This window comes from Empidonax traillii, unplaced genomic scaffold (assembly GCF_003031625.1).
Source record: "Empidonax traillii isolate 1590-97213 ecotype Southwest subspecies unplaced genomic scaffold, ASM303162v1 scaffold1071:size191594, whole genome shotgun sequence".
Lineage (NCBI taxonomy): Eukaryota > Metazoa > Chordata > Aves > Passeriformes > Tyrannidae > Empidonax > Empidonax traillii.
Window position 1 is genome coordinate 36,806 of NW_020956264.1, and position 72,089 is coordinate 108,894.

Sequence of the window (72,089 nt, forward strand, 5' to 3'; positions counted from 1 at the left end):
TAATTGAAATAGAATGTATGTGCTTTTTCAGCACTCTTTTCAAAAAGGGAGACTGAAGACAAAACTGTCATTTGTTATATTTCTTGTTTTATGGATAGGCAAAGTTAGGGTTATAACACATGCTCCTGCAGCGTGCCATTTTTGTGCCACACTTAGTTAGTTTACAAAATAACAGGGAGACTGCCAAGGAGGAACAGAGATGTGTAAACACAATTTTGGCTTTTGCGGTGCTCCCAAGGAAGACACAGAAAGAAACCAAACAAGTCACGGATGATAATGGATTTCTTGCAGCAACTTACACGTCCACTTGTCAAGAGTACTCCAAATCGAGCTCTTGACTGAGCACAGCTGCTCCTTTTTGGACCACCTCCTGAATCCAGGAACACCTCTACAGGAACACCTCAGCCAGCCCTAAGGCAGATCAACACATACAAATCCATATGGCACTGTACAGTCAGAAAGATTTTAGTCAGAAAACTGTGTCCATGCCAGCTGACTGTTCTTGCCAGTGAAGATGATGCTCTGGGATGCAGAGTCAGTGCTACAAGTTTGTAGTGTTTGCCTGGTCTTCGCTATCACAGGACTTGTCCTGCCCTGCAACTTGGTGTGGCACCTGCCAGAGGGGGGTGCTGGGTGCTAACTCCACCTGAAGAAACACAGTCATGGTTCTTGTTGTGGGAGATAAGATCAAAATCCAGAACAGATTAAAGGCACAATGTCCCATGATATATGTTACCCCAAGCACTGCGCTGATGTTCATGGAGTGGGCAGAGAGAAGTATTTACAAGATAGGCTTCACACTAATCCTGAGGCTTTTAAGACTGGATGAAATCAAATATACTTTAAACTTTACATCTTACTTTATTTCTCATCTTATGTACTCATACAGTTGACTCAATTATCTTAATGATCTTTTCCAACCTAAATGATTCTATGATTCTATGTTCCCTGATAATTAAATCTATATGTTAAATATCAAAATACTGTCGTGGAAAAGATGTACTGGAAAATACTATAGAAGTCTGTCAACTCACCAAACTTGTCAAGGCAGTTTAAACATCAGCAATGAGCACTTTTGGGAGAAGAAAATCAGAGGTCCTGAAGAGCTCACTAACCTACCAGGACAAAAACTAATAATGTCTGGAAGCTAAACTGTGACCCAGCTAAAACTTGGGTACTGCCCCTTTAAGTGATGAACTGGAATTTAGAAACCACATTTAGAGCAGGCAGTTCTCCCTCTCCTGCCATCTCCAGATCACATCCAGATGCCTTACTGTGATCTGCTTTGTCTGAATACAATTCAGGGACAGGAAATATAAATCAAGTTTCTTGTATATGGGATATCTCATGGGGTGATAGGAAAACCACCAGCACTCCTGAGCCACACAGCTGCAGCTTCAGTGGCTGCAAGTGACTGGAGTGAGGTGCAACCTTGTGAGAAGACTGTGAGAACCTGGCTCCAGCTAGGTGTGATGATGGGCATGGTTATGTCACGGTGCACAACACAGAGGTAGATACTCAAGCCAACAGTCAGCCTCGCTGAGAGAAAGGTGGCAGCTACCTCTGACTCCTTGGGTCAGAGTGCCGCAGTTTAACACTCTTTCAGGGGACAAGGTAGTACTTTTGGGCTGTGCTGCACTCATGTACTTGGTGACTGGCTTCTTTAGAAAGGTCTTCAAACTCCTAATATACTTTTAAAAAAATGAGTAAAACCTCAGCTTAAATTTATAGTGTATATGATGTAAATAGAGACTGGAAAACCAATTCATGCAGCAATAAGTGAAAGTCCTCTGATTATTTTTCATATCGAGTTGGCAGACTAAATTTTACCCGCAACCCCATATGCATTTTTAGAGGTGTGACAAGTAATGATGGGCAAGAGGAGAAAGAAACTGGATGTTTTTGCTACTAATGCAACTCAGAACCATTTCCTCTCTGTGTTACAACCAATGGAAGGACACAGAGCATTCATTTTAACTAGGAGAGGGATGTACTCTTGGCTCAGTAAATTAATATCTGATTTTTTTCAATGCAAACTGTAGTGTATGTTTAAGAGATTAATCAAAAAGATGAAGTAGTTTTAACATCCATCTAGGAAATGCTACATTAATCACATATTTTCATTTACATTACAAAAAGAAATTGTCAGAGAGGACTGACTTCAGGCATTCAGTTGGAATTCCATATATTTGTTGCTAACAGTCCAATAAAAATATCAAAATTGGTTCTTTTGTTTTGCTGTTCTCCCACACCAGTCTATTTCTTCAAGGCACTACCTAGTTGATATACTCGATACTTTATATCTAAACCAATATTTTTGATTCTATTTAGCATTTGAAATCAAATATTCAGAGACTTGACCTATTCTTCTGGGCAAAATTACTGCTTCAGAAACCTCTATTAAAATATTAATGAAAATATAACATTTTTTTATAACTATGACTTTAGTCTGCACTTTTGATTCTAATTAAAAACAGCAAATCTGCCAGAAAAATCTAACTGTATACTTTCAGAATCATCATAAAATGGGAACATTTCATACCTCAATATTGTTTTGTGGAAATACAGCTTTAAAATAGGAACAAAAATTGTTTCAAATTACATCGCCATTAAGAATTTATGTTAGTGTCCTGTTCATAAGAGTTAATGGTAGCTTCTCATATTAAATCACCAGTGGGTTTTATTTGAAATTTTTTTCCACTTTTGTCCATCCAAGAGTCCAGTGAATTGAGGCAAAGTGGAAAAAGCCAAATGTGTCCACAGTAGAACTACTCAGTGAGGTTTTAGATAATATTTTCAACAAAACTTTAGGCCAACCAGTACCTTCAAACAGCTTTTCCTACAATGTCTACAAGAGGAAGGATGCTAAGAGGGATTAAACATGGTAGCTGCTTCTCCTGCTGCCTTGTTTTGTATTCAAATTGATTGTTGATGTTATGTATTTATTAACACCTTTACTTCCCAATTTTCTGGGACTCTGGGGAGCTGTTTCACAGCTGGAGGGGTAGGGTGTGGAGCGTTAATTTCCAGAAAGTTGATATGAAGTCATAGAAGAATGGAATTATTAAGCTTGGAAAAGAATTCCACTGCCCTGGTCCTACTGGCTGTATTATTTCTGATACAGGCCAGGATGCCATTGGCCTTCTTGGCCACCTGGCCACACTGCTGGCTCATGTTCAGATGGCTGTTGACCAGCACCACCAGGTCCTTTTCCACTGGACAGCTTTCATGCTACCCTTCCCCAAGCCTGTAGTGCTGCATGGGGTTGTTGTGGCTCCAGTGCAGGACCCAGCACTTCATCATATTGAACCTCATACAGTTGGCCTAGGCTCATCAATCCAGCCTGTCCAGATTCCTCTGCAGAGCCTTCCTATCCTGCAGCAGATCAACACTCCCACCCAATGTGGTATCGTCCATGAAATTACTGAGGGTGCACTCAATCCCCTCATCGAGATCATTGATAAAGATATTAAACAGGACTGATCATAATACTAAGCCTTGGGGAACCCCACGAGTGACAAGCCACCAGCTGGATGTGGTACCATTCACCATCACATGACGGTGATTTGTGGTTCATGGCTTAAAAATATTGTGAAATTTGCTGAAAAAAATCTCTCCAGAAAAAGGTGAGCAAGCATTTTAAGATATCCCTATATATTTGTTAAGGTGGAGATTACCGTCAGTCACCTTCATACATACTCAAACCTTTCCTACTAGCTATCTGCAGAATCAACATCCACAATTGTGATATTTTTATGGGCAGGAGACAATTGCTCAAAGGCTGGGAACAGGACTTATCTCTGATTATGTAGGGCTGGTATTAAACTTATGAGATTGAGGCATGGATTGAGCCATGAGATTGAGCCATCAGGTGTGGAAGCAGACACCAGGGCTCACCACCTCCCAGGAACTGCCTCTCAAGGAAAGTTTTGAACATTACATTAAGACTCCAGGTTTTCTGTTGCCTACATTTTCTCTTGGGTTCTATGAATCATAAAATCATAGGAAAAAATCAGGTTGTAAGGGAGCTCTGAAGGTCTCAAAGCCAGGCTAACTTCCAGGCTGAGTCAGGTTACTTAAGGCTGTGTCTGACTTTGGTGTTTGAGCATCTTCATTGTGAACATATTTTTCAATACATGCAATTGAAATTTCTCTTATTATAACTTGTGTACATTGCCTCTCACTCCATTAGAGAAGAGATCTTCTTTGGGGAGCTAGCAGAAGAGTATGGCCCTATGTTTTCTACAGCTACCTTTCTGGCAGACGAAGGCAGCAGTTAGGTGTCCCTGAAGCCACCTCTCCTCCAGCTTGAACCAGCCCAAGTCCCTCAGCCTCTCCTCAAAGGTCAGGTGCTCCAACCCCAACAAGTGTGGTGTCTTTCTGTCAAACTTGCTCCATATTTTTGTTGTTTCTTGCACTTTACAGCCCTCAAATAAACCCAGAAGAATAGATGCAAACCCATAACTGCTAAATAGAGATGAAGAGTCATTCCCTTGAAGCCCTGGCTGCATTCTTGCTAATACCTTATGAAGACGACTTTCTTCCTCACAAGGGCACACTGTTGACTCAAGGTTCCATTTATTGCCCATCAGGACAACAATTCACAGGCCCTTTTCTGCGAAGTGATTTCTAGCCAGTCAATGCAGAGTCTGTGCTGTAGCATAGGCTTATTCCATTCAGGGGTTTTACATTTGCCATTTGCTGAACTTCATGAGGTTCCTGCCAGTCCATTCTTCCAGCCTGCTGACGTCTCTTAACATAACAGCTTTGCCCTTTCGTGTATCAACTGCTATCCCCATTTCATGCCATTCATGATCTTGTTGACTGTGCATTCCACTTCACTGTTCTGGTGAAAACACTGAATAGTACTGGTCCCAGTTTCAATCACAGAGAAACACCAGCCACTGGGTAGACTTCAAGTGAGTTATTGCTACTTTTGAGGCATATTCACCTATTGTAGCCTCCTCATCCAGTCTATACCTCCTGAGTCTGGCTACAAATTCTTCCACATCAGGAAGTCTGGCTTCAAGAGAAAGAATGGAAATTGCATCTTTCCTCCTTTAATTTTTCCTGTTTCATTCTGTCTTTAGTGCAGATCTCTTACTGTGGGTGATATAGCCTCCTGGGTTTATATAAAAGGTGACTGGTGACATAGATTTTTGCTATAATTTTTGAATGAAAGAGACTGTAATTCTGTGCTGTTGCTGTGAATCCAGGGAGGTCTAAGTATGCTTATGGTAGTAAAGACATCTGCTTGCTGTGCTATATTTGAGCTGCAATGAGGCTTTCCCACACATTGAACACAGCTTTGATGCTCAGGCATTTTCTCTCACAGATAATTTATGTCTGTGCATGGATTCCTACTGTGCCTAAAAACACATTGGGTAACACATACTGTTGTCCCCAGCATGTTGTCGGTTTTTCATCAACCCTCTTCCTTCCCTTTTATCAGAGATAAATATGGGAATGTACCCTGAAAATGTGGAGTTTGTGCTACAATGCGAGTGGAGACCTCAGTGATTTCCTAAAGAAAATTACTTAAAAGTTTTCCAGCACAGGAGCACCACAATTGGTAGTTTGGGATTTGACCAGGCAGATTGGCAGCCTGCCTGGAAGCCACTGTGTGTTCATTTCCCCCCAGAATCTGGGTTTTATTTCCACAGGAGGAAGAGGTAGTGAGATGGGAGGGAAAGAGTGTGATACACACCCAAGCCAGAAAGCCAACATGCACACCAAAATCAGCTGCTACAGGTACAGTTAATATTGGGCAAGGGGATGTTCTGCATATCACATCATGTTTTGTTTTCCTGAGTTTTAGCATTGGACTTTACACATGATGTCCACATGCTGGAGTTTGCCACTCTAGGAATTAATTCAGCATTTTTGCAGTTATAAACTAGTTAATAAACTTGTTCTCAGCAGCTGGAGAGAGATCAAGTTTTGTATCTTTGTTTTCTATCATATTCTTTCACATTTTTTCAAAACAGAATAATGCAACGATCTAATTAGGCCATGCAAAGTTGAATTTTCACAGGTATTTAGGACTCACTGCCCACGATGTTCTAGGGTACTGGCTTGAGCTATAAGGATGAAGAAAGGGATTTGAACCAGGATTTTCCATTTTGATGCTCCTCCTCTGTGAGCTTAAGGAGATGTAGGGGCATCAAGTTTTCCCTTGAGGTATGGTTAAGCTAAAGGATTAAGCCCTATTGTAGGGAAGATATACCCCCAAACTGCTTTCAGTATTCTATCCCTCCCAGGTTTTTGGGATCTGCATGTACCACTGTGAGGAACTTAAGTTGACTGAAAATTCAGTACCAGAAATTGACGAGCTGAAGACATTTTGCCTCATAGGGTGGAAGAGGAGGATCTGATTCAGTAATTTGGGTCCCAAATCCTCTTTGGGTTGTTAAACCTCCAAAAAGCCTCTCTCCCGATCATTGTTTGACATGGAGGAGCCAACAAAGCTGAAGATTGTTCATGTTTCTTCTGCCACTGAGAATACACATAAATCATACCCTGCAAATCCCCAACATGCTGCTGCGTTTGCCTAATGTAGATTGCAATCATTTCAATAATTAAACCACAGAACTATTAAATGTCTTGAGAGACTCCAGCATGAGTAATTTTAATGTCTTAAGATAAAAAGCCTTCTTAAAAAAATATGTGAAATAGAAAGACTTGTGCTCAGAACTACAAGTTGTACAAGTCAAGAGGGCTGAATGTAGAACAGTTTGAAAAGGAAAAAGCCGGACTTTGTTTTTATCCTAATTTACTTTCAAAGTCTGGGCTTTTTGGGCACACTATACTGTGTGTTCAGCCTGTTTTACCTTTATTTGTTTTGTTGCTGTTTTCATGATGTCAGTCTTTCCGCTGGTTCCTTTTTTTTTTTTTTTTTTTTTTTTTTTTTTTTTTTTTTTTTTTTTTTTTTTTTTTTTTTTTTTTTTTTTTTTTTAATAGCTTTTATATAACTCTTGAAGAAGATTTAGAAAAAAGCTACAGGCCATAAATGTAATCATGAGGCTAGCAGTCAGGTTATTGAGACTAGACATTCCTCCCTGTGTGTTTATTTTTCTAAACGAGGCTTAATGTTGGCTTTTGCAGCGTAGTCTACTAATCAAATAGAAAGTCACAGTATGCTTTTTGGTGTAACCACACATGCTTAACCTCATCTTCCTTTTTTACTTTGACATAAAGACCCCTTTGGAGGAAACTATTCTATAAAGCTATTTGTTGCTTTGCTTTTCTTTTATTTATGTTCACAGATAAAAGAGCATTATGAGGAAAAATCACTGTTGCTCTAACCTTATTTTGCTTTGTGTCATGAACAAGACTGTGTTATGATGTCCAAAGAAGCACAGAAGAATCATAAAATATTCATATTTGCCATGTTTTCACAAGGTGGATTTAACCGAGGAAAAGTGATATTTAAGCCAGAAGGAAAATATGTGTATTGCATATGCTATTGGAAATTCAGCTGGTGAGGGGAGTGTGTGACATACAGCTTTGGTTTTCATTCATTCTTTGTGTTTAGCAAACTCACCTTTGCAAGGAAAAATTGCTATGATTTCAATAAGTAGTGGAGGGGTACAGAAAGTCAGACACTGGTCTGACAGCTGAAGAGAGGGTCCTAATCCTCTTTTGTACTCCACCATCTCTTCCCTTCCTTCTTAGCTGCTGCACTGCACAACTGATGCTCTCCATACAAAAGAGCAAGTGCAGCCTGAGAGATGCTGTTTCTTAGTTTCTTCCAGCCTCCATTCTGTGGGCAAAATTGAATAAGTGCAGAAACTTAGGAAAGGCATTTTTCAGCCCCATGCAGCTTCATTCTTCCAGCTTTCCTTCAACCTATTCCTATTTTACATAACATTCGTTCTTGTGGCATGTCTGGGCTAAAGGAGGTGTATAATTGTTCAAGCCAGTTGAAGAAAACTCCTTCATGCAATAGAACTGCATTTGTGCCATTTGCCTTGAATGATAAGCAGGGACCTTTTCTTTTCTCTTTTCTCCAAATAAGTATTATTGGCTTTTTGGTGTTTTGCCTTGTTTAAAGAGACTGAACTGCTGGTGATCAATGACTCAGTGGTTCAACCACCTGTAATGATTACTCAGGTGCTGTAAGAGACTGGACTGTTGGTGCTCATGGCTCAGTCAGCAGTGTGCTGAGGGTGTGCACACCTGACACATCAGGGTGCAAGCTGAGAAATCAAGAAAACAAAAGAGGTAAACCCTGCAAGGTGGGATAGTGTTTCTTTTTCCTTACACAGATGACCCAGCTGTGATAACTCCCAGAAACATTCATACCCAGCCTGAAGGTTTTCATCTCTTGTTGATGAGCCGTAATGGGCCATAATGGACTAAGCCGCAACATCTTAGAAGGTGTCAAAGATTCCCAAAGTATCCCATGATTCACAGTATTACATCATCCAGTGTAAAACTCCGTTCCAGGAGAGGTACCGGAGGTGTTCCCACCTAAACTCTGAGTTTTGGGGGTTCTGTCACCCACTTGGAGCTTTCATCACTACCTTGATGGATCTAGACTGTGATCTCCACTTCGATCAACACTGAAATTGCAACAACCAAGTCTTGTTGCTGGATCCAGTGGGTGTCTTGTAGGTCCCTCCAGTCACTCAGGGGGGCCTGCAGAACTGCTCCAACTGCCTGTACCAGCACCCCAGCCTTCCTCCAGTGCCACACAAGCATCTGCCAATATCAAATCCCAGCTATCTGCTATGTCCTGCCAGCGCTGACTCTCCAACTGTTCCTGCCAGGTTTTCTGGGTGTGGGGGAGGTGAACTACATGGAAGTGTGGCCATCTTGTCTCTGTGCTGTGGCCATGTGTGGTTTTCTGGGTGTGGAAGGCCAGCCACCATCTCAATTTGGTCCAGTGGGTGGGGCTTGGGAAATTTCTCCTCATTGGTTGGTTTAACTCAGATTTATCAGTATTGTCATTACCATCCTTCTTGGTAAAGAGGTTTTTTTCACTTATATCTGGGTGTATTTAGGCTCACTCTGGAGAAACTGGGGTATTAAATATGAGGGAGGAGACTTCTGTCTGAGGTCTCTCTCCCTCCAAATTGTCTTCAACCGAGACAAATATACTAAAAGATTTTAATTTCTCCAAATTCTCGATTTCTATTAGCAATTCTAATAGAAATTCTCCATTTCTATTATCTCTTTCCCATTATTTATGTTAACACCATAAACATAATTTGTGGGACCTTTCATTAAAAATGCATAAAAATAAGGAAATATTGTGAATTAGATGATTTCTCCCTATTGCTATTTTTGCCTATAATGTTGCAAACTGTAAAAGTTCTGAAAAGCTATTTTGGTTTCGTATCTGCCCACCAAGGAAGGGATGGAGACATAGATGCATCTCATTTTCTGTTAGTGCGCAGGGAGTAAATCAACTATTTTTCCCATTTTGCCTTTTCAAAAAAAGAATTAATCCTTCCTCTCCATTTACAGTCCCTTTCATCTAAAGGCACTCCCATGTACCTCCAATTACAATAACTCCACATCTTCCTGCTGAGCTGGCTCCTTACTGCAGTATTTTCCTTTCACTCTGTCCTCAAATGATTTTGTTTTTTCTTGAACATGGTGAATTTTTAGGAAAGGTCAAAAGATAATGTTGCAAGTTGGAGCCAGCACAGCTTCAGCAGGAAGCCACTCTCCTCCTGGCACAGTCTCACCTGTGTGCTTGTAGCAAGGTATCCCCCGCCCTGGCTGCTATATCTGAGCACTGACACTCTTGCTGCTTCCAGACTTTCTTTTAATTGAACAGCACCAGCAGTCCTCCAAAAGCCTCTTAAATAGAGCTGCTCTCTCCCTGACTGACATGCAGTTTGCTGTGTTTGGCTCAGCAGGGAGTGGGTTTTTCTGTGTCTTTTGAGGTACTTTCACAAAGCTCAGGGTTTGTTCATTAGGACACCATTATGGCTCATAGGCACAGTTAATTAACACTTATGAATAAAAGAAAAGTAGGAAGAAAAATTAAAGGAGTAAGAACAACAAAAATGAACTGAAAGAAAAACAGTGGAGGTCTATAGGAGCAAAGTAATCAAAAATTAATAAAAAAAGATATTGATGTTGCAGGTTTTACCGTGATTTTTCATTCCCACTCTGCCTAACATGAAACGAACATATGTGTGTGCATGTCTGTCAGACAGGTGTCTCTCTTGTTCCAAGAAGCCAGGAAACAGAGGAGTAATTCAATAGGGAGAATAGAGTAACTGAGTGTGGGTGTCATTGATGCTATCATTAAACTTTCAAAACCAGCTGAAGAAGGGCCACTAGTTTCACTTTACTTTGTTCCCTGTGACTGCAACTCAGATTTCTTTTGTACAACTGTATTATAAAAAGTTTAAATGCATGAACTGTGCTGCTGACAGGCTGCCCTCTAAATATGGGCACAAAAAAATCTTCCTGGAAAAAAGCTACAGTCTTTCAAACAATCACGTTTGGAGAATAAATATATTTCAAGTGTGGCTTCTAGAAGGTAAGAAATTAGATGTAGCATATAATGAAATATTATACCATGGTATGAAAAATACACAGATGGGCTGAATAAAGCTAAGTATCTCTTTGGGCATTACTGACATTTTGAGCTTTTTGAGTGCTTGCAATTCTATTTGTATTCTTTTAAGAAGGAGCATTGTTTCCATGACTACATACAAGCATAATCAGTAGGCTCAGTACAGCCAATGCATCCTATTTATCCATAAATCAATAAGAGAATGACTCAGTGATCAGAAGAAATCCACATCAACTATTGTGGCATCTCAGCGATTCTGGGATAAGTCAAGGCAGAAAGAACAAAGAGCTGTCACAAACTTTGCTCTTCCTGTCAGAGCTCTTTCCGCTGTGGCTCTCTTCTGACCTTTTTTATTTCCTTTGAATAGTGCCAGCGAGTAATTTCAGGGAAGAAAATCTTCCCTTGAGCCAACAGTAGGCCACTACTGTCCTTTTCAATTTGTTTATGCTGGCGTTCACACCCTCCTGACATGCCTAACCCTCTTGTGCTACTCTTTAATAGTAAGAGCCTTGTCCCAAGAGACATTTGCCTGGAAGATTAGGTCCCAAGACCTATTTCCAGATTGTACCCTAGCTGTCAGGTGTGATTCTTTTCCCCTAATACTGGATTTAATGGCAGTTCTGTGAAGTTCAAAATTTCCTGTCACAGTAAGTCTTGTTGGTAGTCTGTTGGGTAAGGAGGGGAATCAAGATTCTCATTTTTAACAATAGGTAGAAGAGGAAAAATGCAACCAGGATCCTGTATGACAAGTCAGATGATCCAGGACTGGATGACAGGAAACAAACATCAGTCTGGGACTGAAATAATCGAAGGGCCAAAGGTATTCTTGCTAGAAGAAATAATTCCGTGAAGATATAGGCCTTGTGCTCTCTTTTCCTGACAGCATTTCTTTGCTCCCAAGCTCAGACAGATTCAAAGCTTGTCAAATAAATTAAACAAATCAAATAGAGTTCATAGCTTTCCCTTCACAAAATTCACTTCATAAATAGTCCATGTTTTTTCCTGAATCATTATGCCAGCTGTATAATAAGGAAAGAAAAAGGATATTTCATGCAAATTTCATCAAATACAATCTTTTTAGCTATAACATGAGCCCAAAAGTTGCTCTGAGGTTTTCCCTTCTAATTCTCAGTTTTCATCTGGCTCCTGCCAGAATCCTACCCTACTGAGAGGTTCAGTGCATCTCTCTCTGTCCTGACTCTCCCACAGACCTAGAGCTGCCTTTATCATCAGATGAAAACATTTTTACCTTCTCCTGCCAAAGAAGAAAATCTCATCTTTACACTTGGGCAACAGTCTTCCTAATTATCTAAGAAAGTCTCAGATGTTGCACCTCCTGTGTACAAAAAAACTTCAGCTCCACCACTGCACTGCAATTTCGTGTGACAATCTGTTTCTTAGGCAGCAGTGGCAGCACATGAGTACAGGTATGGTGACATGACAAAAGCTTTGTGGCTGCTTAACACCCTCCTGTAAGTCCTCATTTTGGGAACATTTTGATCATGTTTATCTTTTTGAGTACCAGCAGTGACAGACCTAGGGTAGGAACTTCATCTGCAGAAAGACCTAAATTTGGGCTTTTGAAAAAAACAAACATTGTGTCAAATTTGGCATATTTAAGAAAGTGTGTATGGTGAAAAATAAAAAAGATACCGGGAAGATGGTGAAAAGAGACATCTTCCATCTATCATGCACACATGTGCTCAGCCTGGAAAACAATCTGGAGGGACAAGCACTCCAGTGGGATCATGGGGTTGTGGCACCACTGAAGGACTACAAAGGTGCTGAGACCACCTGCACTTGTGGGCAACAACTCTTCAAGTAAGAGAGGAAGTGAAAAAAAGGAGAAATTCCCTCTATGCAAAGAAGCAGCTCAGAGGTGGAAAGCATTTCCATGGCACAGAAGATGGGCTGGGTGCAGGTTCATAGGTCTCAGTCAAAGGAGAGAGTAGTGAGGGTGGAATCACAGTGGGACCTGATCTTTAAACAGCTTAAGCCTTCGTATCACAGACCCTTGTTCTTTGGTGCACTTTTGCCTCTTTTCATTTGCTGGAAGGACACAGGTGATGAAGATTTCTGGTAGTGTCAGGGAGAACTTCTTGATACAGGCAGTGGGTGGGCCAAGCAGGGTAATGGTCTCCAGCATCTGCTATTCATCAAAACAGGAAAAGCCAGCTAGGGATGTGATAGCCAGTGATTCCCATGGTTGTAGTGATGACACAGCAAGGGGGTCCAAGATTCTGTGACGGATAAGAAAGGAGTGAGAAAGGAGTGCAGCACAGAACACACCTTGGACTCCAGGCAAGCAAACTGCTCTGTTGTTAGGTGGGATCCCACGGGGCAGGTGGAAGTAACAGGACCTGGCTTGGCTAAACAGCAGAATCATGGCAGAGCCCCAGGACAGAAGGACAGCATAGAGGAGGTGGAAGGAGAGACAGGTTAAAATACAAGACAGCAATAATAGGAAAGAGAGTATTTATTAGAAATATTCTCTTTTCTCAAGGGAGGAGGGTATTTATAAGAATCTGCGTGGGGAAAAAACCACAAAGAAGTCACATACCAGTCTATCTTCAGGCATATTTCCTGAGGGAAATCAAGTTCTCCCTATATCTCTCAAGACATAGATGACATATAGAAGCCCCTCTAATAATTTTTGGCCTGAGATACTGATGTGGCAAATCCAGAATGCTTTCAATAGTAATTAAAAACAAAACCCAACAATCAACATTTCCAAATTAGCTCTTTTAGAAAGGTTTTATAGTTAGCAGGGTGACACAGCCAATTTCTGTTTGGAAGAGAGACCTTCTGTGATGGTGTCTTTTCAATTTTCCATGACTTTCAAACTAATCGAGCCTGCTTTGCTCCCTCATGAACCTAACAGAGGTGCAAAATCAGCACAGTCATATATTACCAATAAAGTTGAAAACAAACAAAAAAAAATTCCAAATCTTGAACTTACAGGACAACTAATTTCAAAGCAGAACTTGCCTGAGGCACAGGGCTATGCACAAAAAGTGGGAAAATTCTCAACATAGGGTAAGTCACTATTATCATGGAAGGTAATGATGGAGGGGCTTGGTGTTGTCACATCACTTCATCACCTCGTTTCCCTTCTTTCCCCAAGCACTGATTAGTCTAAGTGTCCCTATGGCCTGTAACAAAACTGTAGAAGTGGATGTAGCACTGCTCCCATAGGCTCCATCATGAGCCTCTTTTTTCCTGAGATTTAGAGGCATATAGAAATCTAATTGGCACATCTTTGGCAATCTCCCAACAGATGCTTATCAGTTTGGAAATATCCAGCTTGCTAAGTTTTAAAATTTGTCAATGTTCATTTCTGTACCTGGGGGAATCTTGTTCTCAGGGAGGTTAAATACATTGAGGCGCCTGAAAATGCTTCTTTGGTCTATTATTCTGATTTAATTCCACCCATTTAAAATGTCCCTCTTGCTCTGAGAAACACATAGTCTGCATTCAGACAGGAACTGGCAGTGACAGGGAAGACAGGCAGGCTGAAGGATGGTAAGTAGCAGCATAGAGGGAATCAGCAGGGGAAGGGAATGAAGATTAGAACAAGCTCTGTTTTATCCATTAGGTAACTGGGAATGATAAACAAAATTCCTTTATCAAACCCTAAATTTTGAGAGTCTTAAAACGAAGATCCCTGTATTGTTACCCCAGGTAGCTGAAGAGGAAGAAACAAGACTCCTAGTAAGCCTCTGAGCATAGCAGCTGGTCCCTATAATGTTATTTTGCATTGGCATTACTGTTGTTAGAGGGAGAAGCCTTACAAAATGACTTGAGACTTGAGTTCTGGCTGTGTGGTAGGAGTGGCTTCCTGTCTCTACCAGCACAAACTACATAGGAATGTGGCCAAAGCCTGTGTGTTCTATATGCAGCATGTAACCTTACCAAGCCAAACTTCTTTATCAGAACAGCTCTGTTGGCTCAGGAGCAAACTCTGATAATGGGAACACTGACTGCAGGCATCTGACCTCAGTACAGCTGGCTTCACACAAAACCAGTATGTGACAGGCAAAAGCATGAAAGGACAAAGACAAGGACAAAATGTAAGCTAGTGGAAGATACTAAAAAAGGGCTAGTGTTCATAGCTTCTCCAAATCTCACATGAAAAATATTAATCAATTTTTATATTTCACTGTAGAGTGAAATATCGAAAACACTGAAAATATACTGATTTTTAGTCATGTGAAAGGGAAATTCACTTCTCTTCTTCATCTGCCAGTCACTGAGTTAATGCATTACACTGGGAACAAGATGGCAATCTATATTGGTAAAACACATTCTCTTCTGCATCCCAGATGATGTGATGTGTCAGATGATGGACCTGCTTCCATGACAGCTCAGCAAGTTCATCATCTTGCCCCTTCAGCTCAGGAGCTATCTTTTCTGCTCCATTTCAGTGAAAATCAAGTTAGTTCAGATCACCCACTGAAAGAGTTTTACTGCAAAGAGGGTATTCTCTCCTCAGTCTCTCCAGCCATTCAGTCCCACATCTCTTAACCGTGAAGAAACTGTGCTATATGTCGTCTATTTAGATTGCAAATCCCTGGGAAATGCTTTCTGCTACCATAAGCCATTGACCACAAGCCGCTGGTCTTACTCTCTGTACCAGATCCATAAACACTCTGCATTTCAAATGACACAACACAGTTACAGCTTGAACAAGGCAGTTATTTAAGTTGAAAAGACTGTTTCATCCAGATGTCACATTTGAAATTTAGGACAGAAATGAAGCAGAGGTTGCTCCTCAAAAAGGTTCCAGGCAAGTAAGACCCTCCTTGCTCTGGTCTGTATCTAATTTCAGGCAGCATCAAGCCACTCACAGCAGTGTTTCAAGTGCAACTTGAAGCGAGACACAGGCCCTCACAAGATCAGTAGATCAAACCCAAGCTTGACAGTTGCAAACCAGTGAAGCTGGTTTCTTCTCTTTTTAAAGTCTAAGAATGAAAAAAATTAAACAAAGATGATGTTCTCCTTAAGCTCAATCATGCTTGCATATTTTTGGTGAGAGATGCCAGCTTTACTAATGAATCAGACAAGCTCATCCACAGAACAACAAAACAGGAAGCAGAAGAAAATCTCAGAGATCTGGCAAATTCTTAAATATTTATTTCATGTCCTTTGTTACGGATTGTACAGAAAATAGTTCCTAAAATGTTCTTACCCATCTGTTGAAAAAAAACCACGCATTTTCACTTAAATACTGCATTTAATAAAAGGTAACGCCGAAATAGCCTGAATCCACAACCACCAGAACCCAAATACAAAATGCAAAGAAATCTTAACATCAAGGACAGAACTGGAATCTTCAAAGCCCATGTGCTACACAGTGTTAAACACAGGCTCCCGCTACAGCAGTATCTCATTATTTCTTAGTTCAAACATCTAAACTTAAGGCTACTTTAGAAAGAGGGGGCAGCTTTTTCACTTTCAAATGAAGACTCTGGAGTGCACTTTTCTGAGATCAGCAAAGTGTTCCTGATTTTCCCAAAAGTGAACAACAATTCATTATAAACCGAGTTCAAGCACCACTTGTCAAGCTCGGTACTCAGCCTGGTGTAGCCAGGAAGATATCAGATTTCAACTTAAGAAGTCAAATACTCTTCTGCCATCACAGCTGGGAAAGTCAACCATTTAATCCTTTTCTGCTTTTGGTGATGTTTGTACAGACTGCTGCTTGTTTTGGGAGGAAGTTGCTGCTGAGTACGTGCCCCTGCAATCTGAAGTAAAAGCATTCCTGTAATACACATAAAAGCAAAAAATCTGTAGTGGTTTTTTTGTTTGTTTCTGTTTATTGGGGGTTGTCACGACCCACCCCTGAAGTCAAGGGATAACTGAGGTTCTTGTTAATATATTGCCCCTGGGGCAGTTTGAGTGAAATGACATTGAATGACTGGTGTTTTTACATTTATATATATGGTTTATTTTAGAACAATTTGCAATGGAATTGAAAATTAGAACAAAGTGCAATGGAAAGTATGGATGTAACTGTTTTGGTTATTATCTGTAGAAATGCAAAAGCCTAAAGATATCACATAAGAAAATAAAGAAGGAAAGAGAAAGAAAGGGTAACAGTAGATAGCAGAGAGGGAAGTTACCATCACCCACGGATCCCGTGATGAGACTTGATCGCTTCTTAGTCACAGTCTTGAGCTGTTGGGGGTTCTCCCAGGAAGCAAAGTTCAGTGGGATAATATACATTCAAGTTTAGGTAGGAACTACCAGGTACCTCCCCCAGAGGGGGAGTTTTACACTGTCTTGCAACACTGTGGATCATGCCCAGTTCTCTGATGGAAGGCCCCAGAAATGAATATGGGGGCACTTCGGGGTCTTTGATAGTTTATGACACCTTCTAAGACAAGACAGTTGCCTCTCCTGTCAGTCAGTGTAGTTAAGCCAGTTATGCCCCATCAGAAGGGATAAATACCTTCAGGCCTGCATGTGAATGTTCCAATACTTCCCCAGGGTGGGGAGTTTTTATACCTGAGCCAGTTGTGTAAGGGAGGTCACTGTCATGATAAAAAGCAGTATCCCACCACTACAAGATTTGTTTCTTATTGGACTTTTTGCCTTACTGGGCTCAAAACCCAGCTTGTTGCTGAACAAAGGTTGGTTTGTCATGGTCATTCTGTGGTGATGAGTACACCCCCTCTGTCATATGTGGATCACACGTTTTGCCCATACAAAAACTCTCCTCCTCCCTCTATGGTTGGGGTGGCTGGTGCAAACCTGGCCTCAGAAAAGCACTTGCTGTTTTTACAAATGTCCTTAACCATTAACACTTTAGTCTCTCAGAGGGGTTTTTGTGCGTCTCCTCACTTAGACTCTGACCTGCTGCTCAGCACATTATGGAAGACCTGTGCAAGTAAGGGGCCACAAAACAGGACTTCAATAGCTCATATAGAACACTGACCTGTCTAATCAGGCATAAGGACAAGGATGACTTTTGTATATTCAGGTGTTGGCTAATCTAACGGTATTTATGCCCAATGGTACATTTCTTGCTTTAAAACCCAGGTAGACACACTTGGTATGAGAGGACCAGGAATCACGTTTATGTTTTATGTTATCATCTTATGCAGCACCCATCAGAAGAGAGACTGGAAAGCCTGAAGTTTGAAGATGAAATCTGGAAAACAAATATTACTTTCTGCTACTATTAAGAAAGCAAAAGATTTCAGAGCATCCAACCCCAACTGAAGTCAGCAATCATTTGTATAGAACATAAGAAAAATGAAGAAAAGGAATTTGCTTGGGTTTTATGCTGTACTTACTTCAGTTTATGAAGTCAGACATTAGAGTGGAATATTTCTACAAAATGGAGCCAGAAGAAGCAAGGTTATTAGAAGGAGCTTTCAGAAAGAAAGAGCTTTCGGCAGAAATTTTTAAACATTAAGAGGCCTTCAGATGCCATTTTTAGAGACTGAATTGCTTGCAACTAATGACAGGAGAAGGAAGGCAGTAGAGAATACAACGTTTTGAACCTGATGGAAAACAGAAAGGGCACAGTGAAAATGAAGATTTAAATTCAGAAAGAGGGAATCAGCACACAGTGACAGATATAACAAGAAAGATCTGATGCAAATGGTTTATGTGAAATACTAAAAAAAAAAAAAAAAAAAAGACACCACTGCAGAAAACCCACACAGCTTTATTGCTGCAATCAGCCTGAACCACATGTTTAAGAGATGCGATGACAGTGAAAAATACAATTTCACCTTTTATTCTAAAACTTGTTCCTTCCCTAAGCCTAACCAGCAAAGAAAAGAAGGTCAGATAAATCACTACTGCAATTCCAGGTCATCTGGCAGACTTGCACCTGCCACGAAGACTAGATTCAAGCTTAGAACATGTTCCTGAGAACATGTTCTGCTAATTTCCTGCTTTCTCAAGGATAATCAATAACATGGGGTTTTGCAGGGCCATGCTGTCTTCTGAATAACACAACCCTTAGAAATACACCATAAGGAAGTTACAAAAGCATCATGAAAAAGCAGCAGTGATACAATGCAATTCAAAACACTATTTGCTCTCTCATGATCTGCAAAAGAAAAGAGTTTGATTGACAGCTGCTACAAAAGAAAGCTGCGGGGTTAATCTTATCTGGGGAGAAGTGAAAGTCAATAAGTGTGCAGCCCTATGCTTTATTAAAATCCTTATTGCTATTCCTAGAAAAGCACCGATTTACTGAAAACAAACAAATGAAAAAACCTACCAGCAGAACAGATTGGTAGAGCCTCGTGCCTTACAATTGCCACCAGCTGGGACACAGGTGAAGGAAAAGAGGATGTATATTTAATGCTCCACACTCTTAAGATTCTAATACTGACAGCAGAGCAATCTCAAGCTGCTTAGCCATCACAGCATCTAAATACAACTTTGAAAGCTTCATGCACTTGGTCTATTCTCTACTTCCTCTGTTGTAGTACTGCTCATTAAGGTTTCATGGTAAGAAAATATAAGGGCTGGAGAAGGTACAATAGAGTTGACAGTTACTAAATAAATGATAAAAAGCTAACAAGCTCAAATTGTGGCAATGGAAAGAGAGGACAGCAAGGGTAAAAATGGACTAACCTGACCAAAGAGGTCTTCAATGATCTCAAGAGAGAAAAGCATGTAAGTACTGGAAATGAGGACAGATTGTTTAAGAATTATGACGTAAGAGTAACAGGAAAACACAGAACCAAAAGAAGAAAACAAAATGAGCATCAGTTGACAGGAGTAAGAAGAAACTGCTCTGTCAGTGCACCAGCATTAAAAGAAAAAAAATAAGGGAAGTGTTAGTTATGCAAGACGAAAGAAAAACAACTGACAGCTGATGACATTAGTAATGAACTGTTCAATATCTGTTTCCACTTCAGTATTCCCTAGTGATGGAAACTACAAGCAACTGTATCCACATAACTGACACAGAAAGAAAGATCTCTGCCTGGTAAGTTAGAACGTAAGTTTCCTGAATTTCGATGTTCACAGGTCCCCAAAGACTTATACTCTATATGTTAAAAATGGGTATGCTAATCTCATATTAATATTAAAATTATACCATATAAAAACATATTAATAAAATTATTTTTAAAATAGCCTCAAAATCAATTGTAGTAGTTGATGTGAGGATTGGCAAGCTGAAGCGTCTATTTTTAAACAGAAGAACAGGGAATAAGAGAATCAGCAAAAACTTCTTGAGCAGAGTCACAACCATTAGTTTTTAATCCTGAAAGTTTTTTAACAAGTACTTAAACTATATTCATCTATGCTTTCCACAGTAACCGTCACAAATCTGCCAAGAATGAGTTACATTAAAGTCCTTTCTTCCACGATAGTGTAACAAAAAGCAGTAAATCAAGTGTCTTTATCTTGACATGTGACTGTCACAGGACACTCTTACAAGCAAGACAAACACAGCTCAGATTAAACTATTACTTTATAAATGCAGAGCTAGCTAGAGCTACTGGAAAGGAAAAAAAGTCACAGCCTAATGTCAAAAGGGAAAGCTGTAAGGATGCTCTGTAGAAGTATGCCCTAGGATATGTTCCATCAATATTCTAACAACCTGGATTATGAAATCAATAGGACAATATGGAGTTTGAGTGTTGCCTGGATCTACTGGAGGACAATATTCAAATTTAAAAAGTGCTCCTGACAAGTTAAAAGGTTGTCTAGAAAAACGTAGCATTTAATAGAGATAAGGAATCATTCAAAACTCAAGTCTGAATCCATCATTGCAGCAAATATGACCTCAGATTTTTGATACCTTGAATGGTGCAAGATAGCAAGGGTTATAAGTACTCTACTCTGTTCAACTGCCTCACACTATTTGCATTACTTTTTTTCCCCGACACAATAGCAATACAACCAGTGTAGAGCATGTTGGATTAAAAAAAAAAAAAAAAGGAAAATAAAGGAGGAAAAAAAAGAAAAAATCCACTTCTCTCCCCAAAAGGGATTCCTCACTTACTTCAAATCTACCAGTCTTCTCCATGTTTCATTAAACTCTCAAATTCTGATATCTGGCAATCTTTAACAATTTAGAAGGGAAAAACAGTGCCATCTCCTGGAGCAGGTGAAGCTGGGAGTTCTCCAAATGCCTGCATTCTGCTCTCTGTCTTACATTGCTTTTTATGTACTGAAAAGTAATTCTGGGGACTTAATAAGTCAACATCAGATGTCGCATTTAGAAACAAAAAGGAAAAGGCTACAGTAGCATATGACTTGCAAGATAAATCTTCTGGGCTAGGTTCAGTAGCAACGTGAATCAGGTCTATTCATCCACTCCACCAAATTCTATATGCTTGAACAACTTCCTTTTCATCAGCCCTCCTCAACATGCACAAATCCTGAACAGAAATCTCTGTAAAAGTAGCAGTGGGACCAGAAACCAACCATGACAGCTTATTCTCATTAAAAGCACAGTGCACTGCATGAAGTGGAGTTGTAGGTGACTCATGGCCTACAGTTTTCAAATCTTTCTGCTTTTGTCTTGCTTTTACTTTTGAAGGTCCCTATTCCAATCACTTGTTTTCATCCATCAGCCTTCAAAAAGTAGCTTTTGAGAATGTACCAAATGCTCTATTAGTATAACCTAGCCAGTTCTACACTGAACAACCTGTAACAGTGCATAGGAAGGCACACTGTATCTACAAAATCTATACTTTAAAATTACTCTAAGTACTCCACTACCCCTCTGTGTCTGTTAGTTACCGTAGTATCCCCGACACCTTCTCCAATGTGCTTTACAATAGGGGGAATAAATAGCCCATTATCAGTAACTTGGGACACACCTAGAAATAACAATTCATATTGTAGGTAATCTGCAAGCAGTGTTATAAAAGGCTCTTCCATTTCCCCAATAACACTGGCTATTCTCGTGCTCAGTACCAGGACTAGCTGGAAACTATCTTAAGGATTGAGTGTCAGTACTGTTCCTGTCAGTTGCTACCAAGCCCAAGGTTTAGCTCAGTTACATTTTAAAGTGGATTATATCCAAACTAGGACATAACACAGCTCTTATGTTTTAAAATTGAAGTCTTTTTGAACTCAGCTGTAGCTGTTTAATCATTTCTCTGAAAAACAGCACAACTACCAAAAAAGCATTAATATCAAAAAGCTTCCATAGTCAGAGAAGCATCAGTACAGCACAAGGGCTGAATCAGGATGAAAGTAAACTAGCAGATATCTGTGGGATAGAAGAGCCTGCAGTTAAACCTAGAGACAGAGGCAAATTTTTAGATACCACCACTTGGATATTAAAGTTAAATCTTACAGCATATTTGAAAAGTCTATTATTTCACCCTTCTGGTCATGTGAACAGTACAAATGGTTTATTACTGCTCTCTCTTATTTAGGAATTTCAGGTAATTTCATACTTTTGCCTTCTTCATACTGGAGAGGTATTTTGCTTAGTCTTCTGAGTCATCTTAAGGGATTTACCTGGTTAGAAACAACTGACGCAAAAGGTAAACTTCAACAGATTATTTTAAAAGTACTCTTGAAAGAAGACAAGTGTTTTTCATTAAACTTTTAGTTTAATTCTACAATATTTGTCTTTCTTCTGTTCTGCAATTACAGTTCAGGTTCTGAGGTTGTCAGCTGCCAATGCTAAAACTCTACTTTTAGGTAAAATCAAGTAAAAATTTTGAGATTTTTTTGCCATCATAACTCAAGTTCACTTTCTGCAGTACAAGTTCTGATGTGATCTTTAGAGAAGAGTGATTTAGGCACCTCAATAAAAAAACTTCATAGAAATGCAGTATCTTCAGTTCAACATTGTTTATTTTCTAAAATAAAAAACCATGCACATTTCTAATATACAACATTTGATTCTTACCAAAGACACGTTTATAATTTTTTTTCTTTTTAATAAAGATCTCTATCTACAATCCAAATCCTGAATGCCAGTCTGCTCAACTGTTTCTCAGGCAAACAGATTCTGCTGAAGAAAATGTATATCTGTACTGTTTCAATTGTATTGTTTCACCTGTATTGTTGCAACTGTACCTGCAGAACTAAATAATTCTCTCTTCAGGCACTTACCATTTGGCTAAACCAAGTTTAAGAGTTTCATTATTTATAAAAAGCAACAAAATTCTAGTCTTTTTACATTTCTTAACTGATTTCCACATGAAAAATGTGAAGAAATGGAAATTTACATGTCAGTCATCTTACTAAGAGAAAATGCCATATTTCTTCTTCAATTCTTCAACAGAAGCATCTTTTAATCCCATGTGGTTCACATGATTGAATAATACCTGTGTAACTGTAAAAGAAAATCCCAACATGAATGGTTATTTTTTTGATTCATGCTTTTAAGGTAAATTAGTCTAATTCTTTCCCCAGCAAAAGAAAGTGGTCTATGGATTATATAGCTGAAGTATGAATACATTTTTAGAACTACTGAGGATGAAAAGAAGCAACAAAAGGGAATTCTCACTTTGACACCCAGGAGCTGCCTAACAACATTTCCTTAAACAGTGTATAATCCTGACAACAGAGAGCTTTTATTTTGTTTACTATCTTGACACTATGCCATTAAATGCAGAAGATAAAAGCTAATGCCAGATGGCAGATAAAGCTTATATAAGGTTAAAGGCGTGAACACAATTTGTAAGAGGAATTTACTTGCACTTAAATGTTATTTTAACAAAATTCACAAATAAATATTTCAAAGGTACAATAATTATTAGTGAAACTCAGCTATAGATAGTAAATTTAACATTATTTGGTCCCAGATAAATGTTTTGCTTTTAAGTATCTCACTATTACATAGTCTGTCTGGTGTGCTAAATAAATAAAAAGTTTGACACAAACCCCACTTTTATAAACCACAAACTCAAGCCAATGTCAACTTGAAATCAAACTAAAATAACTGATGCCTCAAGAACAGGACCTAAAACCAGGCTGAGTGGTTTAGAGATATCTGCATTCTTTTGCGAATAGAAAAGTCAGGATTTGTCAAGAAATAGTTGTAAATTCTGGAAACTGTGTAATAGGGATCTCAGACACAAGATTTCATACAAGTTCATAAATATTTTACATTACCAGCTAGAAACTGACATGCTAGTGAAGCTTATTTTATCAGAATAAAATGCAGTGGAATTACTGATTAAAATAACAGGATTTAGCTATAGTTTTCAAATCTAAACAATAAATAAGGAATCAAAGGACTAAGAAAAGCTACACGACATTCATACTAACTTCTAGAACAATCAAAAAGCTAGACAACTAAACTGATTATTATCTGGAATAAAGAAGAATAGCACTAAATTTTACATATTTTTTGTTAGACTCTAGAGTATCGCAAAATGAGCTTTAAAAAGCACTACCAAATTACTTACTTTTTTTCTCTGAGCCTGACATAAACATTACTGCCATATCAAATCTTTTTAATTCAGAGAGCCTCTGGAGGATTTCAAGGATGAGCGATGGCTCCTCTTTCCTGAAGAAGATTATTAAAAATATAAAAATAACTACTGTTGATTAGAAAGATTCAGTAACTGCAAGCAATATTAAAGAACTCAGGAAGAAGAAATTAGAGGACCAATAAAATAGAATTCCCTTCTCTGTTTCTCCTATTCCCTATCTTTCTTGTCTTTCCTATTCATTCTTCCATTCACAATACAAAAAGTCAATATCCAGAAACCATTATGTAAGTATGATTCTTCTACAGAGCAAGAGCGAAGAAATACAAAAACCTAGAGTGATGCAAACTGACTGCTGGTCCTGTACAGATTGCCTATTACATGATTTAGTGCTTACACCTGGCCATAACCTCATCATTTCTGTAAATACTGGGGTAGTGTGAAAGGAAGAAGCACCTGTGGCCACAAGAAACTCAGCAAAAAGCTGAGCCAATTACAGTTGCCTAAATTTTTATCCATACAGAAAATTCCTAGATTGTGTTCATTTTACATTATTCTGGTCAATAGTAAACAGATGCTGTATTTGTTACAGACATGAACAAACACTATTTTTCTTCCATAACTTCACACTTCTTCAGAAGGGAGACAGAACTTTCACCTCACAGCAAACAATTTCAACTTCCTACCCTTTATATGTCATACCACCAAATGCAGGCGTCTGAAGACCAAATGTCTGAAGACAGCATTTTTCATCCATATGACAGATATTTGACTTTTAAGGAAACCAAGGGAAAGGCAAACATTGATTTATGTTTGCTCTTCTACATAGAACAATGCCCTAAAAACATTTCTAGTGTGTGCTCTCAGAAAAAGTAATTCAGAGAAGCAGCACACTGCCTTTGACAGGCAAAATGAACTTTAGCACTCAAATGGTAGTGTGGATAGAAATTTCAAAAATAATTTGTCAGGTCCTGCCTTATCAGAATTTCAGTCTCCAACACACATTTACCACAGGCTACTGTAAAATGCTAGCACATACTTAGAAGTCTCAGTGCATCACAATAAGCATGGCATAAAACCAAACCTCTCCGAATTTCTCAGCTTTAGAAGTTAAAATAGAAGACAACTTGCAATTATATGTGGTAACAGAATACACACAGCAATATAAGTAAAAGTTATTTCATACAGTCTAATGCTAGTTTCTGCTGCTCTTTAGAAGAATGAAATTCAACAACCCACAGTAAAAAATGTCTATTTCTTCAATTCTTTTCTATCTGATTTTTCAAGATAAGTTTCATTTATTATGAAGGAACAATTGAGTCATTCTAATTACTGTATTATGCTCATGTAATCTTATGTCCTGGAAGTAATTTTGTATGCCCAAGTTTGGGACTAGAGAGAAAAAGACCACAAACAAGCACACAATAAAAAACCGACCTCCCTCCTGTCAAATAAAAAAAACCAAAAACCCAAAACCCTCAGAACAGCAATAAGCAATGTAAAACAAAGGAGGAGTTAAACTTACTCAATGTAGAAATCATGTAGAATTTTCAGTATCTGGTTAAACAAATCTGGATCTAAGGATTTCTGAAACAGCTTTGCATAAAGCGAGGGCTCTATTTGCTTTGGAAAAATTGAAGAAGTGTTATTTTTGGTCAAAACAAATACACCTTAGTCATGAGAATCAGATGTCCATTTTAAGAATGTCTTGGACAATGATGAAGTGCATGAAAGCAGATGAACCCCAAATGACACTATGTGACATTAGATATCAATTTTGGGGTTGTTTTTGGCTGTGTTTCAAGCATTTGTTCATTTTAAAATTGTTGCTATGTCTAATTACCCCAGAAGCATTCACTTGAAAAATTAGAAGTTGAAATGGTTACTAATGTATTTAAGTCCTTAAAGAACAAGGGCCTATGTTTGAAAAAAAAAGATTTTGCAGAGACTGTACTCAAAGTGAGTGAAAAGTCAGGCACAAGTGAAGAAATACTCAGATATGGACCAAACTGTTTGTGAAGGCAATTAAAAAAAAGGTACTATTGTACATTGTTAACACATTCTAAACACAGCTCTCTCTTCCACCTAAGTGTACTGTTTCTTCAGCATCAGTTGAAGAACTATCCATGATACTCTACATTTTTATACCTTCAGGTACAAGTACATGTTTTCTGGGGAATCTTTCAACTTCCTGAAGTCAGACTCAAGTTGGAAAGAGTTTGCAGGAACAGCAGGAACTGGAGAAGTAGACATAAATGACCTTCTGATATCTTTTTCTCTCTGTTTGTTTGCAGGGGAGGATGGATGCAATGTTGATGAAATTCCTTTCGCACTAACAGGAAGCCTGCAAAGGTATTTTGAAACACATAATCAAGAAAACTTTTAAGGAAATCCTACACTGAGACCTAACCGGAGATCCATTTATTAAAAGTTAAAATACGAACAATTTTTTTTAAAATAATGTGTTTTAGCTTAAGCAGATACTTAAAAATCCCTTCAATTTATAAAAGCTTTATATTCGATTCACCTTTTTTAAAAAGAACACAAACACATCTGCAAATACTTAAAATTACTCAGCCTCTTAACTGCTTTTTATGGTAGGTTTCTCCGATACATAACTAAAAAAAATAACAATTTTCTTCAATTTCATAATGAAAAACAATAACTATGTCAAATGAACAAATGGTTTCAACACTGATAGCACTCGATCTATTTTTTGTCTTAAAAGTCGTCATTTAAGTCCATTTACTTTTTAGACATTATAAAATGGCTAAGAATATGCTTTTTTCTTCAACACTTCACAGTAAATCCATCTAACTGAGCTGGAAAAGGTGGGTGCAGGGGAAGTGTTTCTCATACAAATTCTTCAATCAAGGTTCCATAAAAAGTATTTACTGTTAAGAGAATGAGACAGTGTCAGTACAGTGAACAACAAGCAGAGTTCTAATTCTCAGCAAGGAGAAACCTTCTGTTCTTTAGTGTAGTTTTAGCAAGCCAGACTTGAGTTTGCCTAACACACAGAGTGTAACTTAGAAACCCTGAGTAAACCTGAAGTTATTAGCTGCATATTCAGTAGAGGAAAGTGTGTTGACAATCACCTGCTCCTCTTCTCCCACACATCTCGTGTGCAAAGAAAACTCTGCCCAAAATCTATTCTAAACCACTACAAATAAAAAGATCACAGCTAGGGAAGATGAAGTGCACAAGCAAGACAGAGTATGGTATGCAGGAAAACATTATGACTTCACTTTTATTTTCAGTGTAAGAGTGAGTTTTCCATCTGACACTAAATAGATCACACTTGACTCAACCACTGCACAGATCAAAGAGGCAGACGTGCCAGAACTCCAGTTTCTTTCAACATTTTCTTTTTAATTCAGATTCTCTAAAATATATTTGATACCTCATCACATGTAGACATTTGGAAATGAAGATTACCTTTCAACTTTTCAACATTTGCCTTTCTAAAAGAGGATCAGAATTATTATACTTACTTTAATGGTGATGTATCACTGATTTCTTCTATTTTCAGGTGCTTTGCTTTCGGAATATCTGTTGTAGCCAAGAGATCATCCTGATCTAGAGTCTCTGTTCTTCCAACACTCACTGAATTCCTCCAGTTATTGACTAAAGAAGTAGTGCTGGGCAAGTCCCCATCTGGTGTATCATCATCAACTTCTTCAATTTCTATTCTTCGCAATGGCTTCTAAACAGAACACATACCAAATATCATATGCAGACTCAACGCAAGTGTTTATACAGGCCCCTGACACAGCTGTGTATAATTTAAAATAATCTTATGATAAGCAGTTACATCTGTAGTGGTGCACACAGAAGACACTTTCAATAAAGGTAAATGGCAAAAAAGGAAACTTCATTAAATTCTACATGAAGCCTGATATGATAATTTTATTGCTTTTCCCTCATAAACTAGTATATACTTACTCTAGAGGATCTCAGAATCTGCACTGTGTTCTCACAGTAATAATTAAAATAATAATAATTAAATCTATACCTTTTTTCTGCTAAGGCTGAACAGGCAAGATCTATCATATACTTTGACCAGTGATGCAGTCACACTTTGTATAGAATCTAGCAAGACAAGTAAATATCCAGCAATATAAGCCAATGACCCACAATTTAAAATTTTGACATAATAAATCTCTGTAACTCAACCCTGTTGACTAACCAAGTTACATATACTGAAAGGTAATTAATTCCACTACTAGAGAATATAGGAACTAAAAGCTTTCAGCCTCTTTAATCTCTACATGATTATCATTATTTTTTGCCATCACCTAGCGCCACCTTCACAGGTCTTGCATTAAAAAAAAAATCACCACTTTTTGCTTTGGAATTTCATTTTCTGAACATGCATATAGCACGTATTGCTCTAGAAATACTGATGCAAATGCACATGATTAAACGTACTCAACAACTGAGACTTTTAAGAAATGGCAGATTTCTGTGTCCAACGCTAACACGATCCCATTGTTAAGTCTTCACTGCAGTTTGCAGACTGCTTTAAATCACATCAAAAAAAGCCCCTTGTCATCTTGCTGTATTGACAGCCAATACCATCTCATCACTATGGCTGACTAGCGGATATGAAATAAAATTACAGTTCTCTCTGCAGTTGTTGGGCAGTACTAAAAGCACAGATTTTCATCTATACTTCTACTTTAACAGAATAACAAGAGAAATACAACCAATTTAGAATCTCCTGAACACTTTATATAACTGTCTGTAATACTTCAAGTACTTCAGACCTGAAATAAATTCATTTTGATTTTACAGAAATATTGTATCTAATTATAGAGAGCACATAATAATCCCCCCTCCCAAAGGATCAAAATAACCACTTTCTACTAAAATTATCCACCTGAATTATATATTCCATGAAGGTAAACAAGTGTTTTCAAATTATCAAAAGCATAGCATTACATAGTAAAAGTACATACAAATAAAAGTATGAGTAAGCTTTGCACTTACATAACTCATTTCTTAATGTATAAAGATTAAATGTACTAAAAGAAGAAGCCTAATACATAAAGAATGCTGGTATTACTCTCTGTATTACCATATTTTTTCATATATAACTCATTAATCTATAACCACTGATAATTCATAGTCAAAAAATATTGCTTATTGAAAACCAATACCCTGCTGTTCTACAGTTTATGTGGATAAAAATGCAGGCTCAAAGCTCTTGCAGTAGCTCTACGTGACAGCAGCATAGGCAAAATGTCTTATTACCACTATGGCGCTGCTGTAGAAACTGTAAACAGTAGAAGAAAAGAACAAAAGTTTACCCAGGGCTTTGTCAAGTCTGCAATCAAACAGAGACGCAACTGTCTCCCCTTTCCTCTGAACTGCAATGTTAGCTATAGACACGGGACAGGGCTGTGGTGTGGCCTCCCTATTTCACATTATAAATGTATGCATACACCATGTTTTCTGAAGGTGGTGCTGTAGGCTGAATGCTTACACCACCGCTGCTGTGAACTTCAGCATTTCCATGTACGTGTATGTTCTTGAAATATATCAAGAGTAATTTCTGGCTTTCCACAAGCCAAGAGTTAATCTACCAGAAGTAGATTTTTAACTTTAAGCTGTACTTTACCCATCATTATAGAAAGCAACTCACAAAATAACTTACTGTTGTTTTAATCTGTAATGGGTCATCAATCAGTTTCACTATATTTTTTATTTCTGTTTCTTTTATCAATACCGCAGGATATTCTTGATGAGTTCGCTGTTCTTTCTCAGTTAATTCCTGAAAAAAAATTGGCAAGTTATTCAAAAGATCAGAAGTTTGATGAATAATTACTCCCAAAGAAACAAAAAACCACCAAACTTGCGTAAGTATACATACATTCCTTATTTTAGCGAGTTCGTTCATTGCTTGTTTATTTCCAGGTTCCAGCTTCAGAACAGCTTCAAAATCTGAGTGAAAACCAACATATAAGCTGTAGATTTTACAAGTTACAGTGTACTCATGGCATATTTTTAAACCTTCTATTTTCCTTTCATAGCTCTAAAATTAATTAAAGGCAGGTAAGTCATGGAATCACAGAATGGGCAAGGTTCGAAGGGACCATAGTGGGTCCTCTGGTTCAACTTCCTCAATCAAGCAGGGTCATCCTAGAGCACATGGCACAGGATTGTGTCCAGATAGTTCTTGAATATCTCCAGTGAGGGAGACTCCACAACCTCCCTGGGGAATCTGTCCTAGTCACCCACACAGTAAAGAAGTTCTTCCTCATATTAAGGTGGAACTTCCTATGCCTCAGTTTCTGCCCATTGCCTCTTGTCCTAATATTCAGCACCACCAAGAAGAGCCTGGATCCATTCTCTTGACACCCTCCCTTCAGATACACTCACTGATGAGGTTCCCTCTCAGACATCTCTTTTCAAGGCTGAACAAGCCCACCTCCCTCAGCCTCTCCTCTTAAGAGAGATGCTCCAGCCCCTTAATCATATTTGTCACCCTCCACTGTGCCTACTCCAGGAGCTCCATGTCTCTCTTATACTGAGGGGCCCAGAACTGGACAGAGCACTCCAGATGTGGCATCGCTAGGGCTGAGAAGGGCAGGATCAACTCCGTCAACCTACTGGCAATGCTCTTACTAATGCACCCTGGGATACCACTGGTCTTTTTGGCCACAAGGGCACACTGCTGGTTCATGGACAGTTTGTTGTCCACCAAGACCCCCAGGTCTTTCTCTGCAGAGCTGCTTTCCAGCAGGTCAGACCCCAGACTATCCTGGTGCATGGGTTTATTCTTCCCCAGGTGCAGCACCCTGCATTTGACTTTGTTCAATTTCAGACAGTTCTTCTCTGCCCATCTCTCCGACGTGCTGAGGTCCTTCTGAAGGGCTGCACAGCACTCTGGGTTATCGGCCACTCCTCCCAGCTTTATGTTACCAGGGAACTTGCTGAGGAGGCCTCTGCCCCTTCATCCAAGTCACTGATGAGTAAGTTAAACAATACTGGACCCAGTATTGAACTCTAGGGGATACCACTAGTGACAGGCTTCCAATTAGAGCCTATGACACTGATGCAACCCTCTGGGATCGGCTTTTCATCCAGTTCTCAATTTGCCTCAGAGTCCACTCATAGGTCATCCTAATGCTTATACGATGACTCCCTTTTTAAACAAATTTTTCAAACTATTTCTTACTATTTATCATAAACAACGACAGTTGTAACTTCACACAAAACTGTCTTGTCGACACATGGATACCAACACAAGAGTTTTGATACACATTCAGTGAACCCAACAAAATCCCTCAGGTTTTCCTTTTTGCACTGATAATAGTGATTAGCCAGAGAAAAAAAAATCAGCACGTTCTTATACTGATCTCTTACCTGTCACATTTAGGTTAATTTAAAGTCATACCTTGCATAGCTTCTTTTAGCTTTCCAAGAGCAACTCTGGCAGCTCCTCTCCTGGCAAAAGCTTTAGAATACGAGGCATCTAAGAGCAGAGCTTGTGTACAGTCATTTTCTGCCTCTTCATATCTCAGCAAAAGAGTAGTACAAAATTAATAATCAGTTTCAACAGGAAGTTTCAACTGAAAACACAGAGCTACCCAAACCAATTAAAATATAAAGGTAGATCCTAATTTCCTAATTTCCTACATACATATACATATCACTGAGCTACAATGTAAAAAAAAAAAAAAAAAAAAAAAAAAAAAAAAAAAAAAAAAAAAAAAAAAAAAAAAAAAAAAAAAAAAAAAAAAAAAAAAAAAAAAAAAAAAAAAAAAAAAAAAAAAAAAAAAAAAAAAAAAAAGGCACAAAATATGATTTTTCAGCACCTTGAAATTTGAATCAAATCTGATGGTATCTCATACCAGAAAAATTCACTTCCTCTGTGAAAATAAATGTTTAAAGCTTGTCAGAGCAGAGTTCACTTTAAACATTCAATAGCCTTAAAATCAAAGTCAGTACCATGGCTTTGTACTTCTGAAAACTAGAAATACCATTACAAAGTACAAGGAAGGAGAAGCAAGCCAACATGAGAATAAATTTTTCTACATCTGAACTTCTGTGACTTGTCCTTAACTATTTCAGAATGGGAAGTTCAGTAAATCCTTGCATTAATGTAATTTGTTTATTATAAGATCAAATTTTTCCATCCCCTTTGTATTTAGTTATATTAGATCATGATTCCACTATGTGTTCATTAAAGTATTTTCATTCATCCCTCTTCCTCTTCAAACTATCATTTAATTTATGGAAATTAATTTTTATTTGCAGTTCTTATCAATACTAGCAGTTTGTATGAATACCAGTGAGCTTCTGTTACATTTTATGTTTGATTCTCTTCAAATGTAAAGACTCATGATACACAGATTTATCATACAGAATCGATTTTCTTGCTTGGCAATTCAATTAAAGTATCACTTCCTCTGAATCTCAGAGAATATTATTTGCATTCTGATGTACTTTAAATTATAATTGTCGTGTCAGAAATACTACCCAAGCAACCTATTTTATAATATCCTAATTTGAGATCAATGTACTGTCTCTTCGGACACCCAGCCTTGTCACAGAACACATGACCAACACAACACTGAGCTCTCTGCTTCTCATGCTACCATCTTGAAAGTTTTAAACTACCACACCACCAACGAGTCAAAAAAAGTTGAGATTTCAAAAATGGTCATATGAAATTTACCTAATTTGCTAAAAAGCACGCATTTGCTACTGTTTCTGGGTTAGCTGGATAAAGCTTAATTAAAAAAGAAACTACACATACATGTCTCCATTAGTGAACTAAAAAAAATATTTTAAAATATCACAATTTCCAGAAAAAGCTTCTATTTGTTCCCTTTGAAGTCAAAAGCTATAATCCACTTCTTTTTACAGTCCAACATTAGTAGCTGAGCACGTTTTATAGTCAAAAAAGACAAAGGTTCAGGCAGTTCCTTTCAGAAAGGTGAATATCTGAACTTCATATACGTAAGAGAACAAAAATCCAACTTTAGAAGCTATATTTTCATACTGGTGCTATTTTATTTTCTCAGAACTTTTTTCTACAAAACGCATTGCAAGATAGCACATACAGATTTGTTCCCTTTACTGCTTTCAACATGATTTATTCTAGACTAAATTCTAACAAGAATTAGAAGGAGTGACAATAACTGAACTTGAATGAAAATCTACTGGATCATTATTCTGTCTAGTTCACATCAAACAAACAATACAGTATTTGCAATTCCACTTACTTCTCAATCTTTAGGTAGGCCATGGCTCTGTTAGCTGGCAGCAGCGCATTGGTGCCATCTGCTGCAATACCACGGGTGTAACATTCTATTGCAGCCTCATACCTTCCTTCTTTGAAATAACCATTACCCTGTAATATTTAGGTCAGAAAAAAAAAAAGAGCATTAAGAAAGATCCAGTGCAATGAATCCTTTTAGCAGACAGGGTCACAACATCACAAATACAGATCACAAAGAACACCCATATCAAGCCAGACATTTATGGCATATTTCCTCATATCTAGGCAGAACACAAAAGGTATCTTAATTATTTCTAATACTTCAAGGATAAAAAAATCTGCCATATGCAGAGTTTAGGTGCACACTTAAATCTACAACTTCTTTTTTATCTTTATGCTTGATGTGCAGGATAAGCCATCCTGTACCTCCTGAATTTAAACATGAGCTGAACCTTTACAATTCCCCTTTCAACACGACTTTTGCACTGCACAAATTCATCTTTACCCTGCTACATCCATGAATCTTATCCCCAAATATTACCTAGGGATATATAATACAAATGTTGTTGTTTTGTAATTAATGCTCTCTACAAGAAAATTACTTTTTTGTTTGTTTTTGGGGGACTAAAACTATCTTTTGCTTCTCAGTACTAATATGAAGCCACATATCTCCTCTGCTTCTACTCTACTCACTGAAAAAAAATGAAAGGCCATAGTTCAGACTTGACAAGATCCATGTTGCCAGGAACAGGCCTGCAGTGAGTCAACTTTGCCACCAATGAAGTATTGCATTAGACTGAAATTTCTGTTATGTGATCTATTAAAACTCTTGTTCCTTTTACCTACTTAATGTAGGGTTTCATTCTTTTCCTACTAATTACTTCTCACAACCAGTGTAACAGTTTTGAATATTGATAACTAGTCAGAAGTTATATAGCTAGGTAAGTGAACAGATATAAAAGTTTGATTTAGTTGATAATGTTATTTCTTAATTGAAAGAGTGGTGAGATGGAGAAATCAATAAGCCAACTTTAAGACTATGTATCCAGAAATATGTTTTTTTGTCATTGTTGCCTGCACCCCCAAAGTCTGTCTTATAACTCCTTTTCATCATGTAATCAAAGGTTTAAAATCACAAGAAATAATCCACAACTGTACTTAGACAAGCAGGGGTCAGGATCAAAATGCATATAATAATGGAGAAATGGGATCTTTGTAAAGTGCAGTTCAGGTTCTACTTGTCTTACCACATATTTGAAATTCAGCATATGCAATTTGGGCCATAAAAGCTACCTTGCATACTTCTTCCTCCAGAAGAATCCAAACAGAACTCACTGTCCCACTCACCTCCCTACAGAGCCCAGAACGGGACACAATTAAGGTTACGCCAAGGACACTGCATTTATGAAGTTTAAGACAGCATCAGGTTTAATTCATACATTTGCATAGCTATTAGCACAACACAACACTTGTCTTTACTAGGTCTCTCCTGTTCCACCAGAACCTGTGATTTACCAGATCTTTTTCTGCAATAGCTTTCTGCTTGAGTTGCTGCTCTTCAGTGCGCTGCTTCTCTCCGTCTGTTAATCCTGTTCTGGCATCTTCAAACTCTTTCTGTTCTGAACTTTCTTTTGATGACAGAGCCTGCAAAGATGTACTTTTTTCCTCAGTAATAATTTCCCCACTTACATGTTTTCAGAACACAAATTATGATAAACTCTAAACTTTTAAGATGCAAAAATCTGCCAAACTTTTTAACACAAATGCCTGTTGTAAATTGAATACGAATTAAAGAGACCATTTTAAATTGTTTCTTGAAAATGTATCTCTATGAGGGACTGCGAGTCAGAATAATATTTGGTAAATAAAAAGTATGTAATTTCTGAAGCACAATGCAAAATGACTCATGAAACCTGTTTGTATATACTCCAATTCACAAATCATTTATTTCCTCAACTCCTGGACACTTTGTGTCTTCCTTCCTAAAACAAATTTTTCAAGCACTTTCAAAAATACAGTTGAAGAGGTATAAGCATATTCATACAGCACTGACAAGTGAGCTTATCCAGAAGTAAATCAATTACAGATGTTGACTTCAATGAACTTCAAATGCCATAAAAAGCATGACAATTTGTTGAATCAGTTCTTGTTATAAATATAGATTGATATAGACTGAACAGTGTGTATTAATTTATGCTAGAGTCTATTAAACTTATTACCTGATCAATTTTCTTCAGTTCATTTTTAGCTTCAAAATTATTTGCATCCAGCTCCAAAACTTTTTCATAATCTATCAGAAGACCAGAAAAATATGTTTCAGTTAGGAAGGACAGATGAGTAAGAGCATTCTTTTGAGATAATCCTTTTTCTGTAGTTACTCAAGAAACCTAAGATATTGTAAGGAATACATAATTCTAAGACATTTAAAGCTGAATTATTCTAGAACTACTAATATCTGCAGCAATCATTGGGACCTGCTACTTGAACTTTACCTTGCCAGAAGGATATGCAACATGGTATTTCATTTCTTTGTTTACAGGAAACAAAAATTATATTCCTACCTCAAATAAGCAGATCACACAAGACCTAATCAAGCTTATATGTATTCTAAGGAAAGAATTTTAAAAAGACCCACCTTCTTTAGCACCTTGAAGATTTTTCAAAGCAAAGCGAGCAGCCCCTCTTCTCACATAAGCCTTAATGTAATTTTTATCTAAAGCAAGTGCTAAATTGCAATCAGATTCCGCAACAGAAAACCTATCAAAGAGAAAGGACTGAGTAGTTTGGACACATCTAGGTAACAAAAACACAAAACTTTAGCAATTTATCTTATTTTGAACTTTCCCAAGTTCTTGATAAAATGGAAATCTTATATACTTCAGAAGGGGCACAGAACAAATATTTAAACATCTCTTGATTTGGAATACATCAAAACAAGGAAAACAGAGTTCAACAGCCTCTACTACCACAGAAAGAATAACCAACTCCTCTGTAACCCTTCTACCCCCAAAAAATCAAAACCTTAGAAAAAGAGCTCACTGAATCTGAAAGGCAATTTAGATGGTGAGCTTCCTCTTTTTTCTTCAAGTGTTACATTCTAACATAGAAGACAGTGAACTTGAGCATGAAAGCAGAGGAAAAATAGATGAGGGAGACTACCAGATTCCTTATCCTAGTGATTCCTATTTTACTTGGAAATTGGAAGGCAAGTTGAAACAGCAGTTTTACATAGACTACATCACGGCACGATATGTAATCAAGACTTAAAACCAGACAAAAAATTCGAAGGTAGCATTTCATGTAAGAAAACATTACAGATTTAACAATGCAATTCTTACTTCTTCATTCTATAAAAAGCCGATGCTCTGTTTGTGGGCAATACTGGATTGTATGGATCAGAATGCATCCCTCTAGTATAGCATTTTATAGCTTCATCAAAGTTTCCTTGTTTAAAGTAGTTATTACCCTGCAAACAGAAAAAAGCCTTTTCAGCAAGTTACTTTACACTCACAGACATGTTGCTAATTTTTGGTGGGGAAAAAAACCCATTTCTCTAGAAGTACTGTTTTACTGTGAAACATGTTTTTAAAATAATATATTCTAAGTATCCCACACATTAAATAGTTCTCATGATATATGCAATGACAGGGTTTTATAAAATATTGATTTTCAGCATCTGTAGGTCATTTTTGGAAACTGATTACAAGTCCATACACAGCTGCTTAAATTACTGAATTGTTGTTTATTTGGGTTTTTTTAACTTTTTAGTAACTAGATTAGGCACCTTTGCTTTCCAAGGTAATTACTGTCATTTCTCCCTCCTTTGGGACACAACTTTTATCTCTTGTACCCTGAAGTACTTCACTGCAGTCAAGATGATAATGGCAAAAGACACCTCAGTTGCTTAGTGCAGACTGTAGATTACACATTTAGGAATTTCCACAGAAGAACACAAAAAAATCTCCAAAAAACCACACAAAAAACTTACAAAAATACCAAACCAAAACTAAAACTCTTCTGAAGTAAAGCATGCACTGACAGATGGGCTAGGTGATTGCTTACAAACAAGGAACTTTCTCAAAACCACACAAGTTGCTACACAACTTAGCCTATTTCTCATGGTAATGAATCATGAGATAGATCTCTCCCTGTATCCCACCTTATTAGGTAAAATGGAACTGGTACAAACTTGAAATTACTAAAGCAAAGGAGACATACAAGCTCATTCATCATACCCAGATGTAGAGGCCTCACAAAAAGACTGCCTCTAAATTTTTGAGGATTTATTTTGGGACATTCAGGTGTTTTGTTCAGGTAAAAAATAGTCTGATCTATACAGCAGACTAATAGTCTAATTCTATACAGCAATTCAACTTCTCAAAGAAAAATGTCATCACAATATTTATCATCATAAGCATCCATTAAGCAGAATCTGACAAGCTTGCTGCTATTTGTGATGAGAAGAAAGAGAACTGCAGTGAGAATTTTCTATTTTGGAATAGGCAGGAAAAGAGACGTAAAAACTTCCAGACAGGCAATTCTTCCACACCAGATGTGTGGTCTCAGTGGATGATCTTTTAAAACAAACTACGAATGCTCCTACATACAAATTGCTACTTTGCCAATAACACACATCTGTAATGCTATAACCTTTTCCTTCTCTGCAAGAGCCTTTTCTGCATCTATACGAATTCCATCTTCTTCAGAGTCTGATTCTGGAGATATAGAATCATGAGTACTATCTTCTTTATCGAGTTCTTCAAGTATTTTATCCTGAAATCAGAAAAAAACCCAAACCACCTATTACCTTCATTATAATTCAACAGTGCAAAATAATAAAAGTAAGGCTTTAGGAAAATTATATACATGTTTTCAAAAATTTTTACTCCTCTCTACTAAGGAGTATTCCCCATTACAAAAGTGAGAGAACTATCCCAATACTAACAACTGTGTTTAGTCTTAAATTCCACTAGAATTATTACCTTTTCATAGATCTACTGTTAATACATTTTTTCCTTAAACTCAAATTCAATCTGCTGAAAAAAAGCACAGTGAATAAAAAAACAACTATTTATTGATATTCCAAATACTAAACACATAACCTTTTTGGGAGAAAGCTACTTTATACGTTCATATGGTACCCAGCACAGTTAGATAACAACTTGTGGACTGAATTCTCAGTACTATAACAAAATTTTATTTAACACAGCATCAGCTGGGGACAAGACTCAGGTAACAAATCAAATATTCTGACTCACCACATCAAGTTTTCCCCATGCTTCATAATCATAAGACTTGATCTTGTTTTTCTTGTTTTCTTCAGAGGTTATCTTTGAAGGGACTTTACTTTTGCTTTTCTTCTTTTTCTTAAAAGCCTTGTTTCGAATTGGTGGTAAATTCTAAATTAAGTAATTTAATATAAAACAGATGCGTGAAAGTCACTTGCACTGAAGTATCTACAGTACCTATGTTTAAATATAGTATGTATCCACTGACTAGTTTTATTTTAGAAATCCATCCAGCAAGCTGTTCTCACGAACTCCACAAAACCACGACGGACAAGTATAAACCTTTCAATACACAGTAAATATGTTAAAATTCAGAAGTAAATAAGTGATACTGATGCTGCCACAGAGACATTCTCATAAATCTACCCCAAACTGACTAAAAATTTACTGGCCTCATCACCTCCAGAGGCTACTACCCCACAGTTCTGTTGGTGGAGCAGTTTACAGAGGAATCTTTGGTCTACTTCAGCGAGGTTAGTTCACACCTTCTATTCAGATACTTTAAGTCAACAAATGTAATTATTATAAACGTAATTATTATAAACATTATCACATTATGAACGACTACGTTTATACTGGTCTTGTGATCTTTACCTCTTCTGGGACCCCACTCTGCTTCCTTAGTTCAGAATCCACTTCTTTAATATCTTTTTCCCAGCTCTCCAATTCTCTCACAAAATCCTGCAGCTCTTCAGCATTTTGCTTCATTTGCAGCTGTAGTTCTATCGTTTTATTCGGTGCATTCATTGTGGAAAAAGGCTTTCTAAAAAGGAATTTGAAAGTATGTAGAGAAAGAAGCTGACTATTTCAAAATTAAAAAGTCTCACTTATAAGCAAGTCAGGCTTCCCAACAGCATAGTAGGAACATTAAATATTAAGAGATCAAAAAGAAACACAATTTTAATGCCATTGAAAATATGAAGGGAAGCCATTATTCAGATATAACAAAGTATATCATAAGAAACAAGTCATGCTTTCCTGACTAAATGTAAGGTAAAGCGCCCAACAAGTCAGTGGTAATCCTGAAAGTGCCAGCAAGTCTCCAAAACTTAATAATTATTAAGTTAATAGTCATCATAAATTTTGCTCTTAATTTTACTGTCTTAAATGAGGAAGTTTTATTATCAAAAAATATCAAGCAACAATTAAAAAGTAATCTTACAAATAAAAATCTTGGTTAGAACTCAAAAAAAAAAAAAAAACATGTTTGTACAGTTCATAGCACAAAAATCTGAAAGGATGAAACAAACATGCTTTGAAAACAACCATGACTAAGTAATTCATGATGAGCTAAATACAAACTTAGAGAAGGAGAATTATGAATGGTTGCTAACTGTAACCTCTTGACTGAAAGCTTCCGGATCTGTTACAAGCCTCATGTAAGTATAAATAAACTACAGAGATAGTACACATACCCTGGCCAACGGCAGCTAGAATAAGATACTTCAAAAGATGAGAGAAAATGCGTTGTGATCTGCTGAACTTTTCCTTTTGCCGTCACTGACTGAAACTGTTTCCACTAAACACATGGAAATCTAGCATGAAATCTGGCTGTTTCTTCTCTGGCTGTTTCGTTCCAGTGTATAACGCAAGCTTGCTCCGTTACCCACTACCCGTACACAACTTAGCAATAACCCTCATCCACACCGTGACGGTGGCCTCTTCCCAGCACAGCTCTTACACCCTTTCAAGGCGCTTCTATTGGATTCTCAGAGCTGGGCCCTTGCCAGCACCCGAGAGCCGCCCGGTTCCCGCGACCGTGCGGGGCAGTAGCCGCACGTCCCGGCCGGCAGCACCAGGGGCAGGCAGGGCCCGCCGGGAGCGGCTCCCCAGGCCGTGCCGCAGGAGGCCCCGAGGCGGAGCAGCCCCCCGGAGCCCCAAGGCGCGCCGCTGCACCGCCCCCAAGTCACAGCGAGGCCCTGACTCCAGCAGGGTGGGCTCCCCCTCGCTTCGCCGCGTCACTCGCGCGGCCGGGCCGCCAGTGGACCACGGAGTAGCGACACTGCGGGGCTCGGGCACCACAGCTCATCCTGTCCCCGCCGGCCTCACCTGTTCCGGGTGTCACCCGCTCCAGCTGCCGCCTCTCCCCGCCGCCCCCCGCACTCCCCGTGCGGCCGAGGCCCCTCCCCGGATGCAGCGCAGCCCCGCAGCCGAGCGAGCCCGGGCCCGCCCCCACACACGTGCCGGGAGCGCGGGCGGCGATTGGCGGTGCCCGGAGCCCTGTGCCTTGTGCCCTGTGCCCTGTCCCGCTGGGACGGGGTCGGCAGGGAGCGGGAGGGCACGGTTGGCCATGGAGCACGGGGAGGGTGACTCGCCGCCGGCGGCCGAGAAGAAAGGGGCGGTGGAGGAGGATGATTTCGGCTATCGGCTCTTCCCGGACCGGAACAAGAAGCCGCAGAGCTTCCTGGTCCGCAGCCTCTTCACCTTCCACAACAGGTGCCAGGTGATGCTGAGGATGACCCTGGAAACGAGTAAGCGCTTCCCCGTGCCCCGACGAGCCCGGCCCTGGCGCAGCGGGGCCATGGCGGGGCCATGGCGTGGGACTCGGGCCGCCCATGTCCCTCCGCTGCGACCTTGTGCGGGGTCTCGGGGCCGGAGCTGCGCCCCCTCCGCTGCCCCCGCCCCCGGGGCGGCCGGACGGACCCTGGCAGGTGGCAGGATGGGGCTGCTGCTCTATGAACACGCTGGCTTTGTTTAACACCATTTCGGAAGTGCCCAGAAGGGCGTTTTCTTTCCCTATCAGGAGGTCCTTCTCTACCTTTTTTTCCTGAGAAATTTAGACGATTTGTCAATTTCTGTGCATTTGTGCCCTTTTCACTGTGTGACGTTGACTATGAGTGTTAACGGCAAACGATGGTCACTGTAAGTCACTCTGTTTATACTAGTAATAAAGTGTGACTTGATTCCTGAACAGCTTTGACTCTGTATGCTGGGCTGTATCAAAAGCAGCGGGGCCAGCAAGTCGATGGAGGTGATTCTCCCCCTCTCTTTTGCTCTTGTGAGACCTCACTTGGATTACAGTGTCCAGCTCTGGGACCCCCAGTGTAAGAAGGACATGGAAATGGTGGAGGGAGTCGAGAGAAGGGCCCTTCTCTCGAAGTTGGTAATGTGACTAGGACCCCTCTCCTACGAAGAAAGGCTGAGAAAGTTGGGGCTGTTCAGCCTGGAGAAGAGAAGGTTGTGTGGAGATGTCATAGCAACCTTCTAGTATCTGCAGGAGGCCTACAGGGAAGCTGGAAAGGGAGTCTTTGTCACGAAGTGTAGTGATAGGACAAGAAGTAATGGCTTCAAACTGAAAGAGGGGAAATTTAGGTTATATATACAGAAGAAATCGCTTACTCTGGGGATGGTAAGGCACTCGAACAGTTGTCCAGAGAAGTTGCAGGTGCCTCATCCTTCAGAATGCTCAAAGCCAGGTTGGATGGGACTCTGAGGAAGCTGGTCTAGTGGAAGGTATCCTTTCCCATGACAGGGGGGTGGGACTAGATTGTCTTGAAGGTCCCTTCCAACCCAAACCATTCTATGATTCTGTATCTCTTTACATAGTCAGAACTGTAACAGATGCCAATTGCATTGTATTGGGGTTAAATACTGCAAAGTATGAATTTGCATGCACAGTGCTTTTCTTTGTTTTTTTTTCTCTTTAACTGTGTTTATATTTTGATTATAAATGACTTTCAGAACTTTTGTTTTGAATGTAGAGATTTAGAGAAATTGATTGCAGCAATGTTTTTCTAGATCCATATGCTCAACTACTCCTTGAGGCTATGAAGCAATCTGGTTGGTATGTAAACTAATTTATCTTGATCTGTGTAGTAACATCACTACTGTAAGTAGTGACTGATGTTTTTCAGATTCTTTTCTGTAACTTTGTCTGTTTGTGCCTTTCAGCACTGTCTTCAACGACCGGCACTTTTCTTGTGAAAACTGCGATGGCTGTGTCAGTGGAGGTTTTGATGCTGCCACATCTCAGGCAGGTGTTGGAGATATCCCCCTTTGGAAGGATCACAATTTTTTTAGTGTTTAAATTTACCAACACTGATATTTGAGTTAGTCATGAAAACAAGATAAATGAAAGATGTTCCATGGTAGTGAGGGGAGACCTCATTGCAATCTACAACTTCCTCGTGAGGGGAAGAGAAAGGGTAGGCACTGATCTCTTCTCTGTGGTGATCAGTGACAGAACCCAAGGGATTGTCCTGAGGTTGCGTCACGGGAGGCTTAGGTTGGATATTAGAAAAAGTTTCTTCGCCCAGAGGGTGGTTGGGCACAGGAACAGGCTCCCCAGAGATGAGGTCACAGCACCAAGCCTGACAGAGTTCAAGAAGCGTTGGGACAATACTCTCAGGCACATGGTGTGACTCTTGGGGATGGTCCTGTGCAGGGCCAGGAGTTGGACTTGATGATCCTTATGGGTCCCTTCCATCTCTGCATATTCTGTGTGATTCTATATTGGAACTAATATACTACAAAATGATAAGGCTATTAATGTTGAAAAACACTGATCTAAAGACGCTAAATGCTGTAGGTGGTGTGTGCTCTGAGAAGTAAGGGAGGTATTGAAACGTGCTAAAACACTTCTTTTACCTCTTCTTCTGCAGATTGTTCTGTGTCAGAACAATATTCGCCAACAATCCCATATGAACCGGGTGGTCACACATGAATTGATTCATGCATTTGATCACTGCCGTGCACACGTTGACTGGTTTAAAAACGTCAAGCATTTGGCATGTTCAGAGGTAAGTTAAAATGCTTCTAATGTCATTTTATTAATTACTGCTGGTTATTAGGGATGCTTCCTGTTATGTGGTCTGTTACACACACTTCATTTGTTTTAGTCCTGTTAATACATTTTGTTCTTTCTGTCAGGTCAACCTAAATAGCTTCATTCAGAAAACAAATACTTAGTTTTTCACAAATATTAGTAAGTTAATGTCTTATAAGTAGAATGATCACTGTGAGTGTAGCCATAGCAAGAAGTGGTTATTGACAAATGAGAGTAATTAGAAGTGAAAACATATTCGCGCATTATTCAAATGCTTATAGCATTCTTTTTCTCCCATGCAAATCTTGGTGTGTTGAATAGTTTTCACAATAGTACAGTAACCTTATTTTTGTTTAGACCTTTTGATTAACAACAAACTTGTCTTTTCCTGTAACATTCATTTTTTGAATAATTATGATATTGCTAATAGTACACTGTAGTTATGACTCCTTGTCAATTGGATGGGGCTCTGAGCAACCTGGTCTAGTGGAAGGTGTCCCTGCCCATGGCAGGGGAATTGGAACTAGATGGTCTTTAAGGTCCCTTCCAACCCAAATGATTCTATGATTTCAGAGCATATTTTCTGCTTAAAAGGCCTTAATAATTGATGCTTTAGGAGGTGGAATTAAATGGAGCACAGGTTGTGAAGGATTCCTCTTATGTATATGATGCATGTTCACATGCTTTTATTTAATTTCTGATATAATCCATATTTTTTGGCCACAGAAAAACTCTTAGGATTAGTCTTATGAAAGTATATACTCATGTCTTTGTGAATTTGGAATTTTTTTAACTGTTGTTTTTTAAAAATACATAAAAATATTATGGTGGCTTTGTTTCCAGTTTGTTTGAGTTTTTTTTTTTTTTTGGTTGTGGCTTGGTTGATTTGTTTATTTTTAATGAGAACTTATTTGATCTAGACTTTTAATTGCCCAAGTTTCACCTATAAACAGTATGTAAGATAACCAAAATTATCAGTTTGGTACTGAACAAATCAGATTTCATAAAAATTAATTTTAATTCATTAATTGAATTCATATTTGCTGTAGAAAAGAGCTACTGTCATTATTATCTTCTTATAGATAAGACTTAATGAAGTAACCTTATGTGGTATCAATAAAGCCATTCTGTATAGCTACCAGGAACCCACTGAGCCATTTTCTGACTTCCCCTCCTCAATGGTACAGGGGACAAAAGTAAGATTAAGAAGCTCATGGATCAAGATAAGGACGTGGAGATCGTTCACCAGTTGCTGTCATGGCAAAAATACAGTTGACTTGGAGAAGATTAATTTAATTTATTACCAATTAATGACAGAGTAGGATAGTGAAAAATAGAACTAAAAATACCTTTCCCCTCCCCTCAACTTCTTCCCAGGCTCAACTTCACTCCTTCATTCCTGGCTCTTCTATCTCCTAACCTGCCAAGAGGCTCGGGGAGACAGGGAATGTGAGCTGTGGTCAGTTCGTAACACTTTGTCTCTGCTGCTCCTTCACCTTCACACTGTTCCCCTGATTCAATATGAGGTCCCTCCCACAGGTTACAGTCCTTCGTGAACTTCTCTAGCCTGTCTTTCCCCTGGGCTGCTATTCTTCAAGACCTACTTCAGCTTGGGTACTTTCCACAGCATACAGTCTTTTGGGGATGGACTCCTCCAGCATTGCTCCCCCATGGCCCACAGCGCCTGACAGAAAATCTACTCCCTCATGGGCCGCAGCTTTTTTCAGGGCACATCTGTCTGCTCTGTCATGGGGTTTTCCTGGGACTGCAGTGTAGATATCTGCTCTACTATGTTCTTTCACAAACTGCAGGGGCTCCTCTGATGCCTGGAGCACCTCCTCCCCCTCCTTCTTCACTGGTCTTGGTGTCTATGGGGCTGTTTCCCTCACATTTTTCTAACTCCTTTGTCTCTGTCTACAACTGCCCTGTAGTACTTTTTATCTTTTCTTAAACGAGTCATCACAGAGATACAACCAGCCACTAATGGTCTCAACTTTGACTAGTGGTAGGTCTGTTTCAGAACCAGTTAAAGCTGGTTCTGTCTGACATGGAGGCAGCCACTTGTCCTGTCTCACAGAAGGCACCCTGGCAGGCACCTCACTGCCAACACTCTGCCATGTAAACCCAATACAGTAATTCAGAGTTATTAAACTATTGTCTAATTGTTTTTGTCTAAGCATTTACACAGTGCAGAATAAAGCATGCAAGCCTCAAACACAAGTTTAGAGACTATATATAAAAGATTGTGCATGTTCTTGCTCTTGTTGAGATTATGTGTTTACCTAAAGTCTTTTGATACTTCCTTTATTATATGGTGTTTACATTTTTTGTTGACAGCTTTTTCTTACCTTTCATATTTTCCATTCATTTATTCTCACTCTGGTACTTAACTGTAGGAAATCATGGTTTATTTACATTTCCTGACAGACTGGGTAGGGTATGGAACAGTTGGCAGACAAAAGAAATTACAGTGTACAGAACAAAACAGTTAACAAGCTAAACCATACATACTCATTTAAATTTGGCTTTTTGCAAAACAGATGGGTTACTACTCTTCTGGGTATTGCAGCTGTAGTCTTTGAAAGGTATCTGCCTTTCTTCCTGACTCTTGTAACAGCTTCTGATATAGATTGGGGAGAATATTACTTTCCATGTTCTTCTAGCAGTTCATAAACATGTACACACACATACACACATACATATGATCTCTACTGCGCATTCATTTAAGCTTTAGGAATACGTGAGATGTAGTTCCTGGAAAAACTTAAAGGTTGCTGTAGTAATATTTTGCAGTTCGCTGAGTCTCAGAGGGTGGATATAAAGGAGTTAAGGTGGATATAAGGAATTAAAGTGGCCTTGGGAATAATCTCTATCAGCAGTCACCAGAAAAATACTGAAGAAAAAAATTTGTTACAATTTTTTTGACATTGTATTTTTACATGTTTCTCTGATCTTCTGGCTTTGTATTTTTCTCAATAGATTCGAGCTGCTAATCTCAGTGGTGACTGTACATTGATGAATGAAATAGCCAGGTTTAAATTTGGATTGAAAGGGCATCACCAGGTAAAGACTGTAAATTTTAAAGTCTAATAATTTTTTATGAGCCATCTTTACCTACTTGATCTCAGCCTTCTGCACTTTCATACCTCAAAACATCAGAAAAAGAAGTAGATGCCATGGGCTTGATGTTTTCTCTTACCTTTAATGACCGATGTTACTTTTTTTCCCCAGGATGTTATTTTTATTGGAGTGAAATTCCTGAATACTTAGGAATATCATAAAGCATTATCACCGACAATGGATGGCTAATATAACCAGGGTTTGCAGAAATGTAGTGGAATACCTTATCCACTACAAGTGGGTAACACTCTTTTATTTACAAGTCTTTGAAAACTGGAGGAAGCTGAAAGACAAGATTTCTGAATAACCATTTGTATTAAGTCTTACATGAATTAATTTTTATACATAGTAATGAAGCCTACAGATAGAGTCACAATTAGTTGCTCATGTTAGAGTGGCAGTAACTTGTAGCTGATGTTTACATCTTTTTTTATGTTTTTGTAGACAAACTCTAAAAAAAGTTGCCATAAAGAGAGGTATTGAATGCCAATAGAGAAGTTATTCCTTTATGTTTTATAGCATTTGAATTTGAAAATAACTACCTGGTATTTAAGTCTGTTTCTTTCTGTCGTATTTTTCTTGTGTCCAGGATAAGTTTTACAAATACTTGATACCTACAAAAAATGCCAAATTGTATTGTAATTCCTGTTCTGAGGAATGTCTTTTATTTATCATGTGGTCTATGTGTACATGGAAAACTGAAACGCATAATTAACACAGAATGAAACTGAAATACTTTAATGCTTATTACAGGCACTGTTTGACTCTCCCGTGATACAAATTTATCGCCTATATAGTTGGAGTTACTACTTGACAAAATCTGGAAAAAATTTATACTAATAATGTCAGATTTTTTTTATCTATTTCCCACTTTAGACTTGTGTACGAGACAGAGCAGTTCGTTCCATTCTGGCTGTTAGAAAAGTTAGCAAAGAAACAGCGGAAAAAGCTGTGGATGAAGTTTTTGATGCCTGCTTCAATGATCTAGAACCTTTTGGAAGAATCCCACACAGCAAAGCAGATGCAAGACGTGCTTATAGAGACTTTCAGAACAGAGATCGCTATAATGCTAATTTATAAGAGAGGGGAAAGAAAAGACATGAGAAAGTGTTAATATCGGACTGTTATGTAACATCTGGAGTTACAGTCTGTGCACACAGTGCTGGTGGAAAGGACAATTCTATCAAATGCATCAAATAATTTTTTAAAATTTTTTTCAAGAGCCAACTTCCGTGGAAGTAAACAGGGTAAATGAACAAGAATAAAAATTATGTTTCCTCACCTGTTATTCTAGGAAGATAATTTAGTATGCCAAATGACTTGTCAAATAATGATCTGCACATTTCAATGCACATATAATTCTTCTCAGTCTGACTGACTAGGACTTGGTTTCTGAAAGTTTTGTTGTAACTAAATAAATCTTTTTATTTCCACCATCTTTGATACACAGTCATGAAGTCGGTGATCTTAATCACTCTATTTTAAAAGATGGGCACCTGAACTACAGCTTGAGGTAGATTTAATAACTGGCTAAACCCAAAATTTAATGAACTGCCACATTTGTTTTTGAGCACCTCCTGAAATTCTTGGGAGGTCTTAACATTTGTTAGTGGTGGGAAAACTTTTGTGACTTGAGTCCTTTATGCCCTGAGTTGGTGCTCCTTTTCTGATTGTCTCTGGTGGTGGAGGACTGGGTATGATGATAAGTGTTGCTTTCTCCTGTTCTGTGTCCCAATATATTTGTGATAACAGGACTGTTAGTGTATGAAGGTTTTTCAGGCAACATATAACTGAGATTTGGCTGCACTGGGGCAACAGACTCCCTGGTGAGACTGGAGCAGGAGTTGAGGTACTGAACTGCTCAGGTAAGGAAAAGTCAGCACATGCACAGATTTCAAGTGCCTGACAGATGCTATAGGTGAAAGGGGAAGGTCCTCCCACGTGATTCCAGAGTCTGTCGGCCTCTGACAGGGCTCTCGTTTGACTGTAGCTTTGGGCTTGTGCAATCCGCCTATTTATTTCACATACCTACAGTGTTTTGGATCTGATCGTCATTCTGTAATTTCCTCCTGAGAAGTATTCACTCGTGGTTAGCCTCCAGCCCAGTGTCCTGCTTCCAAGGTGTTACTCGGGAACAAGATGCATGAAGAAGACAATAGAACCAGCAGTGTGTTTTCCTAATCAGCAGCAAACAATTTGAGAGCATTCACACCTAAGCACTGTCCTCACAAAGGATAAAACAACACATACTAGAAGTGCCTGAGAGATCTAATCAAGCCTGACTTATCTGAGTTGTTCTGTTTGTGTTAGACTATGTGTGGAGGTGTAGCATAATTCATACCTACAGGAACCATCCCTTCTGGCATTAATGCAGATCCCTCAGAAAGTCATCCCACTTGTACTGGAGGAAGTTATGTCTTGACAAAGATTCCCCAAACCTGTGCTTTCAATAGTGTTGAGGAATTTCAAATGGAGATTTCATAATCTTATTTTCTTGGGATAATTCCATCCGTGACTAACATAATCACATGGCTGAATATCTGAACAGAAAAAATTGGGTATATAATACTCTAGATACCTATAGAGAAAATTACACATTGAATCCTAAGCTTTCCATGTTTGGTGCATTCTGTATAGACCTGGGGTTTCCAAAATAGCCCGTAGATCAGAGATGCCTTGAAAACAGAATAATCTTACATGTTGATATTCCCTTAACTTTTACTGCTCTTCAAATCACCGTTTTAGTCAGTACAGTGTATGATGCTGAGTTTTTAATGCTTCTGACACATATTCTGACAGACAATTCCTTCCCTTCATTATACCTTACTTACGGAAGTTCTGCCTTAATGAATGTGTGTGTGTTTGCATTTATATTATATTTTGACCAATACATGGTTTGAATATCCACATTTGTCTGCTATCTGGGATAAGCTTTATAAAGTCTACTTAGAAATGGAAAATACAACAATAAAAACTAGAAAATGCAAGCATACAAGCTACTTTTTTTCTTCAGCATTTTTGATAGATGAACATGATCAAAATCTTGGACAGAAAGTATTCCAGAGATATCTGTAAGAAATCTTGATAATAAAGGGTACATTGAGCTATATGAAGACATAATTATATATATATATATAATATAAAATCAATATGAAATGTGATGTGATCTTAAGCACAGTGATCACAAAGTGTTTGAGTTTGCAATTCTCAGAGAAGGAAAGGAGGGACTCAGCAGAACTACTACCTTGGACTTCCAAAACTCAGGAAAAAAAGGAGAGTTGATGACCTTTTGAAGAAGGGACAGGAAGTGCAGGAGGACTACAAGGATGTTGTGAGGTTATGCAGTGAGAAAATTAGAAGGGCCAAAGCCCAGCTAGAACTTAATCTGGCTACTGATGTAAAAGACAATAAAAATGTTTCAGTAAATACATTTGTGACAAAAGGAGGGCTAAGGAAAATCTCCATCATTTATTGGATATGGAGGGAAATGATAGCAAAGGATGAGGAAAAGGCAGAGGTGCTTAATGCTTTCTTTGCCCCAGTCTTTAGCAGCAAGGCCAGTTGCTCCCCGAGGGAGCTGGCGGAAGTGCTCACTGAACCACTTGCCATCATTTACCAGCAGTCCTGGTCAAACAGGAAGGTCACAGTTGACTGGAAGTTAGCAAATGTGATGCCCAGTTAACAAGAAGGGTCAGAAAGAGGATCCAGAGAACTACAGGCCTGTCAGTCTGACCTTGGTATTGGGGAAGGTCATGGAGCAGATAATATTGAGTGCCATCATCTGGCACATACAAGACAACCACGGAATCAGCATGATTTATGAAGGGTTTATGAAAGGCAGGTCCTTCCTGACCAATCTAATCTGCTCCTATGACAAGGTGACCTGCTTAGTGAATGAGGGAAAGGCTGTGGTTGTTGTTTACCTGGACTTCAGTAAAGCCTTTAACACTGTCTCCCATAGCATTGTCCTGGAGAAAATGCTCATGGCTAGGAGAGGGGCACTGTTTGCTGGGCTAAGAACTGGCTGGATGGCTGGACCCAGAAATTGGTGGTAAATGGTGCTACATCCAGCTGGCAGCGGGCCATTAGTGGTGTCCCCCCCTCACTGGGCCAGTCTGGGATCTGGACAAGGGAATTGAGTCAAGGGTCAATGATCTAGACAAGGGGACCAAGTTCACCCTCAGCAAATTTACAGGTGACACCAAGCTAGGTGGGAGTGTTGTTCTGCTGAAAAGTAGGAAGTCTGTGGAGGGATCTGGACAGGCTGGATTGATGGTTTAAAGTCAATGGTATGAGGTTCAATAAGGTGAAGTGCCGAGTCCTGCCCTTAAGTCACAAAAACCCATGCAGTGCTACAGTCTGAGTGTCTGGAAAGCTGCCCACCTGGGGGTATTTGTTGGCAGTTGTCTGAACATGAGCTGTCAGTGTACCCAGGTAGCCAAGAACATCAATGGCATCCTGGCCTGTATCAGAAATAGTGTGGCCAGCAGGACTAGGGAAGTATTTGTCCCTCTGTACTCGGCACTGGTGAGGCCACACCTTGAATCCTGTGTTCAGTTTTGGGCTCCTCACTCCAAGAAGTGCATTGAGGTTTTGGAGCATGTTCAGGGAAGGAGCTGGTGAAGTCTGGAGCACAAATTGTATGAGAAGCAGCTGAGGAAATTGGCGTTTGTTAGCCTGAAGAAAAGGGGACTCAGAGGAAACCCCACCACTCTCTACAACTACCTGAAAGGAGGTTGCAGCTGGTGAGGGTTGGCCTCTTCTCCCAAATAATAAGACAGGACAAGAGGAAACAACCTGAAGTTGTGCCAGGGGAGTTTTAGATTGGACACTAGGAAGGGTGGTCAAGCCTTGGAACAGGCTGCCCAGAACAATGGTTGAGTCACCATCTCTGAAAGTATTTAGAAGGCATATAGGTGTGGCATGTAGGGACAAGATTTGGTGGTGGACTTGGCATTGTTAGTTTAATGGTTGGACTCAATGGTCTTTCCAACCTAAATGATTCTTTGATTCTATGAAATAATTGCTATGAAATAAAACTGCATAACCAGAGAATGTCATCTTAAGCAACAGACACATTTCTGTTATACCAAGTCAAATTGTAATGGCAGAAAATATGCACTGCAAGTCACCAGTAAGCAAGCAGGATGGTCTGATATCTTCCTGTCATTCCCCGAGAAAATGAAGGACAATAATTACGTGGAACTTTACACACACTGTTTATCAATTCAAGGAATCATTTAATTGCTGTAAGTGCAATTTTAATATACATATTTTTTTCTCATCAAAACAGAGGTAAAAAAATGACTAAAAGCTCCATACAAATACAAAAAATATAGCAATCGAGCAGCAGAGGGTGCTGGAGGACTGTGCAACAGCATACTGCTGTGGAAAGCCACTTGCAGATTATACACAGCTATTCTTCAGTGTGCAGTTCAGTCTTGGTTTAAATCTATGTTTTAATCAAATTTGCATAACTTTCATATTAAAAGAGGTTAAAAATTAAGATATATTTCCATTGCATTTTTTTCTGCTTCTGCTGAACATTTGCTTCCCTTAGAAGACCACCTCAAGACATATATGGAAATATTTTTGGCATCTGTGCTGTTTTGGAATGTGATTGCATTTGCAGGGAGAGTTATATAAATGCTGGGATACATGTGGCCGAGAAAAATGTCAAGTAGTAAGTAGAATCATGCAAATTGCATTAGCTCAGTTCCTCATGCCTGAATTTTCACAAGATTATAATTTTGTCTCTTAAACCTGAAAGATTTTCAAGTTTTGACAAAACCAAAGAGCGTGGGAAAAAAAACATTGTCTGAATAGTAAAGATATATAATTTTACATAGGAGAGTAATTTATTAAAGAGTCTTCAGGTGTTTTGTTTCTGCTAGAGAGGAAGTGTTAGCTGTAATATACCTCACTGAATAGCTCTTTGTCAGGATTGGTTTTGAAGTTTGTAGAAACTAGCTCTCATGCATGGACGTATGTCAGTTCCACAGGAGTCTTCATGTGTTGATTGTAATTTTTTAAAACTGTTTTAGAGACAGTAGCAGTTATAAGTGAAAACAACAAAAATCATCAGTAAGCAAAAAAATGCAACTCTGAAATAATGAAAAGTTCATAAGTTTTCAAGGAATTGATCAGGGAGTCTTATGTCTGGCTAGGTTTGGAGACTTCAGCACCAGGAGGTTTTTATCCACTGGAGATTCACCCAAATTAACTAACTAGCATTCATTCCTCAGCCTGCCTGTAAGCCTCATTAAAAAGAAAACTCAAAAATAAATATTTACATATTTTTATTCAATAGGGTTTGGGGTTTGTTGTTTTTGTTGTTGTTGTAGCTCTTTAATGGGACATGAGAAATTAATGCAGAGTTTGAGACAGGGTGAAACCATTACTCTCACTTTCTTTGGAAAGAAGATGAGAAGAAAAAGGAGAAGAAGGGCATGCACAAAAGACTCTTTGTTGGTGGGTAAGGAACAAATATATAAGAGAATTCTTGGTTTCAGCCCCTGTTCTACTAAGCACTAAGCAAAAAGTTTAAAAGTGCTTGCTGGTTTAACACCCATGTTCCCTACATACAGACATCAGCTGGGGAAAAGGCTGTAAACAAGGAACGACTGTGTAATAGCTGGGCAGCACGATGGCTGCAAGGGGAGTAGGAAGCCTCTGGTATCCAGTCACTTTGGTTAGTTCTCCTTCCTCCTTTCAAGTGCAAAGTGAAGCCCTGAGGGACATCTTTCCTGCTCTACAAAGCATTTTGCAGTTGAGTGATTTTCCTTCATCTCCATTTTTTTTTCCTGCTGTTTCCTCCTTGTTTGAGGGAGTTAGTTACTACTCAATGAATACATTTCGCTTGTCCCCTTTTCCTACTCAACTTCCTCCCGCCTATGTGTGTGTGCAAGTAAAGAATACCCTTTCTTCTATTCCTTTCATTGCTACTTACTTCCTTCTTATCCAACTGTGTGTCTCCAACACACATCAGGGAGATGATTAATGAAATTCTGTCTGGAGAATCAATCTGCTATGTTACATATGTGAGACTGAGGGGTATTTCTTCCCAGTGTCCTCTTTCAGTTTCCATGTCCTAATCACACAGCAGTGGATTTTACTCTGATGGCTTCAATCTGGTCTAGTGGGACCAAGCTGGGAGTTCCCAAGAGCAGACTGTGAATGAGGATTTGAATCCCCTTCCCCTGGTGCTGTTTCTGCAGAGCTTCCTTCTCAGCTCTGGTCATATGCCCATGAATAAACCTAGATATGTGTATGCATCTTGACTACATCTCCCCCACTCCTCCTGTGCCCCAGCTCCTGCTTCTGTCTTCCTCTGTTCCTCAGCTGCCCTCACACTCCTTGCATCCATGCTGAACTGTTGTTGGTGCCAGCAGGTGGCTGACCAGGCTTTAGTGCCTTGATTTTACACTTTACTGGAATACATTTGGGAAATCATTGGGGAATATGTTTCCTTACCATAGGAACCATGGCAGGGCGTGGGCACTACCTGTCAGACCTCATGATGACACTGAGTTGAATTTCTGGCAGGGCTGAAAATTCTTTCATGGGAACTGAAGCATTCCTGGGTATCACAGAATATATACTATGCTCAGGTTTCATGCCTTCTGCTTTAGATCTGGTATGAGGAGTGCAAGATTAATTACCTAAATACAAGAAAAGAAGGTCACAAGTACACATTTCCACCTTGGTGCATTTTTCTGACTGCTAGGTTAGAGCAGAGTTAAAAGGACAGCTTTAATATAATAATCCTTTCCTACTCTTTGGCTGCCTCCAATAGAGTGAATTTGTCTGCCAGCCACCCACTGAAGAGGACTGGATACAATGTTAACTCTTTGTGGTGGTGCCTGTACACTTCTACTTACTTCCCATAAAGGAAAGATACCAAAGGGGTCCCCTTCCTTCTCTTTACAATACCAATACTCTGACCTAACATTCCCCAAGAAGTGGGAAGCCCAGGTTCAAACCTCCTCAGACCTTTGCTCAGAAAGGAAGAGATGATCTGTATTTCAGACACATAGTCTCAGGAAGCCTTCCTGGGTTCAGTCAATGAACTCTGGATAACTGAGTCCTTGATGCAGTTAAGTTTTTAGAAATCATACTGTTCACACTCATTTTTAAGTGCCTATCTCAAGTAGAAAATGCACTTATCTGAAGATATTTTCTAGAAATCCACTAACCCCATCCAGCAAGGCCAGGCATGTAACTTGTACACTGCATATTCATCATGAGGTAAAGCATCTACTCCATATACAGTACTACAGTCTTAAACAGTGTGTCTTAACCTGGAAAAAAAAATAACACTTTCTTTAACGTTTCTTTTAGATTTCACTTTCACTTTGGAGAGTTTTATGAGTTTAGCTTGCTTTTCTCTTGCCATGTTAGCCTTTGTAGATGCTTTTTGAGACACATAACTGTCACGGTTCATGACATGTTTAATGTAAGCAATCTAACTCCATTCCAAATGATGGCATAAAAGGAAAGAGATCTGGTCCCAGAGATTGGGTATCTGAGAACAGAATGTTGTCCCAAGATGACTGAAGCGCCTATGGATGAACTTTAGGAAAACACCAGGATTTTCCTATTCAAGATCACCCTTCCCTGTGGTGATCCTCCTTCATGCTTCTTCAAGACTCTTGGACATGCTCCTTGTCTTCTGAGAGTCTCAGCAGCCTACTGTCTGCTCTCTCCAACCCCATGTACCTTCAGCAGCAGTGGCTGTGGCAGGTATCAGTCTTCAGGCACATTTGCCTCTATCTGAGAAATTCTTAAACTAGTGTTTAGAGTAAACCTCCCTCTTGTACAATCCTTGCTGCAGCACTGGAAATGTCTATAGAAACCAGCATCTCTACAGTTAGGTTAACAGCTGTGCAGAAGTTTTTTAAACATCTAGGTTTTGTCTAAATTTTTTCTGATACGTTTTAGTTTTTTTGTTGGTTAGTTGGTTGGTTGGCTTGGTTTGGGGTTTTTTGTTGTTGTTGTTGTTGTTGGTTGTTGGGTTCTCTTTTTGCGGGGGGGAGGGTTTACAGAACCCTTGTCTTCTTCCACTAGCCTCATAAAGCAAATTCTAAAGGAATGGGTGAGAGAAAGGATTTTGAGAGAAATTATTTCTGGCCTTGTAAGTGGTGCCAGTGAAAAATACCAAACCTTTTCACTGCTTCTGTTTCTCTCCTTCAGGAATTCTACTTTCAAGATGTGAATGTCAGGCTCTCAGATACATAGACTCTTTTATACAGCTCTGGAAGTTCTGATCAGTAAAGCACTTAAGAACTTACTTACATTTAATTGTGTCATTTTTACAGACTTACCATTTGTTGCCTTGTGAACCACAGTACTCAGCACCTTGGAGAACAGTGCTTTAAGTGTATGAAGTGCACTTGAACTTACTCAGAGAGTTATTGGATGTATGGTCCTCTCAAAACACAAAAGGAAGGTCATTTAATCAATGTGACACACAGTCCTAAGTAGTATGTTAACTTCAGTGGTCTCTTTGCATTTCCATTTGAAGTGTTATTGTCTGCCTGCTGAGACTCTTCCTCCTTTATAGCAGTCATATCTTGTCCTAGAGTGAACTAGACTTTACTGTGTGTTGTTATAAACCTTTCACAACAGAGGCTGCTGAAATTCAGCAGTGAATGGCAAGATTCATGTATGTAATTTGTCAAGTTTTAAAGCATTTGGACATTCTTCGGCATGAAAACCGCTCTATAAATGTAAGATCACTGTGGCTGCGACTTGTCTCCTCAGACAAAGAAAAACGTGACTGGTCTAACAAATCTTGCCAGCATCCTCATCTTATTAAAGCCTTCAGTTTTGTTCATTCAAGTCACAGCTTTCTGAGCAGAAGTGGAAATAAGAGGATATTGATAGCAAATTGTTTTTTCCCACATCATGACTATAAATAAGTTACGTGAGCTAACTTTTCTCACCCAATTTCAGTATAAAAGTTTACACCTAAGTTTGATGGAAAGAATGAGGCAGAGTAAGAGTGAGTATTGTTTCTTTGATTAATGCTTAGATCCCATATCAAAAAATAATGAACATTTCACACAGATTAAGAGTTAAAAAGAAAGCAAATACATAACTTTAAATTGTAAAAGCTATATCAAGGGCAGAAGGGGGAAATCATTAGTAGGGCAAGAACCATGCTTATAGTAAGGCAATGTATTTGTAAGAATTCTTTTGCCTTCTAAAGAAGGTTTTGCTTCTGATAGATTCATACTCCATCTTGTATTCTCCTTTCTTGTTTATTTTTTCCATAAATTTACTATTTATAATGCTGTATTTGTGAAGATAGAATTTTATGAAGCAAGAGAGATTTTAAGTGAGGCAGTTGCATAAAATTAGGTCAGCTGCTTAAAGAGCTGAAGAAATAAAATGTGGTTTTGATGACCAAACCACATTGCATCCTAGGAGTCAAGCTTTGTTTGCAAATATGATGAATTGGACTTTATTAATTGCCTTAAAACATTGCTACTATAGCAAACTGTGTGAAGAAACCAGGAGCGTGAAGGTAAAGGCTGAGGGGAGGAGGCCATAGCCCACAGACTCTTAACTTTATGGAGGCCTCTGGGGGAGTCTCCAGGTGTATGATGCTTCTCTGGGTGTGTGATGCTTATCTAAAAGAGAGCAGTGACAACTCTCTGTGTTGTGATGCTTATCTCCTATGAGCCAGGCTATGTTAAAAAAGGCTCTCTGTGCACACACCCACCACTACCCCGAGAGAGCCTCCCTCTTAACAAGAGTGCCTCGGAAGCACCCACACCCCCAGCCTAAATGACTGTGCCAAACCCACTGCCTCCAGCCTCTGCAAAACCAGCATAACTGTGCAAAACCAGCACCCCTCCTCACACACATGGAGTAGACATCAGGAGGGTTTCTGAGGGTACATAAACTCATTGCACTTTATGTTTGTGGGTTTCTTTCCCCCACCACTACGCAACAGATAAAACACCAGCGAAAACAGCAACATCAACCAAGTTCGTCAGAGACTTCTGGGTGATGACTATAAATTTTTATTCTTTCTCTCTTTTAACTCTTATCCTTTTCTTTCTATCTTTCTCTCTCTCTTTTCTCTTACACATTTTCTACCTTTATACTCTTTTATTGCTATATTACTACTGATAATAACAAAAGGGCTACATACATGTTTCCTTTGCAACCTAATTGTTGTAAAAATAAACCATTGATATATATCTGTAAACACTGATCATCTAATATTGATTTACTTTAATTCATCCCAAGGGATTTATTAGCAAAAAATCTAAAAGTTACTTTTGCCTTGTGGTGTGGGCCATAACAGAGCAAAGCATTTCTTGAAGAATTTCAAACAGAAAACTGCTCTCTGCTTACCAAAGCACATATTCCGTCACTTGTGAATGTAGAACACTTCTTACTTACATGAAAATATTGGTGGGGTGCTGTAGTCTCTAGTCTTGCAATGAAATGCTCTGGTGTGACCCTGCTTGTTGCCATGAACCAAGAATATGGTGAACTTCAGGAGGTACTCACCACATTTGTTGTCAGTGTTGTCCTCTCCCTGTTATTTCCCATTCCTTCCTAAAGGAAAGAATAGGTGACACAGATTTGATTCTTCACCTGAATATTTTCCAATTTGTAACTGTTTTGTGAGATAGAGGTAAATAGGTTTGCTTGGGATTTGGCCTAGAATATGATAGAACATGTGTAGTTACTGTCAGAATTTCCTTTGGGAAAGCATATTACATATTTGTTGTTACGTAGTAGAGTTTATAACACAGATAAACATTGCCTAGAAATCTATTTTCCTTCTCTTTAAGACAATTGCATGTTTGAAAAGAGTATTTTTCCTTTTTTTTTATTAATTCTGCATCGGAATGGTTAAAAACTCACAATTTAAATTTCTCCCAGTTCCTACACATTAATAAGATCAAAGCATTTAGCATGATGAAAGACAAATTAAGAATAATAAAAAAAAATCATATACTAAGGAAAAATATATCCTATGTTTGTGTATTTTCTAAAATCAAAATTAAACATCAGTGATGTATCTAATTGAATGTCACAATATCAGTAATTGTGCTGTCTATGGAAAAAATTTGTCTGAAGTGTCACCTTGCTGTCAAATAATCCCACAGATTAGCATAAACAGAGCTAGTGAAATTGTACTGTGACCGAAAAGATATGTGATGTGAATCCCAGTCATTACCAAAGACATGACTTCCATTGTAATTATCTGCCTATCATAATCATTTCTTTCTGCAAGCTCTTGCTTACCTGCTGCCACACAAACTCATTAACATTTCTGTTGCTGCAGTAGCATTTGTACAGCTAACCTTTGTGCAAAGTGGCAGCATTTTTTCATTATGATGGATTCTGTAATACCACAACAACTTGCATTGAGGATTATACTTCTCTTTTCTTAATTTATGGTTAAATTAGAAATTAGTTTAACACCTGGGTTCCATTATGCTGAGTTGCCTTGTCAGCTGTGGAAAATGCAATTTGGTGTACAGGTAGCTTCAGCGTTCTCCATCTAAGAAGGGATTACTGCTGTTGCTCAAAGCGACTTTTAAAGTCAGATAAATCCTTGCACATTTCAGCTGGTTTTTGATGAAAAATAAAACTATTTTTAAAGTAAATTAAAGAATTATTGTTTCACTTTCAGATATCAGGTTTGAGAAACTGCAAAACTCTTGCTGCATCTAGGCTTTATAACAAAAATGTTACAATCTCTTTTCTAGATGATGCAAGGCTAAAGTTTGATTTATATCAATATTTCAAATTCAAAGTAACAACCTTCAGTTTTTGGCTTCGTTTTTATGGTCTGAAAGCATAGCCTCTTGTTGCATTTGTTGGACCATTGTAAGCCATGAATGGCTTTCACAACACCTATAGAACATTTTCCTAAGCAGTTACTTGATTCTTGTAAATTTAGATTAGAATTAGTACTCCTTGACTGGTTTAAAATTGAAAGTAAATACAGTTTTTAAATTCACCAGTACAGAGAAATATAATGAGACCTTTAGTGCTAGACAGAAGAAATTATTATATTTCAGGTCTTGGGTTGATCTGTAGAGCTTGTTGCAGGTTTTTTAGATGATAAATTTTACATTTCCTGTAGCAATTTCATGAAGATTATTATGCATCTGGTATTTGAATTAACTCTATACTTCTCACACTGATGTGGTTTGTGAAGGTGAAGGTGAACATGCAGCTAATTCTACATTTTTGAGCTCTCTTCCTCACATGTAACAGACACTGAGCCACTTTCTTACTGATCATACCTCTTCCTCTCCTGAGAGCTCAGACCTCCTGTTCTTCCCACTATCCCATTCCTAAAACCTACTTAATCCCTTTTGCTGTCTTATTTCTGTCTCACTTCAGTTCCTTTTTAATTCTTTCCTAAGGTTACCTGGAGTGCCTCTCTTCGCTTTAGTGTCTAGTCCCAGTTGATGCAGCAGCAGGGAGGCAGGTCTCTTACAGACTGTGTATTGGAGACACAAGAGGACTCTGGGCAGCAACGGGGTATGGTAGGTCAGGATGTGTTCTGCACACTGAACAGAAGAGCTCTGTTAAAATCCAGACCGTGATAGCTTACCAGATGATAATTCAGCAAGGAAATTTGATACAATGAAAAGTGATCCGTGAAACAAAGTGAAAATAAGTTCTGGTGGGTTTTCATGAGATATGGGTATAGTTACAAAACATATGTTTAATTCTGTGACCTTGTAGACCTGCAATACAGCATTAGTATTGCTTGTATCTGACCACAGGCTTTGAACTGATTTTGTAAGGCCCAGAAGAAAGATGAGTCAGGCTTGCCCTCTCTTAACTGTTTTTGTTTAACTTGGTTACCTTTAATTTCTTTCTAGTTTCTCTATCAGCTAGGTGGTTGCCACTAATTTATTCTACTTTATCTTTTTGTAGTATTCTGATAGCTTGATTGAGGAAACAATAGTAAGCAGTTGTTCTATGTAGAATGAGGCATTTAGGGCTACCATAAATACATAGTATAGAGAAATATAAGCCTGGTAGGATAGCAGTGGCATCAAGAAAGGGAAACACAGATTGTGAAACAGAGAAGGGCGGATATGCAACGATAAGAAGTGGGCACAGGCTGACACAGAGGCTGTTGATGGCCCTGGCCCAAACATAGGGCTATAAATAACTCACTGGTGGCCAACTAAAGGAGGGAACATCTGGAAATGGACAAATGTACTTTTAGGGATAACGAAGAAAACAAATAAATAGTATCTCACATAGGTAAAAGGCACTGTATATAGTAAATTTGGTTGTAACATGGAGCTCCAGATCACTGGAGAAAGAAGAAAAGGTAAAATCATATTAGGAAACATATAGAAATGTTCTCAGGTATATCACAGAGTGAGGAAGAGGACATCACCAACATGAACCTCAGATTCCTACCATTGAAATATTCTAGATACTGACACTCATCATAATATTCATCACTTCCGCCAGGCTGAAACCCCTGACCTCGGAATCTGCAGAAGCAGGGAGAAGGTGTGCATAATATTAGGAAAAGGGGTAGAAACTAAGTATGAAAAGATGATGGTGATTATTATTAATTATTGTTGTTATTATTATTACAGCAGGGACTTTTCCCAATGGAAGAGCAGTCTTTCTCTTTCTGCAGTAATTAGATCTAAACCCAAACATGTTTCTTGGATTACACTGTTATAGTTTTGAGCAAATTCTTGACTCTACGTATAGCATATAAGATTTGTTGACAAAATTTGAAACGTAGCAACACTGATTGCCTGAAATGGAAAATGATCATGGGCAGAATTCAAGGAACTGAAGAGGTTTTGTCCCCTTATTCCTGTTGCTTGCTACTCTTTTGGAAGCATAAGCACCTGAAACCTGAAGAAATTGTCTGAATCTAGGTGTATGTTTTCTTAAAATCAGGCCCATTTTCTTAACTCAGGTTATTCATATTCCTACTATAGGAGCATTTTGCCTTTTGTGTAATAGGGTGAATGCCTTGAGTGTGTGGTTGGTCTCAGCCAGAAAATGACTACAGACCAACACAACTGCAGGTAATTCTTCAGTGTGGGCCTTAGTATATATTTGAAACTCTGTATAATGGATGCGTTCACTTTAGCATTTTAAAATAAATGAGACAGAAACAGAGGAAGGAATATTTTATGTGCTATGTTTATAAACAATAAGTGTATCCTATTCCTTGTATAAAAAGGTTCCTAATATGGAAGGCTTTCAAGATTTTCCTAAGCATTTGCCCCTAGAGAGGGAGTTGGACATTCAGTGCCTTAAAAATTCACCCTTAGGAGTACAGTAGCAACATTTCACAGTGAAAAGAAACAGAAGAGACCCATAGATGTAAAGAAATCTTAATTGTTTCTGATTAAGGGAAAAAGTAAAGGAGATTAATCAAGAGAAAGACATAAAAACGCTTTATTGCATGCACGGTTTGAAACACTTTATGATTATGGGTGCAAGGGTCAAACTAGATGGCATACATTTTAAACAGGTGGTATGGCAATGTGTCAAATATGTCCATATTTGCATATACTTTATGTTAAAAACATGCCAGCACTGTCTTATATATTCAGAGTCTGGCAAGTGGAAGTCAAAGAGGTCACCTGTACAGCTGGTGCAGGTAGTGGAATTCCCATCAGACAGATTTAGAAACTCTGAAGAAATGTGCTGAACACAAAGCTCCATCTGTTTGTACCCTATTGAGACAAACATGTAATTTGTATGCTTTAAAAAATAGATATTATAATTTTAATATTTTACCTTGTGTGTGCTCTAATACATTTCAATATGTGTCATTTGTTTGGAGAACATATTAATGTGCAAATAAATACCTAAACCAAGTGTGTTTTGGGGTTTGCCATCCCAGTTCTGCTTCTGATAAAAAAATAGGAAGCATCATAATGATCTTAACGGTAAACCTAACAAAGCAAATGCTGAAAAATATGTTATGGTCATACTGTGCCAGGTGGTTGCTACTAAGACCTGTCTAAGAGGGAACACTAAATAAAATGATAAAATCAATCTGAAAAGGAGAGACAATAAGCACGGAGATCATAAGACAAATACCTGCGAGAAACACAATAGGCCAGATTCTTCTCTTAGGTGGGCATGAAGACCTTTAGCAAGATGCTATGTGGTAATTTTGCCACAGAACAGAATTGAAGGCAATGTTTCTAATATCTACTTTCACTTTTAACTAACTTTTCCTCTACAGTGAGAGCCATATTAGCTTGAGACAATGACTGAATACAAGATTTTGTACTGTACAGTAATTACTGCATTGTAATTTCGTAGTGTCCTACCTGTAACTTTACAAGGATCCTATCCAGGTTGCCTCAGAGGCAGATGAGGGAATACACATCTGCTGATGTTACTGCTTTTGGCACTAGCTTATTGCTTTTATGTCTCACCTCCTACTCTCCTATCAGCGTTAGCCATTTTCTTTGGGTTTTCTGAGTGCCCAGGAGACCCCTCAAAACAGAAACAGGACAAATGACAGCCGTCTATGTCCAGGTCATCTATATTTTGCATGCTTGATTAGTCCAATCAACTGCCCTTGGGTAAGCACTTGCTTTGTGAACATCTTGCGCACTGTGTCAGTGTTGCAGTGACCGTCTGCTCAAGAATCTGATAAAACTGTCCTTAACTAGACTTGTTAAGACATATGCTGATTGGCTGCACAGAGCGTCCACATAGGTCTCAGTATGTCCCAGTATATTCAAGCCCTAACTTGTGTAACTAACTGGTGAGGAAGTGGACAAACTCATGTCATAACCTTATGGTGAAATGTTGTCCCTTTTCCTACTTCCATTTTTTCCTTGGCTAATGTGTTGAATGACAGGGTATTTCAGTTAACTACATATTTATTGTGATATGCTTCTTTGAAAGACATTTATGAGTCTATACGGACAAGAAAAGGGTTGCGCAGTCGGGTGTGCATGATGCACACACCAAACTTTGAACCCTGAGTTTTCAGAAGTGGCTGAACTGAGGGCCTGGGCATGTTAGGGATGCTGGTGGAGGAACTGGATATGTGAGTGGACTGTGTGGTACAGCTGTCAAGCTCTGTTCTGTGGCAGTGGATGCCTCTAAAATGTTGAGTGGACAGCCTCATTCAATCTGGTTCACTAAGGAAATATGGCTTATGGGTCCACAATTCTAATGTGGCTGTCCATGGATCCATCCTATCCATTTCTCATGCTCCCCAAAAGTGCAGGGGGAGAGAACTGAGAACACCAGAAGTGGCTGAGAGTAAGTTTGGATGGCTGATAGGTATTGCACTGAGGGTCTGACAGTGCCGTGGTGGTGCTGATGGTAAAAGATGAAGGAGCTGAGTGTTGTTATGGAGAAGAGAGAAAAAACTTCACAGAAAACATGGAGAGATCTGTTGTTTATCATAAATGACAAGACAAATTCTTTGGAAACAAGTCATCATGACTGTGTGCTTTGCATTAATTATTTTCTTGTTTTACAGATCTTTAGGCTTTGTTGTTTATGTATATAGTGTCTTAATTAAATAAAAGCTTAATAACCTGACAAGGACTTCAGTCTCTGTCAGTAGTATCTTCTGATTGTGCTTTGTTCATTTAATAATTGGATGAGTAAATTTCTTGTTCCCAGTAGTTATATACTCACACCAATTTTTATTTCTTCATGTTAAAATCTCTTTTAATAATATCTTTTTAAGTCTATCTGAAAGATTTGCCGGTAATTTACTGTTAAGATAAATAGCATAAGTTAAAATTGTTAATATTGTGGCATTAACTGCCTTGTTTCAGGGGTTTACACAAGGTGGAGTATGAATAATACAGACTGATACTTGATCCCAAACCCCGTAGCTCAGCACATATAACAACACAGCCTATGTTGTATTTAGCCTGTGCTTGGCCTACCTCTGACACAGTATTTACATCTGGTTTTCTACACTTAATAAAAGTGTATTGTAAGTTTTACTTCATTAAGTTTATTATTTTGTGTTTCTGAGATCTTCCTTACCTTTGGGTGCCTCTTACAGACAATCCATTGGGCAATCACTGATTATAGTAGTTTCTTCCTTTTTTTCTTAAAGCACAATTATGTCATTAAAAAAACCTATAAGAAGATTCTTCTTGTATACTGATAGGCACAGAATATATTTCACCCTCTAAAAGTTGATTCTTGGGAGGCAGAATGCTTCGTTGGTGAAGGTGTCAGAATGTGAGCTCAAGCTGCACTGCTAACATGGCCCTAGACTGTGGGTGGGGGAAGGTGGTGGTACCCTCTCTGTGCTCCTATTCCCCAGCAAAGGAAGAGCATAATGATGCTAAGCTTACCTTTCAAACTGTAGATGAAAAGGATTGTGAAAGTGTTCATTATTAGTAAAAGAAAGTCATACCTCTAAAACTGGGTCTTCTTTTCCAAACCTGAAGATTAATTAGAGAAAAAAAAATAAACATGATTTTTTACCTTTATCAAAGGTTTCTTACTTTATTTGGAAAATTCTTAAAGAAATAAGGTTTTATATAATTGGTGTTTATATAATTGGTGTAATATGACATAATATTGTTAATATTTGGTTAAAGAATCTGTAAACTCCAGTTTTTATAAACTGGCTATGAGGAAAGGGTACTACTTGTAATAGCTCTGTAGATCAGATGCATCTTGATTAGAAAAGTCAAAGATGAAGAAATTACTTTATTCAAGTTAGAAATAAAAATTCTCAAGGACTTAAGCAAAGTCCAATAAGTAACTTTAAATGAGAATAATAGTATAACAATTTCACATGAGAAAATTATCATAGTTGTCATATGTTAGAGTAATACATAAGATAGCAAAAAAACTAAATAAGGATACATATCCAACAGCCGCACATACTGATTGTTATATCATCTATAAATCCAGATAGTAATCTAAGGATAATTAATGTCTTTAATATCTTTCACTGTGAAAAACTCTTCTAAAACATAATTTTCAAATTGTGTTCCTAATACTACCTTCAAATATTTTCCTTTGTAAAAAAATAAATAAAAAAAAATAGATAATTCTCTTCATGGAGAGAGGAATATAATTCATACTTAAATTAAACATCTTGCTACTGGTATTGCCTTGTGTATATTTTTGATCCAGAATAAGATATTAGCACTCCTCTGGTATCAAAGAGATATTTATATGCCAGACTTTATTTCAGAGTTTCAAATAAATAGCACAATGTCACCAGTTTTTAAACTGTCCTTCACCGTATTACAGATACATGTTATTTTATATGCAGGCATATGTGCATACATATACATGTTCTATTATCCTCCCACACACAGATACATATGCAGATCCACATAAGATCTTTAAAATATTGAATTTAGAGTTGGACTGAAACTTTAACTTCTAGTACTAATGCTTCAAAATTTTGAGCAAGTGCTTTTGAATTTTTAAATTTTGTATTGAAACAAGTTTTTGATAATAGTTTTAATGGGGGGAAAACAATACTGTTTCTTTGTCTGCTACATATGACTCTGGACTGAGTAAAGTGTTAATATATTATAAGCATCTGACTAAATATACACTGATATTGAAACTACCTCCTTGAAATTTGAATATATACAGGCAATATGCCTAGAACATTTGCCTTGACTTCATCCTAGTTGTTGTCATACACTATATCAAACTTCTTGATTTTAATTTTGGTTTTAGAGGGGAATAATACAGGGAAATCATCCAAATGCTCCTCAAAACTCTGCTACTCTTTTTGGTTTTGTCATCCTACTGTGTGGAGAGAAAAAAAAAATCACCAACCATCAATATGGGAGTAAAATGAATTATTAGTTACAAAATATTTACATAAATTTATTTCATTCATCCCTTTATTACCAGAGCACTTGACATTGTGGATGTAATCCTTAGTCACCTAATTTATTCACACTGGAATAAATAGATAAATAGTTATAGTGGGTTTTGTAGGTTTTTTGTTGTTTGTTTTTGGGGAACAAACAGGTTTTGTGATACATATTAGCCGGATCTGCCACTGATTCAAGAAAGCAAATGCGAAGTCTACATTCTAGGTAATGGTGACTTTTGCTTTTTTATCTTAAAACCTCTGTTACGTGCAGAGGTGAAATATAACTTGCACACCTAATTTATAATCCTTTAATCCTCAAATATTTTTCTCTTCCTAGGAAATTGAATGTTAGATCAATCTCTAGTCTATATTTGCACAAATATTGTTTAGTTGACCTTTATTTCCCACATTACTTATCTGAATATTATGCTGAATGCCTGTTCTTGACAAGGAGTAGTAACAGATCTACTTATAATGGCCAGATATCCTAGACATCTTGTCATTTTCCACATAAAATGTAAAACTCAACAAGCATTGAGGCAGAAGTACTCTTTTGTCTTCAGTATGATATATCAAGGTTGAAAAAAGTCACAGTAATGGAGCAATTTAGCATGTAATAAATAGTGCTTTGCCATTGCATGTGTTTTATTTCTTCTACTATCTGGATTCTTGTTTGCTGTATTTTCAATCCTACCTTTATAAGAAGAACAATTTTCAGGTTTTTAAAATGTAGATGACCGTATACCTGTGTTTTCACTTTGATACTGCCAATCATGTAAAGTATAGTGTTATACTTCTCATGTTGTTTTCTCATTTTTGGTCACAACGTGTGAAAACAGAATATATCAAGGCATTTGGCAATATTTACAGATGTGCAAATTTTGCAAGGCAGCTTTCTATTTGCGTGGCCCCCCTTATATACTGGTACATGGAGTTGTTCTTCCCCAAGTGCAGGACTCTGCTCTTCATCATGTTGAACTTCAAGTCAGTCAGTCCACTTCTCCAACTTGCTGAGGTCCCTCTGAATGTCAGGATGATCTGGCATATCAGCCTCTCCTCTCAGTTTGATGTTGGCTGCAAATTTGCTGAGGGTACACTCTGTTCTATATTGTTAAACAGAAGTAGACCAAGTATTGAGTATACAACTAGTGACCAGCCTCCAACTAGACTTTGTGCTGCTGATAACCACCCTCTAGACCTGGCCATTCAGCCAGTTTTCACTCCACCTCACTGTCTGCTCATGCTGAATGTACACCTATAGCTTCTTTATGAGAACCTTAATGTATTCAGACATGGATTCCAGGATTAACTTCTTCATCCAGTCCTAGGATTATGCTCTAATAACAAAACCTACTGTATCCAAAGCCAAAATATCCTCTTGAAACTAAACTTTTGAGTAGACACAAGTGAAAAAAAATCACAGGCCTTGAAATAGGTGAAAGCAGGCATATTTTTTAGTAAGTCATTTAAAAGTTCACTAGGGCTGAAGCAGAACTGGAGTTCTGTTCCCTCTGTTCCCAGTCTGGAACTGGGCTTAATTTTTTTCTGTGATCTATTGTAAAAATTACTTCTCATCCAGGAGGCCTGGCATAGGCACATTAAGATCTGAGGTGCTGAATTGTTCCATGAAGGTTACTATCTCTAGATACTGATCATAAGAAACATGTGGGATGCTCATTTCTTGAGCTAGTTGCATTAAGTTTTATACCTGAGATAAATGTGGTGACTCTGGGTGCAGGAATTTTGTTTACATTTTCAAAACTTCATCAATCTGCTTCTGATGTGACAACTTTCCCTGTTTTGAGCAGATAATTTAAAGTCCTTTTGATGTGTCTCATCAGTTATTTGCAAAGATACCTTTGTTGATCTTTGCTCAGTTTTAGGAACCAGTCCTATTTCCACTGACTTCAGAAAGCTTGGGGAGAGGCCTTCCAGACTCCAGCACTGCTGATCCATGTCTAGGTAACACCACAGAATCATAGAATCATAGAATTAACTGAGTTGGAAGAGATCTCTGAGATCATCAAGTCCAACCCTTAATCGAACTCCACTGTGACTACTAGGTCATGGCACTCAGTGCCACATCCAGCCTCATCTTAAAAACCTCCAGGGACGGTGAATCCACCACCTCTCTGGGCAGGCCATTCCAATGCCTGATTACTCTCTGTGTTAAGAACTTCTTTCTAATATCCAACCTAAATCTCCCCTGACAGAGCTCAAGCCCGTGCCCTCTTGTCCTGCTGCTGATTGCCTGGGAGAAGAGACTGACCCCCACCTGGCTACAACCTCCTCTCAGGTAGCTGTAGAGAGTAAGGAGATCACCCCTGAACCTCCTCTTCTCCTTTCAATAGAAAGACATGATGTACTTTGTGTAGCAGATGCGTGAGAGATGGGCAGAGTGCACGTGCTCTTGCAGGCCCAAGATGTCTTGTGGATTCTGAGATTTTGACAGATTTTAGGCTACTCTCACCTGCACCGGGCAGAACCAACTAACCCCTGCCTCTTCTAAGTGACTTCTGTTATCTTTCACTTGGTGTTTAGTAGCTCTTGTCTCAGGACAGGACTGTCTTTTGCATCAATCTGTGGAGCAACTGATAGTTCCTGGGGGCTTTCAAACTCAATATGAGGATGCCCATGCTTCTTCATTTAGCAAATACATTGTGAGTAGTTTATAATGTTTGGATATTTTTATTTTCTGACACAGCTTGCAATTTTATAACTGTTGATCACTCTATCACGTTCCAGGATAATATTGAAACTAGCTACATAACAAAACACTTGGTCCAAAATTTGAACTGCAAAATGAAAAATTACTCTTAACCACACTTACACATTACTTTTCATCTTGTCTGGGATTTGTTGCATTTACTGTTGCAAAGTCTTCCCAAAAGACATTAGTTAAATGGAGCTGAAAATCATTCACGCATATTTTATTGAAAAAAATTACAGATATAACTCCAGTTGTAAGTTATAAAACATGTCTTTGCTTGGGCTATTAAAATATTCTGCCCCATTTAAAATAAGCTACATAATGAAACTGATGTGCAGTAATAACTTTACAATTCTTCTTAACATAAAGTATTTTAGTATAAAATGCATTTTGAGAAGTTTTATGCATAAATTCAAGCACTTCCGTTCAATTCTTCTCAGCAAATACAGATAGCAAGCTATATACAGGGACTATCTAAAACTGGGAAAAAAATGAGTTCTAATTTTTTTAACAGCCTTTAACAGCCAAGAATATTTTGCCATATTTGCAATAATTAAAGAGGAAAAGCTAAACATAGCTGGGCTGCGTGGAGTTGAAGGAAACAAGACAGAATCATACAATGAAAAATACCATGTTCAGAGTCCACCTAACAGAGATTTTTCAGATTTATGTTATAGAGAGAAGGATGATTTTAGTGTATTTAATATGTCCTAGACTGGTAGCTTATGTGATGTAGAAAAGTTTGCTGATACTGAAGAGGAACTTTTGATCATCAGCAAGAACTTGTATCAGTACTGTACTTCAACATGCAAAATCACAGGGAGTTTTGTGTGCCCTATCATCATCATTATAACCAAAGAACCTATACTGAATCTGGCTGAGATGGAGTTCACTTCCCCATAGCAGCCCTTGCAGTGCTGTACTTTGCAGTGGTAGCTAGAAAGGTGTTGTTTGGTGAATGCTGAGAAGTGCTGGCACAGCATCAGCACTGTCTCTTCCCCTATTAAGGGGCTGGGGGTGGGCAAGATCCTGGGAGGGCACACAACCAGGCCATCTGACCCAAATTAATCAAAGTGATATTCCATACCCTATGACATCAGCTCAGATATAAAAGCCAAGGGAAGGAGAAGGAAAGGGGGGCATTCAATATTTATGATGTTTACCTTCTGGAGCAACCACTACATTGCTACAGCCCTGCTTCCTGGGAAGCAGATGAATGATGCTTGATGATGGGAAGTAGAGAATAAACCTTTCTTTTCCTCTTTGCTTGTGTGTGAGTAAACTTTTGCTTTTACTTTAGTAAACTGCCTTATCTCAACCCATGAGTTGATTTCCATCTTATTCTGTCTTCCCTGTCCAGCTGGGAAGGGGAGTGGTAAAGCAACTTGGTGGGAACCTACTATCCAGCCAAGGTCAGCCCAGTACAGCACTTGACAACAAATTACATTCATTGTGATGGTGTTGGACTAATTAAAAGAAAAGATATCCTTGCTGTTGAGAATTGAGTTAGATTATGAAAGGCAATGTCTTAGCATGAGTTAAAAACTAGAATAGTAACATGGAAAGTCAAACTTGAAAAAAAAGGATAGACAGGTAGACAGGTAGAATAGGAGATACTCTTCCAACCTTCAGTAAACTGCTGGGTTTAGACAGTGACCAGAAATTCAGAGAACTCAAGGCCATGAAAAGCCTCCCTATTTATATGTCATATTTTTTCAACTTTTATATAGGTGAAGAGATGTCTATAGACAAATATTAAGACTAATACAAATGAAGTATGATGGAAAGTGTGAACAAGCACCAGAAAGATTGAAAGAATGACCTCTGTTGATACTGAGGGACCCTGACCCCAGGACACTATTGCTCGCACCCCATTCCTGGCAGTAAGATTGATGAAAGTGGTATTTGTGCTGAAGTCATAGAGCTTGCACTTTGATAAAACCCCAGCGCAGATGTCTTGCCAGCAGGAGTCCCTACACCTGCACAGCAGGAGGGTGGTGGCAAGGTTGCAGCATGTCTAATTTACTGTTTCTTTTCCTCTCTAGCCCAACACGAAAATTAATTACAAGCCAATACCTCAAATATATATTTCAAACAAGGGAAATCAGACAGTGTGCTGCAACAAGGCTAAAGATAGATGCACTAAGGGAAATTTTTAAGTAAGAGACACACCATCATGGCTAACAACTCCTAAAGGAAATCTACCTAAACACTAGTTCCTCATTGGCAGAGGTGTATTGACAGCCATCGTCCTCCATTCTCTGTGGACAGACCACCTAGGGAGTACATGAATGGTGCTTGCAACTAAGTGGATGTGAGTGTGTGAGCATATAAAGGCAATGAGCAAATGAGTGAGTGCATAAAATCAACTTGCTTAAAAATTTTGGAAGTAAACAAAAGTTTCTTCTTCCTATGTAGTAGGCTCACAAAAATTGCAGCTGAATAGTATGGGTATGGATTGAAATCATGAATGGATAGGTAGAATTCTGTTCAACTTTCAGTATGTGTGGACTCCACTTGAATCAGCTGAATTTACTAGACTTTTAGTCTGGATACATCTCTGCACACAAATACAAATAGCTTTCCTTAAAAATTTGATTTCTTACATCAAAAGGTAATTATGATGGCATTTTTACAAATTTGATTATTAAATATGCATCAAAAGCAGTGCTTTCTTCCTGTACAATGACTTAGGGTTTCCCTTTAAATTCTTTGAGTACTGAAAACCTCACAGAGTAAGTTGAGCAGTTCTGCTCTAGATCCAGAGTAGTTACTTCCTTTGGTAGTTTAAAATGAATACTACTAGCTGACATAAAAGTCCTCCACTCAATACATCAGGTTTTTCTTGCACAGAAGAAATAGTCCCTCTGAATGTTGTCTTTGAATGAGCTGAAGTGAAGATTTGGTATCTGTACATCCTGAAGGAACACTTGAGGAATTGCCCACTTATAACCAGAAGTTCAATCCTGGGTTTTTAAGATCTCTCTAAAAATAAATGCTCTTCATGTAAATAATAATATATATTAAAAAGTTGGGAGGTTTTGTTTGGTTGGTTTTGTTTGTTTGTTTTTGTTTGGTTGGGTTTTTTTTAAATTTAGTCAGGGGAAAACAAACCTGAGGGGCAATAAAAAGTTTCAGAGCAATAAACATTGATGTAGTGGGTGTGTGCAATAAATCTAAGTGAGCTCTCTTTAGCTGAGAGTGGTTCTCTAACATAGTCTTTAAGGCCTGCA

General features: G+C 38.5%; 2 protein-coding genes across 4 annotated transcripts; one reads left to right on the plus strand and one right to left on the minus strand.

Annotated features, from left to right (window-relative positions):
• Nucleotides 1–22,312: 22,312 nt before the first annotated feature.
• Nucleotides 22,313–39,183, minus strand: RPAP3 (RNA polymerase II associated protein 3). 2 transcript variants are annotated; one of them, XM_027904638.1, is made up of 16 exons: nucleotides 39,031–39,183; nucleotides 38,407–38,547; nucleotides 37,799–37,921; nucleotides 36,487–36,614; nucleotides 35,784–35,905; nucleotides 35,368–35,438; nucleotides 34,664–34,792; nucleotides 33,153–33,280; nucleotides 31,319–31,440; nucleotides 29,792–29,862; nucleotides 29,576–29,692; nucleotides 27,411–27,622; nucleotides 26,065–26,260; nucleotides 25,442–25,539; nucleotides 23,893–23,993; nucleotides 22,313–22,814 (listed from the first exon to the last, which is right to left on the minus strand). In XM_027904638.1, exons 1-16 carry the CDS (start codon nucleotides 39,181–39,183, stop codon nucleotides 22,723–22,725), a joined length of 2,004 nt encoding a protein of 667 aa, XP_027760439.1. In that variant the 3' UTR covers nucleotides 22,313–22,722. The 2 variants fall into 2 exon arrangements, with proteins under 2 accessions (XP_027760439.1, XP_027760442.1); XM_027904641.1 differs by having other exon boundaries at nucleotides 23,889–23,993.
• A 1,543-nt stretch (nucleotides 39,184–40,726) lies between these two features.
• Nucleotides 40,727–48,856, plus strand: ATP23 (ATP23 metallopeptidase and ATP synthase assembly factor homolog). 2 transcript variants are annotated; one of them, XM_027904642.1, is made up of 6 exons: nucleotides 40,727–40,907; nucleotides 42,175–42,220; nucleotides 42,328–42,409; nucleotides 43,038–43,175; nucleotides 46,181–46,264; nucleotides 47,198–48,856. In XM_027904642.1, the coding sequence occupies exons 1-6, from the start codon at nucleotides 40,727–40,729 to the stop codon at nucleotides 47,399–47,401; spliced, it is 735 nt and encodes a 244-aa protein (XP_027760443.1). In that variant the 3' UTR covers nucleotides 47,402–48,856. The 2 variants fall into 2 exon arrangements, with proteins under 2 accessions (XP_027760443.1, XP_027760444.1); XM_027904643.1 differs by having other exon boundaries at nucleotides 40,797–40,907; nucleotides 42,138–42,220.
• The last annotated feature ends 23,233 nt before the right edge of the window (nucleotides 48,857–72,089 follow it).

What these genes read in the sequence shown, in the direction of transcription:
- RPAP3 (XM_027904638.1), bottom strand. Translation starts at nt 39,183, where the DNA reads ATGAATGCACCGAATAAAACGATAGAACTACAGCTGCAAATGAAGCAA. An exon ending in TCTTCAAGGTGCTAAAGAAG is followed by an intron (nt 35,439 to 35,783) that starts GTGGGTCTTTTT and finishes GTCTTCTGATAG; the next exon opens with ATTATGAAAAAGTTTTGGAG. An exon ending in CTACATGATTTCTACATTGA is followed by an intron (nt 23,994 to 25,441) that starts GTAAGTTTAACT and finishes AATCTTCTTCAG; the next exon opens with GAAAGAGGAGCCATCGCTCA.
- ATP23 (XM_027904642.1), top strand. Translation starts at nt 40,727, where the DNA reads ATGGAGCACGGGGAGGGTGACTCGCCGCCGGCGGCCGAGAAGAAAGGG. An exon ending in GAGGATGACCCTGGAAACGA is followed by an intron (nt 40,908 to 42,174) that starts GTAAGCGCTTCC and finishes ATGTTTTTCTAG; the next exon opens with ATCCATATGCTCAACTACTC. An exon ending in GCTATGAAGCAATCTGGTTG is followed by an intron (nt 42,221 to 42,327) that starts GTATGTAAACTA and finishes TGTGCCTTTCAG; the next exon opens with CACTGTCTTCAACGACCGGC.